This window comes from Hakea prostrata, chromosome 1, assembly GCF_041222555.1.
Source record: "Hakea prostrata isolate BN-2017 chromosome 1, UWA_Hpros_2, whole genome shotgun sequence".
In the NCBI taxonomy this organism is placed as follows: Eukaryota; Viridiplantae; Streptophyta; class Magnoliopsida; order Proteales; family Proteaceae; genus Hakea; species Hakea prostrata.
The window spans coordinates 61,628,071-61,700,159 of NC_142600.1; the positions used below are offsets into that span (position 1 = coordinate 61,628,071).

The following is a 72,089-nucleotide window of genomic DNA, read 5'->3' on the forward strand; positions in this document are numbered from 1 at the left end:
GTGTGTAAAATGCATGCTTTTATGTCCTAAGATTTCATAAATAAATGTGTTCATCACAATGCACCTCAAAAACGACATTAAGATCTAGCAGCACTAAAATTAGGTCTTCGGTCACTTTCTGCTTCAACAAATGGAATGCAACTTCGACCTCCTTAGTCCACATAAATCTGTTTCCCTTAATACAATTTGTAATAGGTGCAATGATGGTGATAAAATTGCGAATAAACTTGCGATAAAATGATGCCAACCCATGAAAGCTACGAATCTCAAGAAGATTCCTTGGCACCTCCCAGTTTGTAATTGCCTCTATCTTGCTTGGATCCATCTAAATGTCATCTTTTGACACAATATACCCCAAGAAGATCATTGGATCAAATAAAAATTGACACTTTTTTTTTATATTGGCACATAACTTTTACTCCCTCAAAGTCCCAAATGCTCTTTTCAAATGCTACAAATGTTCCTCTATCTTAGAACTATAAATTAGTATGTCATCAAAGTAAACAACAACAAACTAACCTATAAAATGATGAAAAACCTAATTCATCAATCTCATGAAAGTGCTTGGCATGTTGGATAACCCGAAGGACATGACCATCCACTCATATAGATCATCTCTAATCTTAAATGTTGTCTTCCACTCATCTCTAGGTCGCAACTGAATTTGGTGATAACCACTTCTCAAGTCTACTTTTGAAAAGACAAATTCTTCATGTAACTAATCAATAAAATCATCAAATCTAGGAATAGGAAATTGATACTTGATTGTGATTGTATTGACAGCCCTACTGTCGATGCACATTCTTCGAGACCTGTCTTTCTTGGGCACTAATTAAGCTGAAATTGCATAAGGATTCATGCTCTCTCGGACTACTCCTTTCTTTAATAGTTCTTGCACTTGCTTCTGCATCTCCTCATGTTCATTTGGACTCATTCTGTAAACTGCTTTGTTGGGGATAACAGATCCTAGAATGAAGTCAATGCAATATTGAATGTCTCACATAGGTGGTAACCCTGCTGGTATCTCCTCTAATACAACATCAACAAATTCCTTAAGCAAAGGCATGACTCGCAAAGGAATTTATGGACTATCAAAATTATGGTCCTCACAACACATGCAAAAATCTCAGATGCTTTAACTGTCTCCTCTTAGAACTCTAACCTGGACAACAAACCATTCTTTGCCTCTTTTCTTAAATCTGAAAGACCAAATGTAATGGTTTTACCATCCTTCTTGAAGGTGTAGGTGTTCTTGAATCTATCACGTTGTGTCTTTCTGTCAAATTGCCACGGCCTTCGGCCTTCCTAATAGAAAATGACAAGCATCCATGGGGATCACATTACAACATATTTCATCAACATATTTCATCCCAATAAAAAACTACACAAGGCATCTTTTTTTGTCACTCTCACCTTGTTCCCTTTCTTAAGCCATGATAGTTTATATGGTTGAGATGATCCACTATTTTCAATCCCAATTTTTCCACAATGGTATAGTGGACACCACATTCTCGCAACTCCCTCTATCTATAGTCATACTACAGACTTTTCCTTTATGAGTGCACTTAATATTAAAGATGTTTATGTGTAACAACCCCCATATTTCTAACCGGGATCCGTATTGCAGGTCCGAGTACCTGAAGATCCAACTGCAATAAGTTTTGGAGTATCCATATTGAAGTCCATGATCCCATACCCTGAGCCCATGGATGTGAATTCCACTAATGAAGAACCTGCCTTACTGGGAAGTCAAAGAAAAACCTATAAAAACCCTAAAAGAAGGACTGGGAAAGTAGATCATCAGTTGGAGTCAAGATGTGTTTGAGGATGTCTGCAATCAAGGTAACATCACCCCCACATATTGTCTGCTATTATTTTGTTAAACTCCTAAAAATATTTTAAAAAATAACATGCTTTCTAAACTAAAATACAACAAAGAATGAGGGGGTCTAGTCCAACTTGGGATGTAAGATGTAACTAGTGGACCTTAATTTAATCGGGAAAGGGTTTGGTATCAAGTGTAACTTCTCCTGAACTTCAAATAAGATCTAGCGGATTCAACATTTTGGCGTCAAGGATGGATGAGGATAATCTTGATTTAGGGTTAGGATTGAATATTTGATCTAAGCTGATATTTAGGGTCAATGCTAAGGTCTTAAAAAACCCGACCTTGTTGCAATTGTAGTCTAGTATAATGATGGACGTACAAACTGATTATTTCATTAATATACATTGTGAGAGGATGCTAACACGAGTGTAGATCATCTCCTATGACGGCTTTATAGCCACAAACTATGTGGGGCCCACAAGTAAAAATTAATAATTATTCTTTAGAAAAAAGAAAGAAAAAAAAAAACAAAAAAACAAAAAAACAAACCATCACCTTAATCCTATGGGCCCCTTATAATTCGTGGTCAATAGCCGATGCGGAGTATTGCTTCCCATCGGGGTAGATGATCCAGACTCTGCTAACACCTGTCGTGGTTGGTTTTTTTATTTTTTGCTAAATTGAATTGTGGTGAGTGTTCTGATCATCATGCCACATGATCTCCTCATTGACTATGCATGCTATTCTTTCTTTCTTTCTTTTTCTTTTCTTTTCTTTTCTTTCTTTTTTTTTTCTTTTTTTTTTCTTTTTTGAACTAAGGTTCATCCGGGCCAGGTTACGCACACCACGATTTACTTCCTCAGGGGGTGAGCTTTTATATTAATGCCGTTGAGTGGGTGCGAACCCAAGACCTCCCCTAGGGAAGTTGGGTCTTTAACTGCTTTAACATACCACTTTGGCACTATGCATGCTATTCTATTTGCTAGGTGTAGGTGTAGGGGCCAATTCATGAACACTGTTCTCTTTCCCTTGGAGTATGGGTAACAAGGGTTTTTATAGTCTATCATAATACCAGTCATAGGGAGTGGAGGCCCATAGGCCCATTGGATGGAAAGAGGGGGTGTTAATGGACTGTTTTAGTTTAATTTTTATCTTAATCTTTTAAATTTAAAAGCTCAGTTTTGACACTTCCATCATTTCTATTCACCCCTTTATCTTCTATTTTTAAAGAGATTTTGTTAATAAAAATATTAGTTAAATCTGCTTGTTATGCATTTTAACTAAGATCTTACTTAAAATGGCTCCAGTATACTTAATATACAAAGCGTTTAACGGGATTATCGAACTAGAACTAAGTTGCTTCGGATTTAAACCCATTTCTGAACGGATTTGGTTCTTGGATCGTATTTGAATTACACTCAGTGCTTAGGACAGAACTAGAGCAAATAGCCAAAACCGGACCCATTGATACCCTTGATCGTAGAAGAAACATGTGAGTATATCTTGTCAACCAATCCTTGGAAATACCAGCATTTCCTCCATGCTACTGTGAACCAAGGCACACATGACTAATCTGTGAAATGATCAGTACAATAGCAACCTGTGTTGTGCATTCATCAAATTGCCTTTTGTTGTAACCATGGGTACAAAGAATATCTCAGTTCTTGAGGATAGGACCTCCGATATCCGCCAATCTTGTCGCCAACAATGACGAAGAACCACAAGATCACAAACATAACCAAAGATAGAATTGCTGCAGGATCACTCTAGAAATTGGTTTAATTTTATACAACTGCAAGCAAACTTATGATATAATGCCGGTTCTAATTTGTTAGCAAGGCAACATAGCAAGGGTGGGGAGGGGGGGGAAAAGAAGAAAATTCACATACAACATATAAGTTATGTGATCCATCCAAAGATTGTCCATGGCAGAGCATATGATGGTTTTCACCAAGAAAAAGATAATAGCAGTACACCTGTAATTTCATTTCCACCCTATTAAAACAGATAAGAGATGCATCTGTAGCAAAATAGAAAAACCCTCAACCCAAAAGATGACCAAAATTCCCCCCGAGCATCTCTTCACAATAGGGTCTCATAGTATCTTCCAGAAAGATTTCAAAACAGACAGGTTTAGTTGAGATATTTCCACATGCTAATGTGATTGCAACGATCACAGATTATGAAACCACCTGTAAAATGTGTACACACAGCCTGAAATTTAAAGGGAAACCACCATGTCTGTCAATTAAGCCACAGATTTCAGGCAGATAATAAACCAAAACTGAAATCTATGTCTGCGGAATTTAGACCCATGACAGTGGTTCTAGAGCACTTCTCTTCTGGTGATGCAAGGATAGGTGTCTAGTAGGGAAAATATACTGCTCTACTAGGAAATCGACTGAACAGAAGGGCTAACGAACATAGATTCAACGAGTACATGAAAGGTTTGATAGCACCTCCTCACATTCTCATGATATATACACTGCTAACAGAGAAATTTCAAACTTCCTCAAATAAAAGGAAAGGCAAATGAACATGCTACCTTTATTCAATGCAACTCTTCCAAACTAGCATATAAGGAATTATCCATGAAAACAGAAGCCAGTAAAACATTTTTAGTATAAGCCCTATTGATATATGAGGAAGTTCGGTACAACATTCAACTATAAAGAAATCCCACTAGATTCACAAGGAACAGATTTTGCTGACTAAACATACTTCTCAATGCAGAACTTGAAAGGTTGAACCTGAAAATTAGTTTATGGAATAATTACAGCCTAAGAGACAGGTTGGCTTTCTACTTTTGCTACAGCTTCAACTGCTTCAATGTTTGTTTGCTTAGAGTATAAACTTCCATTCAATAGCTTCCGGACTGCTTCAACATTCAATAACTATTACTGATAAGAATATGAAAGGTTAAACCAGAAAACTTTGCTTATGGGCTACTGACAGCCTCAGTGACAGTGTTCGTTTCTCCTTCAGTTTCAGCTGCGTCAACATTTGCCTGCATGATGGAATAGTGACCTTGTTTCAATAACTAGCCAACAATTTCAACATTTGTTAAATACTACTCACAAAAAATTTCAATCTAAAAACAGAGGAATAGGATAATTAAGAATTTAGACATTTGAGGCTATAGCAATACCTAATCAAAAACAAAACAAAATATATAGAAAAAAAAACGGTTGAAAAAAAAAAAAGGAAAACATGATGCATACCTGCGCAAATGGTTTTAGTGAGCGCAAACTCTCCACATAGAAAGTGAACTGAAATCTTGGCATTCTTGGTCTCGAATGCAAAAATCCCTGAAAACTCTTTGTTTTGAGGTTGTAATAGCCCAATCCTTTCAAATAAGTTGAAATTAATACCTTTGAGCCCTCTATGTCTCTGGGTACATAATACTCATCTTCCCCTAGGTGGTAGATATGGGGCAAGGCATTCAGATCAATATTGTACATCTTCACCCATGTACCACTAACATGGTCATTGCCACTCTCGTAGCAGTAGCCTTCAAACATCCATATGCTCATTACAGTACCCACCGTACATGAAAGGCATAGCAACTCTCTCAACTCTACCAATTGAAGGTCACCCCATTCTAAAGCCCTAATATCGGGACAATCTTTAGGATGAGAAATTAATCTGAATTCTTCTCTCTCGACATCAAATGCAATGATTGTATTATCCGGGTCAATCATATGCCCATCGTAGAGTTCAGCATCAGCCATAGCATCATAGCGAACAAGCCAATGAATAGCTCCTCTAACAAAAGCTGCAGGACTAGAATCTCCAACATGGTATGGCGAATCCCCCACATCTCTCCAAGCCCAAGAAGAATCACAACCCCTTCTTTGTGTTCCCAAGGTAAAGACTTCACATCTCATTGTGAAGGGAGCATCCTCAAAAACGAACCCCTCTCGAATAAACTCAAGATTAGGAGCAATAAACCGAACCACTTTATACTCGTCAGTTGATTTAACATATCCGAAACCCACAAAAGAGTATTCATAGGGGAAAGCAAGTTTTGGGCCGGTTGGCAGTGTTATGGATTCATGAGTACTAGGATTACAAATACGAATGGTTTCATCATCATGAATGCACACGAAATCAAAATTTGTAGGTACCAGTCGAGAGTAGACATCATCAACCTGGGCCACAAACCGACCTAATGGATTCCTTTCTTTATCTATAGATTCCAAAGAAAGGGAATGGGGACCCTGTTCCATTTCATTGACTATAATTGATGAAACTAAGAAAACAGGAGGTTTTGATCTGGATTGTTGAAAATGGAGTTGCATGAAATAAGGATCACTAGATATTAGATTACACCATTTTTTACATACACACCTGAATCTCAAGAGGGTCCTCACAGGTAGCTTTGAAAGAATGTAAACCAACACATCTTCAAACTCAACCACCAGCCGATGCCAGCCAATCGAACTTGAACATTGTCTCTTAATAATCTTCTTTTCTGCCACCTCCATATATGTTTATCAAGATTCAAGAGCTACCTACTATAAGTTTTAAGAGAGTCCCGAGAGATTTTACAGAAAAATGGAAATGTCAAAGTGAGCTGTGAAGTACAAATAAGAAGACGAGGAGTTAACAGGCTAATGAAAGAAAAAGTACATATAGTCAAATCTTTACTGGATTTTCTGGAAGAAACTACCAACTCAAGAATTAATGGGAGAATCCACCAGGATGGCAATGGCATATTAAAAATAATAATAAATGCAAGCAAATCCTCTTCGAATTTTTTTGGAAGAAACTGTTGTTTCGACAAGTAATGCAAAAGATCCGCCAAGATATTAGTGGCATATTAGGAAAATAAATGAATGCAATTAACTCCTGATCATGATTTCTTTAAAGAAAGTGCGTTTCAAGATTTGGTGCAATTAACTCCTCATCATGATTTATTTAAAGAAAGTGCTTTTCAAGATTTGGTGCAAAGATCCATAATGATTTCAATGGCATCTTTTTGGACATTCTTTTATTGAAATTGTCTTCTGAAGCATACTCGACTCCATGACATCCTAATTCACTAATATCAGATTAGAGGCAAGAATGGATCTCATACAAGAATCCAAACTCGTAGATTGAGATCTTGGTAATAACTTCTTTTATTGGCCCAGCAAGATAAGATGGGGGGTTCAATTGAAATGGTGCAAAATTTGAACCTGTAGATTGAGATCTCGCAAATAACTTCTTTCATAGGCCCAGCAAGATGAGATGGGGGTCGAATTGAAAAAGTGCAAAATCTGAACCGGGATTTTAGTGAAATCGAGCTCCCAATTCGAGATTTAGAACAACCGAGATCCCAGCTCAATCATGTTTATAAAAGGACCAGACTCAACCAAGACAAGATATCTTGCCTATATGTTGATTGAGTTTCTATAGTTTCAGGTAGTTTTCAGAGTGAGAATTCACTGGATCTGAGCCCAAACCTCATTTATATGTGTCAAATCTTCATCTACAATAAATCTAGCCTAGATTCAAAAAATCTAAGCAAAGGTAACCATTTTGGAGCAAGTCAATTGTTCAAATATTGTTGGTTTTCTTTGATTGCAATATATGTCAAAAAGCCGTCTGATCTATGAGTTGATTGCACATATTTGCATCATGTGGCACATACAACAAGTTCAATAGCAACTTACTAACCATATGACATGGAAATCCTATTTGGTGCATAAATGTAGGGTAATGTTCCACTCGTTGGTATATTAGTCAATTGTAACTTGAACTATCTAATGTTTGTTGAAGTTGTCTTACATGAAATCTAGGATTTGATTACCTTTGATGATTAACTTATGTGTATTTCAGACTTTTAGCATGCGTAGTAATTACTAACTATGATCGAAATTCAGACTTGTATACTTTTTTATATATCTAATAGTGCCATCCATGCATATACCAGCCCTGGGGTGCAGCCCTTCCTACTTAAGAGGACACTGTGAATCTCAGTCTAAGTTTAATATGGTTAAAGAATGATACTCAAAATTCCAAGGACTATATCATAATGGGCAAAGAAAAGACTCACTTACAATTAAATTTCTCAATAACTGCACAGAAGCAGGAAAATAACAAAAAAAAATAAACTATTAAAAAAGGAACTTACGAGTCCATTGCCAAAACTGAGAGTGACATGATCATCACCTAGAAAGAAGTAATCAGACAACTTCAGGAGACATAAAAAAGAAAATTTTAATGAAAAATCGCAAAATGGGAATGTTTACCTAGTTAGAGAACTCAAATTTGAAAGGAGGACAAGGTTCTCCCGAATTGTAACTCAAAAAGTGGTCTATTGAGTAGACATTGCTAATAATCTAGGTATATTCTTGGTCTCCCCTAGGCAACACTTGATCGTAGCCATTGTTGTCACGGCACCAGGCGAACCAAGCCAGTGGAGGTTTGTTTAACCGCTTAGGCACCCAACTAGGCACTGCAAGTCTTCTTTTTCTTTCTTTTTTTTTTTTTTTTTTTTTTTTTCCTTTTTCTTTTTGGGGAAGCAACCCCAAGTTTTTCTAATATATCTCCTAATCTAGTGTACAATGAGCTATATAAAAAATACAAGAATCAATAATTTATGCAAGGCCTTTGGGAAAAGAAAACGAACAATTTAAACAGTATCAAGAAACAAGAATCCATATTTACACTTTGCTAAAATGTAGAAATATCACAAAAATTGAACAAAAGATATAATATGAAGTTTATTCACAAAGAATAAAGCTATGAATTGAATTGCCAAAAATAAGTATAAACTCATAATGTTATCAGACTACCAAATATACAACATTGCAATAAGTAGTACATTTTATAGAATAGAATAGGAATCTGTTACTGCTTACACGAGTCACATATAACCAATAAAATTGAAAGTCGACACAAGGCTTAAATAGAGGAGTAAATCAAGAAAAGAGACGAGGCTAAATCAATCTATAGCAATTTCAGATACCCAACAAAAATAAATAAATAAATAAAAACTTACAGTGAGGAGCAGAGCAAGAGGATGTGAAGCAGTGAATAGCTTCTTCATCGGCATAAACAACAGGGGGTGGGGGGAAGCCTTTCACTGTGAGGAGTAGAGTGAGGCTGTGACCAGCGTCCTCAACAACAGGAGGGAGACAAAAACCTTAACATGACTAAGGAGCAGTGGAGTGAGGCTGTGAGCAACAGCAATAGGAAAACAAAAAAAGGGAAATTACAAGATTAGACAAACACAGGTTCACTCACGCAAAACTATCCCCACATAGTTTGAGCAACTAACTAAAACAGTGTTGTCCCCTGCCCCTCCCCCCCCCCCATGAGTTTAACGCACGCCTTCATCATTCTTTCTTCAACCCTACTACAGAGTACAGCCCAGCTGCCACGACCCTGCCCCAATACCCTTCTTTTTCCCTTTAGCAGCACAGACTGAAAGCTAGGCATCTTTAGATTCTGCGTGCTTAATGTGGAATTCTCTCAAAGCTTAGGAAGTAAACGATGGAGGGTCATGATGTCAATCCAAGAGGCTCCCTCCATGAGTAATTCTTGCCACTGGACCAGAGCTTGTTGAACAATCAAGCGCTAATGAAGGAGTGGTGAGAATTGGAGGATTGCACCCTTTAGCAAAATGAAGGAATGAGCTGCGGAGCCGACTACTGAGTGGCGAAGGAAGGGGCTGGGGATGATGTATAACACCCCACCCAACCAATTATGGACATACCCGAATACCCATAGGGGTGATACGCTACAAGATCAGGTTCACGACCAATCCATAACAATACAATACCACATAGCATAATCCAAGAGCAAAGGAATTAGGGCATCAAATCATTAAGCTATTACAATCATGAATCATCCTCAAATCATAATCAAAGTTAATGAATTTGAAATCAGAGTATGAAAGGAAAAAATTGTTTAACAGCGGAAATCTAAATGTTATGGAAGAAAGTTAAGGCTACAAGTAGCACCATGTCTAACAAATAAATAGACAATGTAACTAATCGCAATTATGGCAACTAATTTTGCATAAGAAATATTCATAGCCTCAAAAAGGCTGAAGTCCATAGGAGCAGTCTAAGCAAGGGCATGACTCTCCGTGTACTTTGGTGTTCTCGCCGGCGGAGTCGCCAGCTGGTCCCTTATAGGACTCCGCCGGCGGCGAACTCTCCAAGTAAAGAGTGTCCTCATGACCTACAACAGGATCTAATAGAATATATATATATATATATATAAAGAAGATGAGTTCATTAAAACTCAGTGAAGTCAACATAATCATACATCGCACATCCGTCACAATATTAATATAATGAGATAATAAATAAATTATGCAAATATGTTCCTAAACTCTAACAAATGTAGTCTCCATAGCTGACACGCATTAAGTTGCAACACCAGCCTCCTCTGGGTAGTCTCGTCACTCTCCCTCATGGCACTTAAGCCATATTTTGGAACCCGTGGCAATAGGATTAGGTCACATCACAACGTGGTTGGAGATTAGGTCACCACTCTCTCACCAACACCATTTGGTTTGAGAACTAGTGCGTGTCAGCGCTAAGTCTAGCCCAATGCAAGGTCAATTACATCTCGTACTACATGTGGTCTAAATATCTTCCCTCATGCCTAGTGCCCTTTTGGTCCAGTATCTTTCTCAGCCTAGGAATGCTATTCCTCATGGCACTTAAGCCATTTTTTGGACTATCATTCCTTAACCCTATGGTCATTCACATATGCCAAGGCAGATGCCTCTCATGTCTCCTCACGGCACTCAAGCTGTCTTTTGGACGCCCACAGGAGCCAACCACTACCAGCATGGGTCACTCGACTTCAATACCCTTGCCGAAAGAGTAGTAGCACTCATCAGGGTCTACTAGCCAATACATTTAGACACCTACTAACCATAACCCTAGTGAGTCTAAGTGGATGCATAGGCACTAGGGGTTATGGGCGAACCCACAACCCAAGGTTTATATGCATAGGTAGTACCATACCACCCAACTTCAACACACATCATATTCTCAATCACCATTGAATGAATTGAATAATAACACAAGTATGAAATAACATATTACCTTTATCCACACAATTCATAAGAATGTATACGACATTTGTGATCAGATGAAATAGACTTTTAAAACAAATACACAATTGTATGATAATGCATTCCTCACCTGTCAATGACAAGAATGATCTCCAAATGTCCAAAAAATCCACAAATTGAAGAGTGTAAATAATCCACAAGAACCCTAGAAAACATGAGGACTAAGTTAGGTATAAGTAGGGAAACCACACCAAGCATCAACGAACGCAACTTGCACACTCGTACAAGGGGCGGCAAGTCAAGCTCACCAGGTCCAGTCGACCACCCCCTCCCCCCGGATGCGACCAAAAAGCCCTATTTGAAGCTCGTTTAAAAATCAAAAGATTTGGGAGTTTTTGGGACTTCAATGGAACAACAGTATCGCACCAAAAGCACCTTCCAAAGATCCCAACTAATCACAAATCAAAAGGCCCCAATTTGATTCTAAGAAAGCCGCATACATGCATCTCAGAGAGGGTCGATCAATCTCAAATGGGTGAAATGAAACCAACCAACACTTATAGAGGTTGGGAAATACAATGAAACAAGAATAAGCATTCAATTCATACCAACTTCCACCATTCTCGTCATTATTGCAAACAACCACCATAAATACCATGAAGGAAAGGTTGAAAATAGGTTTCTTAGAGTCTTCTTACCTTAACACACGATTATCCTTATGATTTGTGCTCCCCTCCCAAGCCTCCCCTCCCAAGCTCTCAACCTCCAAGTAGCATAAACAATTTTGTTTACGAGGTTAGAAAGCAATAAAATAGGGTTTCTTGACTTAAATTCCTGAAACTATCCTTTTCTAGGTGGGGACAATTTATCAAACTGACTTTCCGCCCCTATCAACCGCCCCTATATCTTTCACATGCGAAAGCCGTTTTCGACAAGCTTCGGAGGGTAGACTCCTCTAGACATTCTTGAATCAATGGTATACTTTACATTGGCATCGGAGTCCTCTAGCATAGGTTTTTGTGCATGCCAAAATGTCCTTTTTATGCCTTCCCGACTGACTTTCTCGCTCCTCTTGAAATCAATTAGGGTGGCCAGGTCATCTTTTAGTCCATCCAAGTCCATAGGTTTGATTCCTGAACTTTTGGTCTCAACTTGTACGGTCCAAAGTTGCCTTCTACTAGTACAAAACAATAGGTTAGTTAGGATTTTAGGGGATTCTACATGATGTTCACTTAGACATCGTTTCAAAACTAAGACATGGAATACCATATTCAGCACTAGCTGGGAGTTCCAATGTATGAGCTACCTTGCCAATGCACTCCATTACTTGGTGAGGGCGAAAAGATCTTATGAAATGCTTGTCATTTGATCTTAAGGAAACTAACAGTTGGGAACAAGATAAAGCCTAATAAAGACCTAGTGATGTAAACCAAATTCTAGGGTTTTTGAGTTTTGATATTATGTCCTAGAATTGGGTTCACTTTAGGATCCTCTATCAGGGAACCAACCATCTTGTAGGAGATCTTTGGAGGAATTAGGGCTACAAGTAACAAAACAGTACCCCAGATGGGATTCGACCAGGCTTAGAAACAATAAATTGTATGCTGACAAGCTTGTAACCTTGCAGTAATATCAGTTTCGGACCTGGGGAACTAGGCTAGGCTTAGATTCAAGGGTTTAAAAGCTGAATACAATGGCAGGCTTGAAGCTTCAGCTGCTGCTGTACCTTAATTCCAGAACTGAATACGTAAGTTAGGGGTTAGGGAAGGATTCTGTAGGAGTTTGCATGGTCTTAGAATGGGGCTGTTGTAGTTATTTTATAGTTTCTGGCTAGGTCTCGTAGGTTTAGGTCAGTCCTGGACATATTAGGATGTATTTGAAGAGTCCTAAGAGGTTTGGGATACTTATATTGGGCTAGGTTTGGGTCGAGTGTCAAGGGATGGGGCTGGTAATCCTAAAGGCACAAGGTGATTGGAGTTGGGGTTGGAGAGATATAGGAATTCTAAGTCGATTAGGGTTTAGGGTTTGCAAAGAAGAAGATGAATCGCAGAAAATTCTGCCACCTAATGGGAAAGGGCTTGATGGGGATTCCAGGAGTAGATCTAGGGTCTATGGATCATATAAGAGGTCAAAGGAGGGGCTAAGGGTTAGCTTTGATGAGGTTTCAAAGGAGGGAGGGTTCCTATCACAACAGATATAAAATGGCGGATGGGCTAGGGAAGGGAGGGGAGGGGCTGTACTTCGTTGGAGAAGGGAAGAAAGCTGCTGTTATGTTGAATTACTGCTGGAGCTTGAAGAACATTGCTGGAATTGAAGAAGAGCTAATACTTCCGACATGGCCCTTCCAATAAGACCATGAGTTGGATTTCCTGCAAACAGATTTGTATTCAATTCAACTTGTAATTATATGGTTTGAAGGCTTTATTTATAGCCTCAAATAAAGAAATCAAAAAGGACTCTAAGTTGGAAAATCAATTAAAACTCTAACTGGCTATCCAAATCTAACTCTAATTACTACTTGACTAAGACTTAACTTGCACAAGAAAACTCCACAACATACTCTAGAGGACTCCAACCCAAATTCTAAGAGTAGATATGAAGTCCTAAAAAAAGGAAGAATCAAAGTGGACTCAAATTAGGGGATCCCAACAGGCCAACATAACTGGGAATCTAACCTAAACTAGGACTCTACAATAACTTTTAAATACTAAACCAAATAATAAGATCTAGACAAACTAGACTCACTAAGACCCAGACCTAAAACACCAAAATTTTGCCAAAATTACCAAAGTGCCGCTGGTTCAAATTTGGGTCCTAAGGTTTAGAGAATCAACCATGGGCCCTGCAGAACCCCTAGAAATAATTTACATCACCTGGTCTCCCACCTTGAACTCTTGTTTGCTTGATCATTCATACATGACTTAGAACAAACCAAGTTCTGCTGGAGGATTTTGAGACTTGAGATCCTAAGCACAACTTTATTGGTTGATGAATCCAATTTATAGAGTAAGAGAGTCAGAGGAGGCCGTCCATAGAGAGCTTCGAAAGAAGTCACTCCGGTGGCTGAATTGTAAGTTATATTGTATAAGTAATAGTATTTTGGCCAACCCAAATGCTTCACCCACTGAACTGGCCCGTCAGCAACAAAACTACGTGAGTACATTTTCAAACACCAATACCTTGGTATGGCATTCTGTCAGTGGGTGATAAGAGGTACTTATAGCCAGAGTTGTTCCCTATAAGTTCAATAAATCTTGCCAAAATAATTAAACTAGGGAACAAGGGGTCTATATCACTGAAATCACCCGAGGAAACCAAGTTAGTTTAATTATTTCTACAGTTAAAATAGCAGCCACCTTATAGCTTATGTAATGTAATGGCAGATGGTAGAAATGGCCGTACTTGGTCAATCTATCTAAAACCGCCAGGATGGCTTTCCCTGTCAACATTGTTAGCCTACTAATAAAGTCCACTGAAACATCTTCCTGAACTTGCTCAGAATGGGGAGGGGCTGGAGTAGCCCTGTTGGAAAGGTGTGTTCTGATTTCATTTGTTGTCAAATTGGACACATTTGCAAATAATGCTTCTTGGGACATCCCTCTCTAATATAGAATTGCAGAAATTCTCTTATAAGTTCGTAGATACCCAGCACGTCTCCCTTGCGTGAAAGGGTGAAATTCATGGAGGAATGTGTCTCTATGTGTAGAATCCCATGGGAAGAACCAGACTGTAAATGGTACAGCAGAGCCATGCAATGTATTGAGTGGAACTAAGGCTGATGTGTCCAATTGTGCAAAGATCTGTTGGAGCTCCAAGGAAGTAGCCATCTCAGTCCTCAATTCAACAAGGAATTCAAGTGTAGCCAGGGTAACAGAGAAGAGAACCAGGGGAGATCTAAGATTCAATAAAGGGAATCAGTCGTTGCATTTTCACACCCAGGCATATGCTCAATTTCAAATGAATAATCCAGTAACTTGACCAACCATGAGAAAATGGCAAGTTAACTGTCCTGTATGAGTTGACAACTGCAAGGAAACAGGGAACTATCTTTCGATTTATCATGAACTGAATATACATTCTTCTCTTACAGATCTCTTTGAGGTATGTTTCCAGGAATTTGATATTAGCATACTAAAGCGGGGACTTGAGCACCTCTCCTCTCTAAGTTAATCTACAAAAGCACCTTTGTTGGAAAGTTGCACAATTACCAGAATGAAGATGCAATATTCAGCGCATTTTCATTAATCTTCTGGACCCTTACTTTGATTCCCTTAATCAAGTATGTCTTCATCCTCCTAAGTGCTGATGATAATGGAGAAGGTGTGTTATGACTGGATGCCTTTAAACTTGTCTTCTTGTTTTTTTTAAAACCTATTCTTGATGGATCTTAACAATCTTTTTATAATCAGGTGGAACGTTTGCTCTTTACTCACTTCTTGCTGTATACCTTTTCAATTATTATAGCCTACTCTAAGCAAAATTTTGTACTAGAACACACAAAAAATACTATTGCCTTGTTGGTGTCACCTGTCCAGGCCCCTGCTAATTCCTGGGTTTGATTAGACCTCATGATAACTACAAATGCAGTCTGGTTATATCAAATCAAAAAGAATATTTAAATATGTAACTGAATCATGAGTGAATAACCTGAATATACAGTTGTCTCTCTGTCTGGGACAGGTTCCAGGTAATTCAATCCCCCCCCCCCAGGATTGTCAGATTCCTCATCTTCCATCGATTGACTCATCACAAGTGCTTCCTTCTGAGACAGAACCAGGGGGAGGATCACAATTATTCATTCTGTGAAATCTGCTGCATCTGGTCTGGAGAAGGTTCTGTAAGATCCATACCATTTGAGCCTGCAGGGAAATATACACATTTGGTCCTCTTGGCACAGTAGATATCCACTAGGGTAGAGGCAGCATTGTCGTCAGACTGAAAAGAGTGTGATACTGGCAATTTTGCACTACTCTGTAATACTTGAACAAGAGGACGACATCTATCACGTCTCTGGACAACTGATTCCTCAGGCATGCCACCCTGTGATCTTTTTCTTTTGGTGGCCAAAGAATTCTTACCGCTGCTGACATGATTTGCGTTCCCCACACTTCAGCCACCATTTGAAAGGATATCCATATATATGATCAACCCCCATGAACCCAAGAGAACCCTCTGGAGTGGTAGAGACAGATAGCTTTCTTTTTGAAGAAGCAATCCTCAGCCCAAAATCCTGCAAGCCTCTCATCCAAGGTATAGCTTCTGCATCTTCCAAGTTAATCTGCTGCCCCAGTTTGACTTTTTGCACCAGTGCAGGATCTCCAATCCTGTGATTTGAAATTTCAACATTTGCTATGATCATTTCCCATTTGAGATGTATTCTTCCCAGACATTTTACTGCATGTAGAATTAGAAACAACGCATAGTTTTTGCTGCTCCTTCTCAAGCTCAAGAACATGAAGAATAGCATCTTATCAACATGCATATTTCTCTCTATTCTTTATAGGAATGCCTGGATGATTCGGCCCTTTCAATACAATCATCAAGTTCCCCACAACGGAATGCCTTGACATGCTTGGATTTCTCTCTAAATTGTACCAATTCCTGAAATGATAATAGCAAAGAATGAATAACCAAAACCAACACGCATAACCCCAGAAAGGGTGGGTTCACTGACTCACATCGCTCAGTAATTTTATCCATGTGAGGGGGAAAAAAAACTTTAATCAACCAGAATAGGGATACTTGAGGAAAGAGATTCGGTAAGAGGCTCAGAATAAGCCCCTAAACATCAACCTATCTGCTAGTTGAAAATTAGAAACCAGGAGAAGAAAAAAGAAGCCAAAAAAAAAAAGGCACCCTAAACATCAACTTGTCTACTAGTTGAGAATTAGAACCAAGAAAATATAAGGACCTGCAGTTTCTCTGAGCACTATTATCAAAGCATATTATCAAGGGATCTTCACCAAGGGAAAATTAAAACATTGCAGTATATTGTTTCCATACTGCCAGGACCCATCCTGTGACATTGTAATAAAATATGCCCTGGTTGGTCAAAGCCAAAAATAAAGTCATATCCAATTGGTTGCAATATCGACCAAAAATCTTTCACAGATTCAGGAAGAGAACATTAGATATAACAAACTCAAACACATGGTGTAATTCAACTTCAAGTCCATGAATGTTAAGGGAATTGAAGGGCGGGAACTCTTGGATTGTTAATGTAGCATGAAATTTGAATGATCAAAAGAGTAGCCAAACAAGATCTTTTCAAAGAAAAATTCCAAGTTTAAAGGGACAATCTTGGCAGACCTTGAAGGATATTAAGGTGATAAACCAGCAAACCAAAATCAGAAAACAAGGTAACCAATCTATGCTAAATTCAGTTATGAAATACCTATTAAACAGAACACGGCAACAGTACTTCAAGCAAGAAATTGAACAACATTTAGGTAAAACAGTAATTAAACAAAGAAATCAGAGATCAGAAAATCAGGATTGTAAACATGTACATGATTCTGAAATTCAACACTAAACATGTGATTTAGGCTCTGTATGGTACGATTCTGTTTTTGGGCATACATTTTTCTGTTACTTTGTGTTTTTTGCATGTTGCTGGGTCGCGGATTCTTGATGTAGACCAGGAATTGGACTGCCATGATGGGCTTCCACTGAAGGAGAAACCAAAGAATAAGGAAGCTTATTACAAGAAGAATTAGGGTTTGGAACAATTCAACTTACTATTATTGAAGATGTTATTGAACAGCGATTTGAACAATAGAAGAAACTCATGGGAAAGAAAAGAAAAGAAGTCAAGAAGAATCCAAAGAAAGGAATAACGAACCCATATGCATTGCCAAACAACACCAAAACCCTTAACAAAAAGCATGTTTATTGGTCAAATCATCTCCAATTGATGGGGGAGGATGCATTACACATATATATAGACCTTCTATAATTCCTAATTTGACTCAAAAAGGACTCCTAATCACTCTATAAGACTCAAAAAAAGTTAAGTAAAATCAAAGCAGAATTTTATCTGAGTATTAAGTATCCTAATCTAATTCAGCCACTGACTCAAATATTAAAATTGACTATTAATCCAGTGTAACAGCATTACCCAACTTTCTGGGCTTATAAATTAGGCTAATTACATCAATAAATCAAGAACTAAGAGCCTAAATGTCCATAGAACCCACCCTAGGGCCAAAATTAAGTACTTGAAAGTTTATTTAACCCTTTTGGACATTCGTAATTGCATCAATTCTATATGACAACACTTTGGGGAAAACAAACGTTTCTTTAACAACACAAGAAACACAAACCCTTTTTAGAGTTACAATATGTTTTAGATGCAAATGACCCATTTGCCTATGCAACTTAAGTGTATATCTTGTGCTACTGCACTTCAAGGGGGAAAAAATTAAAGAAACTGTCTTTTTCATTGAAGAAACGATGAGGTTCGAAAGTCTGCTGAACAGCAGGTTCTTGACAAAGAACAGAAAAACGATCTGGAAACAACTTGGCATGTTTCTGTTCCGCAAACACTGATAAAACAACAGAAAAGTATTTTCTGAACATTCAACATTCAGAGCTTCAGTAACTCATCCATTAGACGCAGAAGCATCCATTCAATGAGGCTAAGATAATAAGATTAAGGTCAGGAAGGTCTGAGATGGAGGATGAAGCCTTCAAACAGCTTCTTAAATCAACAACAGAATGGTGCCCATGATCTGCAAGATGTAGCACAATCTTCAAGATTCTCTCACTCACAATGACACTCCAATACCATGTAACAAAAGGCAACATCTAAGTTTTCCGATGGATATCTGTGGGCATAGTTGTCACGGCGATGAGGCGATGCAAGGCGGTGTAGGCTAGTTGAGGCAATGAGTCAATGAGGCGCTTTTGAGGCAGTTGGGGCGTTTTAAGTGAAATTTTTAGTGTACATCTCATTCACTCCAATTCATTATAAATCTATCATATCTTATATGATTATAAAAAATAAATAAATAAAAACACTAATATTAGCCTACCTCAAGTCATCCAACATACTACAAACCACACATAGTAGGTCCTAAATAAAAAGCCACGGGAAGAAAGGAAGAGAAGAAGTCATCTGTCGTGCAGCTTGCTAGAGTGTCGTCGCAAGAATGGAAGAGAAGAAGAGAGGAAGAGAGGAAGAGAGAAAGAGATTAGGGATTAGAGTGAGAGTGAGAGTGAGAGTGTGAGACTCGAGTCAAGAACTTATTCTCTTTCGATTTTTTATTTTTATTTTAACATTTGATCACATGTAGTGTCATTATAAATATGCATATAGGTTCAAACAATAGATACTTTACAATTGGAATCTAATAAGTAATTCAATATATGCCTTCGATTTGGCATCTTTCATGTGATTTAAAAAAGAAAAAAAAGCGGACGCCTTGTAAGCTCTTGATGTGACGCCTAGGCAATGCCTCATACCCCAAGGCGGGGTTGCCTTATTGCCTGAAAATGAGGCGACACCGATTTGAGGCGCTCCAAAGGTGCCCAAATGCCTAGGCGACGCCTTAACAACTATGTATGTGGGTTGAGTTCTACTAGGAGTTCAACTCTATTAGAGTTTTTGTTTATGTAAATTTATTTTTCTTGTTACCCAAGTGAAGGTATTTATGTAATAGTGTTATTTCCACTTTATTATAAATAGAGGGGTTGAGATCACACTAATCAATTGAGCCATTTTACCAACATCGTGTTTCTCAACATGGTATCAAAGCCTAAGTTTGATTAGGGAAGAGAAGAAAAAGAAAATTTCGCTGAGGAAGACCTACCTCCATTGTGGAGACATCTCTTCACCTACAACTATTCCGAAGCCATTGACCCCTGCTTCCGCCATCAACTCAAATTGTCCCACACCTATCTCAGAAACAATCGCTGACAAAGATCTACCACCTCCGCCGCTGCAATTGCACCATTACCGCTGCAACCCAACACCTTCTTCTTCATCTGCAACATCCCATCGCACCTAACAGACTTGCGACTGCTCCAAAACCTATCGCCTAGACCTAACAAACCTGCAACTGCTCCAGAACCCATTGCCTAGACCTGCAACTGCTCCAACCTTGCTTCCGCCATTCACCTCCAACCTTGCTTCCGCCATCGACCAAAAAAGAAAAAAGACCACTCTGCTTCTGCCATCCAGTGCCTTCTCTCTTTCACCTATCGAGACTGCATCGCTCCATCACTTTACCTAAAACCAGGTAAACCCAGGGACGATGTTTCTAATAACCTATTAGCCCATCACATGGACCAGATCAGACCATTGCATCCTTTAACCAAACCATATTTTGGTTTTTTTCCTCCAAACCTACAGTTCTATTAGCCCAAAACCAAAAGAAAAAAAATATTGATGTTTCAGGGGCTTCGTTTGTAAATATACATATTTTCAGGGATCTAATTGAAATTTTCATTTTTAGGGACCTATTTGTGAATTTACATAATTTCAGGGGCATATTTGTAAATTTGCATTTTTCTAGGGACTTATTTGCAAATTCATATTTTTAGGGCTTATTTGTAATTTTCCATAGTTTTAGGGCCTCCCAGAAAAAAATGGTGTTCCTTATATGCACCTTTTGAATCATATCATTCCTTAGAATTGTTGGGTGTTTCGGCTATTGCATTCTGCGACGTTTCTGTTACTTTGAAAGGGTGAAGATTGAAGAACTGCAGACAATTTTGTCAACATGACAACTACTGATGGTACTCCTACTCCCACTGGCTCCAAACATTACCCCGCTCTTCATCCTCTTTCAGTGAGATTTGATGGAACAAATTATTTGATCTGGTCTCAATCTACTTACCTGACTATTGCCAGAAGAGGATTTGTTGGACACATTACGGGCACCACTATCAAACCTACTACCATAGGTGTTTCATAGGATAAATGGATTTCGGATGACTCACTTATTATGTCATTTCTTTTGAATTCCATGAATCCAAACATTGCCCGTGGATACCTATTACTTTATAATACAACCCAAATCTAGAAGGCTACTACTGAAACATATGGACAGTTGGGGAATGATGCACAGGTTTATGAGCTATGAAAGAAGCTCCATGAGACTACCCAAAAGGAACTAACTATGGCCTATTATTATGTTGAGTTGCGATCTTTTTGGCAGGAGTTGGAACATTATGGGGATTGCCACCCCAATAATCCAAATGATGTGGTTACTTATAGGAAGTACATTGATAAGATTCAAGTATATGACTTCTTGGCAGGTTTGAATGTGGAGTACGATCAGATCAGAGTGCAAGTATTAAGTCGTTTCTCCTTTCCTACACTTAAACAATCTTATGCCCTTGTTCAGTGTGAGGAAAACCGTCGTTTAGCCATCTCTATATTCCCCCTGGTGATCTTTGGAATTCATTCACTGCTTAGTTTTCAATTCGCCTTTAACCATCAAATGAAATGTAATAAACCATTTTCTCTCTAAAAACAAGGGGCACCTAGTTCTGTCAGTGCTTAAAACAATTTTATTTTATCTTCTCCATATTACCATATGTCTAGAATCAATAATTTGATATAAGGAACTACTGAACTCAATCATTTGCAGCCATTACTCTTCAGTATTCTATTGAGGTCTACCTCATTGAGGTACTCACATTGAAGGAAAAAACAAGATGTTTCTTTTGCCCCTTCCAAACAATTGGAAAATAAAGAATGGTTGATATATTCATGATAATTTGATATTTACAAAATACCATCTCAATTCATCTTATTTCATCAAGTCCAAGAAGTGATATGGTTCTAAAGGATGAATTCGATATGTACAATTCCAATATAATTTCGTCCTTGAATGAAAATCCCTTTTTTTTGTTCACTTTATCAACTCCATGACCAGAACAGAGGGCCATACGTTACACCAATACTTAGAATCAAAAGAGAGATTTTAAGAAATGGCAAAGATATTTACTTTATCAATAACCTAGTTGGACCTTTTGTATCATAAGGGATTTGCCTATTATAATGGTTACTACTAATGAGTAGATTTTATATCTACTAATTAATTGGTTTTATTTCTATAATTTTGCAGATTTTATATATTTCCTAGCAAATTCTAATTAAGATTTATTATTTGTGCTTGCAAGAAATCAACCAAATTGGCAGGGGTATTATTGGAAAATTCTGTGAAAATAATCTTAAAGAACCAAGCTGGATTTTATTCCATTCCAAAAAAAAAAGGAAAGTCGTCTTTATCAAGTTAGAGTAGACTCTAGAAGCTTCCTCAAGTCAAAAACGTGGAGAGAAGGATTCTTTGCATACTCCAAGGTTTTATTTCCTGTTTGGGACTAGATCAAAGAAGGAAGAGGAACAAATCCTGTTTTTGAGTGTCTCTATCCAGTTTCGATCAAGTTCTTCATTGGATGGTAATCCAGTGTCCGATCAAGCTGATTTTTGACAGGAGCTTCATAATTTCTTATTCTTCAAATCCAACGGTGGGATTGTGTACTTGAGCTCTCAAAGTCAGCCCGATTTGTACGCCAAATCCTTCCTTGGTTGAGTCAGATTAGGAAATTAGAAATTGTACCAAATTGAATTAAGGATAAGAAAAATAAGAAAAACACCGCTGGAGGATGTTTTAAGAAGGGTCGAGGACAAATTTTGGAGACTTGGAGAAGAAGACTTGGAGCTTAGGAATAAGTTTTTCTTCATCTTCTTTCAATGTTCTCAAACTCTTCTGTGATGTTTTTAATTTCTAGAATGAACTAATTTAATATTTCTAGGGATTAGATGTAGCCTAATTTTGAACTTCCACTCTTGAATTTATCAATATAATTCTAAATATAGTTTTCATTGATTGAGTATTTACGTCTATTCTTAATGCTTTTGATTAATTGGCCACTAATCAACTTATCTGTTAATCATAATGAACTAACAAGGGATTTATGTGTTTAGTTTGTTGGAGTAAATGCCATAAATTACACGTAGGATAGAAATATACTTACATGCTTTGTGTAGTTGTTAAATGGGAATCCATAGAATTTAATGATCTCTTAGTTGTTTTAATCCACATAAAAATATAGTGGGTTAGCAATTGAGTAAATTTATATTAGTACTCGAGAGAGATTAGTACATAGGGAAGGGAATCTCAACTATCAATCAGAAAAAAATATTTCTGACTATAAAGATGGATCAAAGGGTGGGAAGGATTAATTACGATGAAATCTGACCCCTAAGTTTTTAGCTATTAGCATATCTCAATATAAATTTCAATTTGCAATTTAGTCTAGGATAATTCTCTTTCTTATTATTTGTTCAAATAAAATTGGTGCAATTAGTTTAGTACTTACTCTATAGTCCTCGAGGGAACGATTCTTTCATCATTATAACTAGTTACAGCAGCGTACACTTGCATTGTTATTTTTCACAACTACAATTGGATCCGGGGGAAAAAATTCCTAAATGAGGTCTACACCTACAGGGACGGATCAAAAAAGAAATCTTTATTTGGTTCTACCTCCTAATTCTTATGAAGAGAATGAATCTTTATATTGAAGCATCAGGAAAAAGAGGAGGGCAGATTCTTGCAGGAATAATTTGGAAGGTCATTAACAAAAAAGAGTGCCATTTGCTAGCAACAACATGTAGAGGCAGTCAATCAGCATAGGTTGATTTGAAATCTGATTCAATCCAATAAACCCTCAATAGGTACATAAGAAATGTATCTGACCAATTCTTTCCAATGAATAGATCCAATTGCAGCTTCAGATATGGAACTCAAGGGGATCAAATAGGAACCGATACTCTAGATCATATAACTATATAAGAAATATATGACCAACCAACATTTCCCAAATTTGAAAGTAAAAATGGTTTGATCCTCTTATATCTCAAACCGATGAGATCCATGAACCAGGATCTGGATCCATATAGATACATATGGTCCAAAGATAGCAAAAATTATGAGGAACATTTGGAATATTTTGCTTCTAAGAGAAAGAGCTGTATTTTTTTCAAGTAGAATTTAGTCGATTACGTATGATCAATATTTGATTAATTGGTCCAAGTTTATGATAGAGAAAATTTCCCTAAATCACTTCTCTTTTTCTCTAAGTCACTTCCCTTATCTTTGTGCATTTCAGGAATTACCCCATTCATAGGTCTGAGATCCACATATATAGTGAAATGTCTGAATGGTCAACTCTGCAATCAGTTCTTTGAATCAACAGGTCTTCAAATCTTTCATATGAAAAAATAAATTCAGCCTTTTTATTAGTTGATTGATTGATTGATCATGATACTTCTCAAAAATCAAAATTCTTGACCTATGGAGGAACAATATCACCGTTTTTGTTCAACTCAGCTGTTTACACCAACCATTAAACTTCTTGGGTTCAGTGAACCAGGTACAATCAGAAAGGCTTGTGAAACAGAAAGCCCAGTTGAAGAACCATTGGCCTAAGTACTACCCTGGTTCGTATCAAGCCTATTGTAATCATCTATCAATCGAAGCTCATTAATAAATGTCTAATCTAACAGCCTAAACTTTCTAATTAATTTTACATAGTATAAACAGAAATTATAACAACGAACACCACAGCCCCCCACCCCCTCAGGGGAAAAAATGAAGAGTGCAATGCAATACACTTGAGAATATCATTAAAAGTCATATAGATCCAGTTGATTCCAAGCAATAAGCATCATCACTTTGGTGGATAAAGTTGCAAAATATGGTTGACGCTTTATTTATGCACAGTATCCACTACCAATTTGCAAAATAATTTTAGATAACTTAGGCATGGTTAACCACCCTGAATCCCAGTGGTCCCTCAACTGGTTTCAGTTCTAAGCCTCACATTCAGAGGCACCTGTACTGTAATTAACTGGCCACCTGAGGTAGATTTTCTACAAACAACTGTAACTCTAAATCTCTCCAAACCTAACACCCATAATCCTTGATACTATTTCATTCCAATTACATAATCAGGGAATTCAAAATCCACTAGGTCAAACCCAGAGGTCTCACCCCATAATCCATCCGTACCCCAAAACCACCTTTCTTAGTCCCAATGGGTTGGTTTATTAAAGATCTTGGAGGAAGTGACCCTCAATCAATTGGGGCTGCATCAGGTTTGCTAGGGGCCCACCTAAGTATACAATAGACAAAAGCATAAGTTGATGGATATTATCTAAACACCTCCAAGTTTATAAGGAGGCTTAATTCTATGATTAACCAGAAACTGAAAGGGTTACTAAGGAGATAAAGACATATGTATGGATAACAAAAGGGAATAGAAATTAAGGCCTACAGATAAACTTGGAAACACTACATACGGACAGAGACTGGATTTAAGAAAAAGAGGAGGGGTACTTAAAAGAAGAAGAAACTAATCAGGCATCAGAACTTCCAAATAGGAGATCCAACCGAACTAGGTTCAGAGGAGCTTGCCAACTCTTGTATATAGGCCTCAATACCAGCCCATGAACCAACCCTTATTAACAAAACAAGCAACTAAATCAGATCTGGTTACAGGAAAAGAATAGATCTGGTTTGCAATCTGACAAGATATCTCGCTTTTTTAAGAAGGCGAGACGAGAGGAAGGGCAAGCCGAGATTCCCACATCTCACTCAAAATCTCATCTATCTCGCTAGATCTCTCCCCAGATCTCGCCATATCTCAGCGGAATTCTCAATTTTCGCCTATTTTTTGCAGATTTCAGCTGTATTTTCACTTGCAACTACAATTAGCACATCTACAACACCAAAGGAAGATCAATTCTATGATTGTCTTATGAACTTATGAGTTGTGACTCATATAGAACTTCTAATGGTTGTATAGTTTTCTTATTCTATTCTCAAAAATCAAGATTATGATACTCATATAAATGGAAGTTTGATAACATTTAAGTTGTTTGATGTATTTGATACATTTACTTTTTATTTAGAAGCCTTAAATTTTTTATATTACATGTTGTATAACCTTGCATTCCCCAATCCTGCAGCACTTTAGTTTCACACTAGGGTCGACTTAGAACTCATACTTACTGTTGTTTTCTCACAAATCCAAGACCACCAATGTGTTCAAAAGGCCTAAATTAGGCTATCTACCAAGTTTGAGCCCAACCTAGACCCCTAAAATCCACCGAGATGGGCCAACTTGGTTAAGGTCTTGGTTTTTGGAAGGGGTGAGATCTCGCTCTAATCTTGAACCATGGACAGATATCTTATTGAAAAATGGCATAAGAATCACATACGGAGTGGTACGGTTAGGTTTCAAAGACATAGCACATGGGGTAATATGGTGTAATTCTCTTGAGATGGGTTTGGAGGCCCTAATGGGTTAGATGGGATAAAACTTGGATCAAACCTTGTGCTACAAGCTTGAATTGGACAGAGATGAAGTATAGAAGGCTGTCAATTCAGCCACAGCAAGGATCTAGGCTTGATCTCACCTTAGAACCTTATTTTCTTTCTTGGACCTTCTCTTACCAAATTGAACAAAAATGGTAGTTGTAGCAGCAAACACTCTCAAGAGGCACTCAAATCTGAGTGCCTGTTGGACCTTATTTTCTTCAATCTTGGACCTTCTCTTACCAAATTGAACAAAAATGGTAGTCACAGCAGCAAACACTCTCAAGAGGCTCAAAACTGAGAAAAAAATATTTAATAAACTGAATGGTGCCTATTCCAATTGATTGGGGGCGGGTGTTTATACCCTTACAAGAGAATCCTACCAGAAATAGGACTTGGAAATAGACTCCGACCAGCAAAACAAACAGCAACTGAGAGGCCTTCTAAAAATCACACCTTACTTGTGAGCTGTTAAAGAGGCCCTTTAGACAGAAACTGACTCCCAATCAAGGAATAACTTTCGGCCGAAATCACTGCATTTTACGAAATCGAAACAAGATTTCGTCGAAATCATAGGTTTCGACCGAAATTTCGCAGGTTTCGACTGAAATTTCGCAGGTTTCGACCGAAGTTTCACAGGTTTCGACAGTCCAACTTGTTTTTCCTTGGTTTTTGTTGATTTCTATCCCATTTTAACCTAATTTCCACAACTCCTTTGCCTTTAAACATCTCTTTTGCTCTTCTTTTGCCTCCAAACAGCTCTTAAGCCACAACAGCTGCAAAGGAAACTCTGGCAGCAATAAAATGTGAAGCATGAGCCATACTCAACAATTCTAAACTTTATATTTTTTTATTTTTGTTTAATTCATGCCTCAAATGATCTTGTATTGCCTTGAAATTAATATATGTTTAGTCTAAGACTATGCTCTATGATTGTGTATTGTTAAACACTTTTTTTTTTTTTAATTCATGCCTCAAATGATCTTGTATTGCCTTGAAATTAATATATGTTTAGTCTAAGACTATGCTCTATGATTGTGTGTTGTTAAACTTGTTTTTTATTATTTGCTACATTTTTTTTCGTTTTCTGATTTTAAGAACTATTTTTAAAATTATATATGTATACATGATTATATGCATGTATGCAATACAGTTTATACTCGTCAGAACCAGTCATTTGTTAGTATACTTGAATGCTAAGTGGGTTTTTTGGAAAAAAACAAATTCCATTGTGTTTATTATGCTTTAAATAGAAATGAGGCAAGAAATCAAATAAAATGTAAGTCATATAAGGCTGAAACCTGGGTCGAAACCTAGGGATTTCGGGACCGAAATTTGCACCATGCTCCCAATAAATGCTAATAAGACTATACTGCCCCTGCTATGAGGCAGAATAACTAGACTGCCCCTGCCTAATAAAAAAATAACAAAATGTTGGGGAAAAAAGAAACTAAGTATGAACAATGTCCATTTATCCAACTGCTGCCAAGACCCAAACTCAAAAGCCACTCCAAAGCTGGCCGAAATTCTCCGAAGGGTATTTTGGTCATTTTACATTTTAGGGCTCAAGATGGGTCTAGATAGATTCCCCTCAATCCAAGGGTCATGGATCTACTTTTTGTTTTTCTTTGAGTTAGTAATTTGAAAGTTATTTGAGAGTTTAAATTGTGTTGAGTAAGTTAGTTGTAGATAAGATAAGAATCCTTATCCAAACTATTCCAAAGGGGTTATTATCTTTAGAGTTTGTTTTTATTTGGAAGTGTCGCTAGTTCCAAGTCAAGATTCTTTACAAAATTCCAATCCTAGGGTTGTGGTCTTGTAGTAATTGGATTCATTTTGAGTGTTTTGGTCTAAAGTTAGGATCCTTATCTCTTAGGGATTCCCAAACCCAGTCAGAGTCTTTTACTTTCAGGCTATAAATAACCTATTCTAACAATGTAAAATTTAGATTTGATGAATTAAAGGATTTGATTGTTAATTTCCTAAGTGAGTGGCTGGGTTCCTTTAAAGGAGACCCTATAGTTGCCTTTGAGAGTTCTTAATTTGATTTCCAGCATTCATGCAGCCAACATTCTAGTTCTGAAGATTAACCCATCAAGTCCAGCAAGCTTCTTCAACCTTCAAGCACCCATCCCAGCAGCTCCAAGTAAGTAGAAGCCCCACCCCTAACCCCAGCCTTACCCATCCTTGTCAGCAGCCATAGACCCCTACCCCTCTACCACCGTAGCCTCCTACCTTTCCCTTCCCCTTCGCAAACAGTCCCTGCCCCTTCCCCTTTCGTTTCCCTTTGCGTCCTAGCCCCTTCCCTAGCAACCATGACCCTCCCCCTTCCCCCTCTTCTCCACGTCTTCACGGCAACGATATCCTACTCCCACTAGGAAACCTGATTCCCAGCCCCTGTCAAGCCCCTCTCAAGCCCCTTCCACCTCCATTAGAATTGCAGGAAGCCTCGGCGCAAGCCTTATTGCTATTTCCTACAATTCAGCCCTACTTCCCAATTTTATAAAAACCTGCACTTCATCTTCAACCTTGGAATTCTGCAGAAATTTCAAAATTGCAGAAATCTGATTTTGTTAAGTTATGATCAATCATATCCATTCTAGTTGAGAGGACAGCAATAGAAATCAGTTCTGGAAAGCAGAACCAGCAAGGAATAGCCTTCTTTCCACCCTAGCCGAATCCATCAAAACCCTAGTTTGACTGTTGAATTCAAATTTCAAAATCTTAAATTCTGTTAGCAATAGAATTCAGATCTGGGTTTCAGTCCCAGCAGGCCCTAAGCCTCCCTAGAGACCCTAAAACCTTCCCCCTTTTTGCTAGAAACTCCTGTACAAACCCTAAGTCTAGGGAAATTACCAAAATACACCTAACCGTATACCTGGTTTACATCAAGCAGCCCTAGGTGCTGAGCAGCAAGCCTAGGAACTTCTCCTGGTCTTAACCTTCCATTTGAGGTGGGAAGGATTGGCCCCTATATCAGAAGTTCAGCAGCAAAGGTCACCCAAGGGTTTCAGTTGACAATCCCAGATCAAAGCATTAGAGATATTAAACAGGATTTCATGAAAATAGTTTAGCACATAAACAGAACAGAGAATGAAAAGTAGGATGAGAAGCAGGGAAGATCAAAGAGCCAGAGGACTTGCCAGTGGAAGAGGAGTCAAATTAGCATGAAGAAGAAGGAAAGGAGAGAAGAAAAAAAATGTAGGACCAGCAGCCCATGTCTAGCATACCACAGCAAAACTCAAAACGCTACTCTTTAATTTATTTCTCAATGTACTAAATTGAGGGTTACGTGATCCAATATATAAAAAGAAAAGAAAGCATAGAAATAGGAAGTCTTCTAATCATAAGCTAATACTAGAAGCATAATCAAAACCTATCTTGTGTGTACTACCTTCAATAAAAATAAAGATTTAAAACTAACCAAAAACAAATAAACACCACCTAAATATCTTATGGAACCAAAAACCAAACTTGGACCTGATTCTTCTCAGGTTGGGTTTCCAAGCAGATTTCAGCCAGCCTGCAGAAGCACTGCTTCATTAATCACATTCATTAGGTGGCATTTGCAGCAAGTGAGAGTGCAGATAATTGAAAGTAATGTCTCATGAGTGGGGAAGGAGTAACAGCTCTAGGGTAAGAAAAGCAAGAATGCAATAGTGAGTGGAGGCTTATGTGTAACATTCTTTCAGTATCCTAAGTTGAGTCAGAATTTGTTTTCCTGTTTTGATCTACTTGGCCTTTGCTCAAATCTTGTAGTCAGAAGCACCGCAAGACATTATGCAACTGTAGTTGTTTTCATGTTTTAGTAAACAGCACTGCACGGCCAAAATCAGGGTTATGACCAAGGTCAAGGCCAGTATCAAGGTTAAGTATCTAACCTAGCCCAGCTCTGGAGGGTCAAGGTCAGCGTCAGGGCCAGACTAGGGTATTCAGGATCAGGGCCAGGTGTTTGAAAGTCTGGATTAAACCTGTCTCAGCCCTACCAAAGCTCATTGGTGTGCAGTACTGTTTACTAAAACATAAAAAGAACACTTTTGAAAAAGGAAATTCAAATTTGACCAATTCCATAATTTTTTTACTCTGAGTATCCAAAGAAAAAGAGGGAAAACAATTGAATCGAGTGACTCTCAGTCCTCAGCCACAATAAGGTGATGAAGAAGAACAAGATAGAAAATACATATATAACTTACTGGAGGAAGAAGAGAAGCAGGTGTTGGAGTTGCAGGAGAGTGGAAGAACCACTGAAGTTGACTGGCTCTCAGCCACAGCGAGAGACAAACATGAAGGAGAAAAAAATAACATACCATAAAAGGAAGAGAAGCAGATTTTGGAATTGCCAGAAGTTGGAAGAGCTACTGGAGTCCCCGGAGGGCGGAGAAGATGCTGAAGTCTAGGGTTCTCCACCCTCAACTCTACCCCCCCCCCCCTCAAGTTTTTTGATGTCTTTCTAATAATATTAAAAGTTTATATGATATCATACATTTCACCTAATATTGCAACATTAAGACAGGAATTCTACCCAAAAAAAAAAGAACAATATAACACCAGGAGAGAGCAAAATACATTTACTTCCTTCATATTACATACTATTACATTTATTACCCTCAAAATTCAAGAGATACTTCTTATACCCTGATCAGTAATACATTAGTTTTGAAATCAAAGTGATAGTATTGCCCTTCTTTCTTCTTTCTTTCATTTCTTCTTCCCGAGAATCCTTTTCTGGATCTCTGTTAAGGTCACTGCTTGAATCCCTGCTTACCACCAATTCTTTGCAGTTGATCAAATTTCCAACCTTACTCATTAGGTTTTGCATTACTCAACAGTTATTATTGTCGACTCGATCAGCTACTATCGGACATGACAGATACTGTGATTATAACAGAGAAGGATTGGGTGAGTCACGGTGGGAAATATTAATCAGACACTACAGAGGATTATGTCAAAATGCGCCCAAGAAATCCTCACTTAATCGTTGAGCTCAAGCCTTAATAGCTGCTCCATGAGATCAAATAGTCCTCTACTCTGTCACTGGACCGTGGTTGTTTTCCTGTTTCAGCTGTTAGTATGTGTGTGCTTTAGTGCTGCTCTTACCAGCAAGTAGATGTTAACAAATTTCTACCAAAAAAAGAAGAGTAGATGTTAGCAAATAGTTTATTGATGAAAACGAGGATTCCCTTCTTTCAACTGTTTGTCTTTAGATGAGAATGAAAACCCAGCAGGCTGAAACAAGACAACCAGGGTTTTTCTGCTTGAAAATTCGAAATGCTCAACCGAAAAGATGACCAAAATCCCCCCAAGCACCTCTTCACAGTAAGGTTTCACAATATCTTCATAAAGATTTTGAAACGAGTCAAACGACATTCTGGTTTAGTAGAAATTGGGCTTGCTAGAAACATAATCCAGCACTAAAATAATAAACTGCCGCTTGAGATATTTCCTATAGTTAATTCAATTTCAATTGTAGCAGTTTAAAAGCCACAACTAAAACATGTACACAAAGTCAGGTATTTACGCCACCATGTCGAAATGTGTGTACAGAGTCTGATATTAGAACCACCATGTCCGTCAATTCAGCCACTGACTTTAGGCCGATTATAATACATAATCTGAAATACATTAAAGCAATGGTTGTAGAGCACTTCTCTAATAGAGAAGCAAGGAAAGGTGCCTAGTAGGGAAAATACACTGCTCTACTAGGAAATCCTCGGAACAACAAGGCTAACGCATATATATTCAGCTAGCAAAAGGTTTGATAGCACTTGCTAGCATTCTTATGAAATCACTGCTAACAATGAAATCTGAAGCTTACTCCAATAAAAGGAAAGGCGAATGAACATGCTATCTTTGTCCAATGCAAGTCTTCTGAACTAACATATAATAAATTATCCATGAAAACAGAAGCCACAATAACTTTTGGTATTTGAGCCTGCTGACCTATGAGGAAGTCCGGTACAACATTCAAGTATTACAAATCCCGCTAGAATCACAAGGAATGGGATTTGGCTGACTAATCATACTTTTCAATGGAGACGATAAAAGGTTGAACCTGTAAATTTGCTTCTGGACTAACTACAGCCTCAGTGATAGGATGGTCATCTACTTTTGCTTCAGCTTCAGCTGCTTCAATGTTTGCCTGCAGAGGGTAGAAACATTCCTTCAATAGCTTATGAACGACTTCAACATTCATTAACTATTACTCATACGGTATTAAAGGTCAAACCAGAAAACTCTGCATATGGGTTACTGACATCCTCAGTGACAGTGTGGCTTTCTCCTCCTGCTTCAGCTTCAGCTTCAGCTGCCTGAACGGTTGCCTGCAAAATGGACTATTAACTTTCCCTCACTAGCTAGCCAACAACTTTAATAGACGTCATATATCACTCATAAGAAATTCAGTTCTGGAAACAGAGGAATAGGATAATTAAGAAAATAGATATTTGAAGCTATAGCAATACCCAATTAAAAAAACAAAAGAAAAAAGAAAAATAACCCTAGAACATGTACATACCTGTGCAAATGGTTTTAATGAGCACAAACTCTCCAAATAGAAACTGAACTGCAGTCTTGGCATTCAAAGTCTCGTATGCATAAATACTCGAAAACTCCTCCTTTGGAGATTGTGATAAGCTAAACCTTTCAAAAAAATTGAAATTAACACTTTTGAGCCCTCTATGTCTCTAGATATGTACCATAGATCGAAATCATATTCCCCCCATTGGTAGATATGGGGCAAGACAATCTGATCAATATTGTACATTTACACCCATGTGCCGCTAACACGATCATTACCACTCTCATGGTGGCAGCCTTCAAACATCCATATGTCCATTTTGTGTATCAACGGTACACAAACTGCTAGTAACCCTTCCAACTCCACCAAGTGGAGATCACCCCATTCTAAAACCTTAATATAAAGACAATATTGAGGATAAGGGATTAATCTAAACTATTTTCACTTGACATCAAATGCAGTGATCGTATTATCAATGTCATCCATGTACTCATTTAGACTTAGCATCAATCATAGCATTATAGAGGACTAGCCAATGAATGAATTTGTTAACAAAAGTTGTAGGACTAGAATTGCCAACATGGAATTAAGAATTCTCTCATGTCACTTGATGCCCAAGAAGCAAAGCCCCTTCTTTGTGCTCTCAAGGTAAGGACTTGACATTTCATTGTGAATGGTGCGTCCTCAATAATGAACCTCTCTCTAATAAACTCACAATCAAGGGCGATAAAATTAACCACTTTACTCGTCAGTTGATTGAACATGCCCAAAACCAACCAAAGAGTATTTAAAGGGGAATACAAGTTTGGGACCCGCTGGCAATATTATGAATTCATGAGTAATCGGACTACGAATATGAACAGTCATATCATCCTAAAAGCAAACTAAGTCAAAATTTATAGGTACCAATCAACAGTAAACATCATCAACTTGAACCACAAACTAATCTATTAGATCCCTTCCTCTATCAATAGAATTTAGAAAAACAAAACGGGGACCCCATCTCGTTTCTTCGGCTGTTTTTTATGTAAATGAAAAACAAAGTGCTTTTGATTCGGATTGCTAAAAGTGGAATCACATAAAATAAGGATCATTAGAGATCAAGTTACATCATTTTTACATACACACATAAATCTCAAAAGGATCTTCACAAGTAGCTTTGCAAGAATGTAAATATAAACATCTTCAAACTGGATCAACAATTAATGCCAACCCACCACACTTGGGCATTGTCTTTTAATCATTTTCTTCTCCACCACCTCCATATTCATCTATGAAGACTCAGGAGCTACCCACCAAGCACTTATCAAAAAAGATAACTCAACAAATCCAAAGTTGTCGGAAAACCCCTGGAGCTTTTATAGGAATTGGAAACATGGTGGGAGATCTCGCTCTCGAGCGAGATCTCACTACCATGAAAAATCGAGATCTCGACCATCTCGGAGAGATCTCGGTCGAGATATGCCATTTTTTGGGCGTCAACTCGGTAGCCCATCTCGGTGGGTTTTAGGGTCCCAGTTAGGCTAAAACTTGGTATTTAGCCTATTTGATGCCTTTTGAACACACTAGTGGCCTTGGATTTGTAAGAAAACAGCCCTAAGTATGATTTCTAAGTCTACCCATATTGTGAAACCGAAATGTTGTAGGATTAGAGAATGCAAGGTTATATAACATATAATATAAAACCATTAATGCTGTAAGATTAGAGAATGCAAGGTTATATAACATGTAATATAAAACCTTAAGGCATATAAATGAAAATCATGTGTATCAAATACATCAAATAACTTAAATGTCATCAAGATAACATTCATATGAGTATTACAATCTTAACTTTCAAGAATAGAATGCTAAAAGTATACAACCGTTAGAAGTTTTATATAAGTCATTAACGCATAAGTTCATAAGACAAGTAGAGGATGATTGAGCTTTCTTTGATGTTGTAGATGTGCTAAGAGTAGTTGCAAGTGAAACTTTGGCTGAAATCTACAAAAAATTTGGTAAAAATTGAGAGTTCCAGCGAGATATGGCGAGATTTGGGACGAGTTATGGCGAGATACGGCGAGATATAGCGAGATATCCCATCTCGCAGATCTCGCCCTTGATCTCGTCTCAGTTTATGAAAAAACCGAGATCTCGCGAGATCTCCCACCATGATTGGAAATGTTGAAGTGAGCTACGAACTTGATGTAACCCAGGGTCTAGGATAGCCTTCCAGCATTCTCTTTAATTAGAACCATCACAAATGTGGACTAATAATAAGGTTGTGATTTTCTGCGGGATGGTTTGGGTAATACATTGTGGTGGCTGGATATTAATGGACAACCTATGGGATGGGTTTGGTAAGGTAAATAGGTAATATATCGTGTATCATGGTTTTGGAAAATTTAGGGAAAGGTTTAGGGTTTTAACAAAATGATAATGGGCTAGTTGTGATTGTTTGTGGGATGGTTTGGGTAATACATTGTGGTGGCTGAAATTAATGGTTAACCTATGGGATGAGTTTGGTAAAGGAAATAGGTAATATATCGTGTATCTAGGTTTTGGAAAATTTAGGGAAAGGTTTAGGGTTTCAACAAAAATGATAATGGGCTAGTGGTTTTGAGATTATTAGGGTTGGGATACCCAAAGATCCTCTTGGATGAATTAGGGTTGACAGGAGAAAAAATGAGATAATTTGGATTAGTAAGGGTAGGGTTTGAGATACCAAAAATTACCTAGGAAGGGAAAGGAAGCCTACAGTTGGAAGGGAAGGGGCAGGGGAATCATGCAGCAAAAGGGGAGGGGTTCTTGAATGGATCTTGGAATTCTTCAAGATCCTTGATGCTTTCTTCTTCTTTTTTCTTTCTTTTCTTTTCTTCTCTTTATTTTTTTTTCCTGTTCAATTCTGCTGCAAGATTCAAAAAGGAAGAAGAAGAAGAAGAAAAGAGGGGCGGAGGGGCTGTCACAACAAGAGAAGACAAGAGGGAGGGTAGGAGATGCTGTCGCAAGGCTGGGGGAGGGTTTTCTTGCTGCTGCAAGATGGGAAAAGGGCTTGGCCACTTGGGGAGGGTGCGATGGCAAGGAGTGGCCTGGGGGAGGTTTGTGAGTGGAAGGGGAGGGGTTGTTGATGGATCACAGGGTAGGGAAGGGTCTGTACTTAGTTGGGAAGGAAGGAGGACGCTGCTGACTTGAGTTGAAGAAGGAGACAATGCTGGAATTCTAAAATACTCAGCCCAGGCCATTTGGTCAACTCGCACTACTCCAAGCTTCATTCATTAGTCTTCAACTGATTTTACAATGGAATGTGGTGGCTATATAGAGTCTTGCATAAAAGTTACTTGGACTTGACCATGACTTAACAACCTAATAAGACTTAACCACAAAAGGGAATATTTAGATTAGTAGTAAAGCTCTAATTATTTGCCAACTAAGACCCCAAAAATTAACAAAATAAAAATAAACATTATCTAGAAGGAATCTAACTAGTAATTAGATTCCAACTAGGACTCTCAAATAACTAGGCTTCGACTCAACTAATCAATGAAAATAAGCTAGATTTAGACGCCTCAAGAGAGAAGGAATCTACTTATACCAGGTCCCCACCCCAAAGAGGGGCATGGAAATGACCAAAATACCCCTAGGGGCTTTCAGCCAGCCCTTGCTGTCGCATGCTCAAGGGGGTTGTTTGGGCTCAATCCTTGGGCCTTCTTTCAATGGTTCTTTTTTTTTTTTTTTTTTTTTCTTTTTTTTGGGGGGGGGGGCGCCTGGTTACATAAGAACTGTAATAAGAAGGCAAAGAGGTAACGGGTAACTGACAAAGAAAGTACATGCAACCAATCCTTTACCAAGTTTTCCAGAAGAAACAGTCATCTCAAGAATTAATGGGAGAATTCACCAAGATATCAGTGGCACATTGGAAAAGATAAATAAATGCAAGCAATCCTCTTTGAGATTCTTTCAAAGAAAGTGCTGTTTTAACAATTAATGCAAAAGACCCGCCAAGCTATCAATGGCATATTGGAAAAAATAAATAAGCAATTAAATCCTCTTCAAGATTTCTTTAAATGAGGTGCATTCAAGAATTGGTGCAAATATCCACAAAGATTTCAACATCATCCTTTGCACGTTCTTCTATTGAAATTGATTTCCAAAGCTTAGTCCACTCCATAATATCCTAATTCACTGGTTGGTTATATGAAATATCAGACTGCGGGCAGGAGTGCACAAGAATGGTTCTCGTACAAGAATCTGAACCCATAGATAGAGATCTCGCTAATAAGTTCTTTTACTGGCCCAGCGACACGAGATGGATGTTGAACCCAAAAAAGTGCGAAGTCTGAACTAAAATTTTAGTAAAATTAAGATCTAAATTAAAGTTTTCAGAAGAAACGAGATCTCAGCTCAACCTTACATATAAAAGGACCAGAACTCAACCAAGACGAGACATCTTGCCTATATCTTATTCAAGTTTCCGTACTACGGATGCTGCCAAGTTCTGGAATCCTTGTTCTTAGTGCTTTGTCATTTTTAGTGTGGAAATTCACTGGATATCACCTCAAACCCCATTTCTATACGTCTAATCTACATCTACAATAAATCTAGCCTCGATTTGATAACATCCATGCGAAGGTAACACTTTGGAGCAAATCAATTTAAAAGAAGAAAGAAAAAAAAATTGTTTAATATTGTTGGTTTTGTGTTCAATTCAGCATATTTTAAACAACTTTTTCTGATCTATGAGTTGATTGCACATATTTGCATCATGTAGACACATACGACAAGTTCTATAGCGAGTTAGCAATAGTATATATGGGAAACCCACTTGCTGCATAAATGCAGAGTAATGTCCTACTCGCAGGTATATTACTGTATTGCTACTTGAACATATCCAATGTTTGTTGATGTCTTATATGAAATCTAGGATTTGATTACCATGATGATTAATTTGTGTACATTAGATTTCTAATACACCGTAGCAGTTAGAAACTACAATTCAAATTCAAACTCGTATTCTTTTTATAAATCCAATAGTGCCCTTCAAGCATAAACCCACCTTAGGGTGCAGCCCCTCCTCCCTACTTAAGAGGATACATGAATCTCAATCAAAATTGCATATGGTTAAGAATGGTGCTCAAAAGTTCCTATAACCATATCATAACAAGCAAAGAAAACACTCACCTTGAATAAATTTCTAGATAACCCCTAGAAGAAGCAAGAAAGTAAAAAATAAAAAAGAAACTACAAATCCATTGCCAAAATTGAGAGGTTTGTGATCATCACCTAGAGAAGAGAGATCAGACCCCTTCAGAAGACTCGCAGAAAGGGGATGCTCACTGAATTAGAAAACTCGAATTTGAAAAGAAGTCAAGAATTCCCAACTGCAACTCAATAAAGTGGCGTTTTGGGTAGACATTGCTGATAATCCAGGATGATGTCATGGCACCAAGGTGGTGAAGGGCTGTCTAACTGCCTAGGCGCCGCAAGTGACAAAAGGCTTTTTAACTATGTCTATTAAATCTAGTGTACAATGAGCTATACCAAAAACACAAGACAGTAATATAAGCAACACTGTTGGGGGAAAAAATCAACACTTTAAGCAATGTCAAGAACAAGAGCCAACACAAATGCTTCACTGAAATAAGAAACATACAAATATTGAACGAAAGATAAAATATTAAGTTTATTCATAAAGAAGAACAAAGCTATGAATAGAAAACCAAAAGTTACCAAAATAAGTATTTGTAAATAGAACTCAGTTTGAAGAGAGCAGAACAGAGACATCCATGACACCAATGTGTAGCTTCACTTAAATTGTGAAGACTCCAATAACACTCAATTTATTTACAAAACCAAATTACAGGTCCTAAAATGAATAGGAAAACAAAAGATAAAAATAAAATAGGACTTAGAAGTCCTAAATAGCTCAATCCTACTTAGGTGATTATTCTCAATGGGTGTATTTTTCTATGCCCTATTTGCACTTCCAACAATCCCCCTCAAGCCAGAGCATACAATTTGTCCATGCCCAACTTCTTGCAAATCTAGTCAACTCTTGCACTCCCAATGACTTGGCAAACCAATCTACTAATTGCTCCCTTGTATGGGCATGGTTGGGAGATATCAATCCTTGACATCACTGCAAAACAAAAAATACCTACAAATCTTAACTTCGACATTTCCAATTTTCTATAACCTCTAGGGGGTTTCCTAAAACTATAGATTTGTTTAGTTATCTTCTTTTTAAAATGTTTAGTACACAGCTCTTGAATCTTGATAGACGTTTATGGAGGTGGCAGAAAAGAAGATGATTAAAAGACAATGTTTTAGCATGATGGGCTGGCATCAGGTGTTGGTTCAATTTGAAGATGTTTTGGTTTACATTCTTTCAAAGCTACCTGTGAAAATCCCCTTGAGATTCAGGTGTGTACGTAAAAAAAAAACGTGTAATCTAATCACTAATGATCCTTATATCATGCGACTCCACTTTCAACAATCTATATCAAAACCTCTTGTTTTCTTATTTTCATCAATTATAACCAACGAAATGAGAGGGATTCCCATCCTTTTTTTATAAAATCTATACATAGAAAAAGGAATCCAATAGATCAGTTTGTGGCCGGATTAATGATGTCTACTTCCGACTAATACCTACAAATTCTAATTTAGTTTGAATTGATGATAATGAGATTGTTCATATTTGTAATCCTAATACTCATGAATCCATAGCATTGCCAACCGGGCCAAAACTTGTTTTCCCCTTTGAATACTCTTTTGTGGGTCTTAGGCATGTTAAATCAACTGATGAGTATAAAGTAGATCGGTTTATTACCCCTAATTAGGAGTTTATTAGATAAGGTTTCGTTGGTCAGGATGCTCCATTCACGATGGAGAGTTGGAAGTCTTTACTTGGTAACACAAATAAGGAGCTCCGGTTCTTCTTTGGCTTGGAGGAATGTGGGAGATTCTTCACACCACATTGGAGATTCTAATCCTACAGCTTTTGTTAACGGAGCCATCTATTGACTTGTCCGCTATGATACTATAGCTGATGTTGAACTCTACAATGGGCATATGATAGACCCTAATACAACCATTGCATTTGATGTCGAGGGAGAAGAATTCAAATTAATTCCTTATCCTAAAGATTGTCCTGATATTAGGGCTTTAGAATAGGGTGATCCCCAATTGGTAAGGTTAGAGAATTGCTACGTCTTTCATGTAATTGGATACTATAATAAGTATATGGATGTTTAAAAGCTACAACTACGATAGTGCAATGACCATGTTGGTGGTACATGAGTGAAAATCAAAATGTACAATATTGATCTGAATGGTCTTGCCCCTATTGATTTTGATCAATATTATGTACCTACAGACATAAAAAAAAAAAACTCAAACGTGTTAGTTCGACTTTTTTGAAAAGTTTGGGTTGTTAGAATCTCCCAATATCGAATTTTCAGAAATTTTTGCATACGAGACTAAGAATAAGACTGAGCTAAAACTGTTGCAGCCCTACCCAAACTCATTGGCGCAGTTTGCTGACTAAAATATAAAATGAACAATTTCTTAAAAGGAAACTCAAATTTGACCAATCCAGAATTTTGTATCAAAGGAAAAAGAGTGAAACAATCGAGTCGACTGACTCTCAGCCACAATGAGGTGATCAACAAGAAAAGTCATAGGAAAATATGTAATAAATACCGGAGGAAGAAGAGAAGCAGGCGTTGGAGTCCTCGAAATGTAGAAAACACGCTGAATTCGAGTGGCTTTCAACCACACTGAGATGAACGCGAAGAAAGAAGAAAAAAAACAATAATAACCTACCACAGGACGAGAGAAGCAGATGTTGGAGTTGCCGTAAGTTGGAAAAGCAACCGCAGTCACCGGAGGCCTAGAAGACGCTGCCGAAGCCTACGGTTCTCCGCCTTCAACTCGAGCCTCCATTTTTTTTTTTAATATAAAATTAAGGGAAAGAAAAAAGAAAAAAAAAAAAGTTTCAGGACGCCGTTAGAAACTTAGAATTGGCTCGCAGTCCGTTTTATGAAAATCAACCATTGTACTGGTAGATTAAATCGCAACCATTGAATATCTTATTTATTATTCTTTATCTTCATTTCGCCTTATTTTCTATTTTCTTTTCTGGATAGTAACGTCTTACTAGCTATTCCCTCAAAATTCATCGACTCCTGTGCATTTTGTTGCTGATGAGGATAAAATAATACTGAACCAGATCCAGCCTCGGTTGGGTTCGTCGACTCCGGTTCTAGACGGCTCAACCACGGTTGAGTCAAGAAATCCGGTTGGGATCGGTCCAAAGTTTGAACCAAGTAGAGAGGAAGAGCCTTTGCGATTATACAAATAAACGTGATCCCGAAGAATTCGGGATACATGATCGAGTTATAGAAGATAACTACCATTAATACAAGACGGGTGATCGTGCTAAGTAAGGTAATTGCCCTTGCCTTTGAAAGAAAAGTAAACCCTAAGCACAAACAAATCCAACGGTCAAGGAAGAGAAGTAAATCCTATATAAACTAAAGCTTTACACCCAACATAGGTAATTGAATAGTTTCCCTTCATTATCGTATTCAATCTAAGCTCTGTAACCAGTCAGAGCTCTGTGGTGTTCCACTTTCTAACTTAACCTTCGGAGGTGGCTGCCCGACCATGCGGTCGGCCCACATCTAACTCTATTTTGTAGGCCAACTTCAAGGAATCTGAGGGTTAAACAGATTTTGGACACATCATTTGGCACCGTCTGTGGGAAACGCTTCAAAAAACCATGGTGGATACCAGATCAGCAACACTAAGGAATCAAAATCTTAATCCTCCTCCAGGAGGAAACCCCCTGAAGGAAATCGTGTTCATAACAGAGAAATTTACGAAGAATAAGTTGCTAGAGGGATCTCCTGAACAACCTGAATAACCTCCCAGAATAGATGAACCAGATGTAAATCCAAGTTTTGGAGATGCAGTAAATGCTTCGAACGGTGGCCAGAAGCCTGGGAGCACTGAGACACCCTAATTTCCATGATCAAGAAGAAGTTCAAGGACGAGCACGAAGAGTTGGGATAAGAATTTCACCAGTCAAAGGGTGTTCTCCTTGAAGAAATAGACAACAAATTGAATTTCAGAACTTCAGGCAGGAAAGAAACCAAAGCCCACAAGGAGTCCGGGAAGAGCGATCGGGAGTAAGAAGAACTGGGGAATTGCCCTGAAGGGATGAGCAGAAAATTCAAGATTGGGCACAGGGGAGTCGAACGAGAACTCTTACTAGACTCGAATGTGGGGTATGCACACATACGGCAACATCTCAACTCTCGGGTTGTGATAGCATTCAATCAGATGGTACTCGGACAGTACAAATCAATCGGGAACTGGGAATATTAACCAGAAGTTAGGACAACTCACGAGGGGTAAGAGGTCTGATGATATTTACTCAATCATCAGGAAAACACCATTCATGGATGCCATTTCCAGGTACGAGTTCCCCATAATGTTGGGCTCCTGACTTTCTCTCCATTTGATGGGTTTGAAGATCCTATTGCCCACATGAGTTACTACTAGCAGACAATGGTTGTTGCTGGAACTCTGATGAAATTTTGTGTAGAGTGTTTGGGTCTTTTCACTCACCGGGGCAGCAAATAGATGGTTCTCGAACTTACCTTCGGGAAGAATTACCGATTTTGATGAATTGACATGAAAGTTCATTGGTCGGTTCCAAAGTGGGATCCAGACCAAGAAGATCGAGGAAACATTATTCACTATCAAGTTAGGAAGGAACGAATCTATTATGGACTACTAGCAAATATTTAACAAGGCAACTATGGAGATCGAGAACTTGGATAAACAAGTATCCAAAACATCTCTTTTCAAAGGCCTCTCCAATAGGCAACTTCTGGAGTTATTGTTGCAAGATATGACAACCACTTACCTCGAACTTGTCCAAAGATGCTAGAAGTAGGCTGAAATTACAAACATCCTCGATGCACGCCAAGGAGAGATGAAAATAGCCAATAAAGAACAGAAGGCTCCAAAAAAAGGCCAAGGTTCGAAGGTGCAAAACAATGATCGAGGGAGAAAAGCGCATTAGGGATGGAGACAGCGTTCACCCGATCACGTAGAATATACTCCGTTGAATACTCAACGATCAAAAATCCTAATGCAGATCAAGGACCAGGATATTCTAAGATGGCCACCGAAAATGATAGCAAAGCCTAGAGAAAGGAATATGGAAAAGTATTGTCATTTCCATAAAGATTATAGGCACTACATGAATGAGTGCAGGCATTTGAAGGAGGACATTGAGAGATTGATATCCCAGGGGCATTTAGCCAACTTTGTGAAAGGCAGAGGCGAGGATCGGGATAGAAGAACCACTAGTAAAAAAAGAAGGGAGCGCTCGGGAAGCAGAGACTGTCGGGGTGAAGCTCCCCAATCCAAGAAAGGAAAAGAGATTGTAGGAGCCAGCCAATCTCCAATCCTCACCATATTCGGAGGCTCAGAGCCCGAATCCCTCAGAAAGTTGAAAGCAAAGTCTAAATTTGTGGGTTCGGGAGAAGCACTAAAAAGAAAGAAATCGAATGTGGAGGAGAGCATCGTTTTCAATGAAGAGGACAAGAGAGAGGTATGCACTCCTCATGAAGACACGATCGTGATCAAGGTCGAGATTAGCCATCGGGAGGTTCACAGAGTTTTAGTAGATACAGGATTGTCTGCAGACCTTCTATCATATGATGCATATCAGAAGTTGAAAATGGAGGAAGATTTGTTGAAGCCATCTTCCATTCACCTATATGGATTTGTTGGATCATCAACAATTGCAAAGGGATCAGTACAACTGGATCTGACAGCTGGAACTTTCCCCAAAGAAACAGCTGTTTGAGTAAACTTCTTAGTCTTTCTGGAACTCCCAGCATACAATGTCATACTCGGGAGGCCATCCCTCATAAAATGGGAGCAGTTGTATCAACCAGACATATGACGATCAAATTCCGAACTGAGTAAGGAGTAGGAGAGGTAAATTCTGATCAGAAAACTTCTAGGCAATGTTATGTCTTGTATTTGAAGGATAAAGCTGAGCCCAGAAAAGTTATAGCTTTATCAATTGAAGTTCATGATGATCGAGACGAATATGAAATGCAAAGGCTCGAACTGGTTGAAAAGTTAGAATGAATCCAATTGGATTCTAATGATGAAGGAAGAGCAGCCTTCCACGGGTCGGAGTAAACAAGAGACTTCAAAGAAGAATTGAAGAATTTTCTTCAGGAGAATATTAAGGTGACCGCATGGTGGGCAGATGATATGCCTGGTATAAATCGATCGGTAGCGGAGCACAGGCTATGGATAGTGTAACAACCCCCGTAATTCTACCGTATTGCAGGTCCAATAACTCAAAGGTCAAGTCGGATTAAGTTGTGGAGTATCCGGATAGAAGTCTATGATCCATACCTTGAACCCATGGATCTGGATGCTCTTAATGAAGAAACCTGCCTTACTAGGAAGTTGGATCTTTGGTAGAAGGCATGAAGCATTTGAAGATGTCCGGAATAAATGTAAGACCTCCCCCATGTGTTGATTAGGGTTAGGTTGAGGTTGGGTGTCAACCCCTTGAGCAAAGCACCCAAGTGCAGCAATGTACTAGGGGGCGGTTGCTTAAGGTGGTTGATTGGGCCAATCAACCACCCCAAGCGACCGCCAGTCCTTGCTTGCAGGAAATTGCCCTAATTTGCCCATGTTCTCTAGAAATAGTAACCCTCGCCCTATTAACATATTATTATATTCGGGATTGCTATTTTGGACAGTTAGGTGGCAGTGGAGACGTGCTGGAAGGTGAGCGAAGTGCGGATTGAGATTTGGAACCATTCCCCCTCTGTTCTATGAATTTGGTTGAGGTATGTGAATCTCCATTCACCCATTCTCTTCTTTCAACTTTGGTTTGGTGTAGGATCTATTTCCACCATGTTGGGGTAACCTAACTGTGATTGGCTGTATCCCCTTTTTTTTCAATGTTCTTGATTGGATCTTGTCCGAAAAACAATCCTTGCATTCAAATAAAGGATGGATCTAATAAGGGGTGATGATTTGGGTGACAGATCTATGTTAATTTTAGGTTTATGATTTGCTCATTGGTTATAGACTTGTTAAGTTTGGAATTCAGATTACGATCATCCCAAAACTGGATTGAAATTAGATGATCAAAAGTCAGAATTTCGGAGTTGAAAACTGTCTATTTTTGGGGCAGTTGCTCAAGGCGATCGCTTGAGCCAAGCGACTGGCTGGGTCATAGTAGCAATGTGACTTTTGGCTTTTACTCGATTTGACTCATGTCTCTTATATAATCTTGTAACCCTATGTTTAGGTGTTCTCTGACTTTATTGAAGGTCTTCTAACTGTGATTGGTTTTCTCTCTAAGAAGCTTTTACTTATTTACAGGTAAGGGACACACTATCTTATTTATATGCAATGACTTGTATATGATGAATCTGATGTTTCTTATATTATTTATTAATCATGTATATTGTCGTAGTTGTTTAATTCACTTTAATATTGTTATATACTTGTTGTTTGTGTTATATTTATATACTTTGTTACTTCATGATATTGAATGAATGGTTATGTTATGATCTTGATTGATGTGATGTAGTTGTGATGGAAAGGGTATCCAATTGGGTATCTTTGCTTGAGATATCAGAGGGCTATGGGTATGGGACACATGCTCATTAATGCCTCCAACACTATCATGACTACTGGATGACAAACCTAGGGAGTCTAGAATTGCATGGCTAGGTACCCTACAAAAGCCGGCCATGACGATGGTGACGTGACTCTATTTCATCCTACAACGGTAACCAATCCGTGCGGAGACTCAACGGTCCACTATTGTTCATGCAATGGTAGGGTTGCATATGTTAGGTTGGGCTCATGGACATCCAAGGAGCGGCTCGGGTGTTGTGAGGAGTCATGAGAGTTTTCTGCCCCAATAATATGTGGATGACCATAGGGTTAGGGAGTGGAGTCCAACAGCGGTAGCCAGTCCATGAGGGTTCTCATTCCTAGGTTACGAAAGATACAGAATCAAGTTGGTTGGTACCATAGGGGAAGTATCTAGACTTCATATAGTATGTTACCAATATGACCTTGCATTGGATTAGAAACCCTGACATGCACTAGTACTCATTGCCAATGGTCTTGGTAAGAAAGTGTTGACTTAATCCTCAGCCATGGATGCATGATGAGGACTTTACCCCTTTACCCAGGATCCCAACTGAGGTAATTAGTCCGTGAGGGATCAAAATGACTAGACCTACCCAGAGGAGGGCTGGTGTTATATCTTAAAGCATGTCAACTATCTAGAGACTTGCATAGTTAGATATAGTAGCATTCATACTATTGCATATCATTCATATCATATATGCATTACTGATTATGTTGACATATTGATGAGAAATGTGTTATCCTTACTGAGTTCGTCATAACTCATTCCTTGTTCTCTATGTATTATATTAAACTGCACAGATGGTTGCACATTGTCAAAAATGGGAGATAATTCGTATTAAAGAACCCTCTCGTATGAAAAAGATGTGGCACCGTCAGTGGGAGATGGAGATAGCGTGCACGAAACCTCCTGCGGATGCTTAGGAGATGGTATAAATGTTCTTCTGTAAGGAATGCTTTGGATTGTCAACAAGGGGATCAAATCTCGATGTGGGAGAGCAATTGAATCCTTCTTCTCATGATTTCAAGGTGAAAACTACTAAATCACAAAATTGTTTTGTTGAAAAAGTTGATCTTATTGATCCTATATCTAGATCTTGGAAACGAAATGTAATTGATGAAGTTTTTCTTCCGGAGGATAGACAAAAGATTATCTCTATTGATCTTAGTTTATTCCTACAAAAGGATAAGTTAATTTAGGAGGAGCTAAGTTGGGGAAGCTCTCGTTAGGAGCATGTATCATTTCCTAGAAACAAGATCTTGACCGGGAGGAATCAAATCTCTCCTCTCATTGTGAGGACATGATTGAAGATAAAATTGGAAAATAATATATAATGTCAAATCCCTCCTTAAAATTAGGTTTTTATTTGGAAATGTCTGGCCAGGGGATAGTTCTGGGAGAAGAAATTGCTAGAAGAAGAATTCCATTGCATACAACTCAGAAAAGGTGTGGAAAAAAATATGGAATCTATTAAACGCATATTTTGAATTGGCCTTTTTTCTAGAGCTATGTGGTCTAGATCTCCTTTAGCATTCACTCTCCCCTTTGATGGACTAAGTTTTAAGAATTGCAAATGGAAACTAGAAGATGGGATCAACATAATGATTAAGGCTTTTGAAGAATATGTTGTGGCTTCCATATTTCAGGTAATTTTCTATTTTTTTTTTGGAACTGGTGCTTTTTTTTAATACTGGACAAGGGTCAAACCTACAACCTCTCCACTAAAAAGTATAGATCTTACCACTCAACCAACTCTGCATTGGCAAAACTTTCAAGTTTTGCTACCTAAAAACTCCATGAATTATTACTATCGCAAGGTTGCTTGATTGGTAAAACTAACATCTCTTAGTGAAGGGATTGTGGGTTCGATTGTGCCTGATGGTATATTATGTAATAACCCTACACCCAATATATAAAATATCACATGCCCCCCTCCCCCCACCCCCCACCCCACCAAAAAAATCTCAATATGGGTGATTACCACAATACCATCTCCCCAAGACTTGTTCAAATTAAATTGTGATGTTGCTTGGGCACTACAATCTAAGAAGAGAGGGATTGGTATTGTGATTAGGAACTCAGTTGGAAATCTGGTCATTGCCTTCATAATTGGAACTACATACAACTCAGTTATTACAACTAAAACACTTCCAATCAAAGAGCGTTTATTGCAAGCTTTTAGAATCAATGCTAATTATTTAGTTGTGGAGTCATGTTTGAATGACTTGCTTCTGCAGATAATCTGAGCTCCTGCTTAAACTTCTAATTTGATTGGTGATATCGGATATCATTAAACTAATAAACTCTTACAAGACTATTTGCTTTAATTTTGTTTTAAGAAGCTCCAATTTGTGGCAAATTCCCTATCAAAGATTGCCTTTTCAGTCGGGTTGCTGAAAGTTTGGTAAAGCATTCACGGGCTTTTGAATTTATATAATTTGGTTGTCAATGTTTCTAGTACTCAATAAATTTGTTTTTTTTTTAAATCATCCAAATGAGTTTTCTTTAATGTTTTTGCTCATTGTGCCTTTTTATTTTTGTTTGGTTAGGTTAACTTCTTGATGGTTTTAACATTGACGTGTAGGATAATGGTAGAATCAATAAATGGTGACCTTTGACGCATTTAGTTGAGTTCAAAGAGAAACTTTATAGGGGAGGACTTTGTTAAGGGCATTCAACATTTTTTTAATAGGGGTTTCTTATTAAGAAGTTAAAACAATACCATCATTTCTCTTATTCCCAAGAGGAAACACCCTCAAGAAGTTGGCCATCTACGGCCAATTAGTCTTTGTACATCGGGTTATTGCTAAATGTTTAACAAACTGTTTGAAAGTCATTTTGCCCAACATTATTAGTAAAACGTAGAGTGCTTTTGTTACTGGTTGATCCATTGCTGATAATGTATATTTGGCACATGAATGTCTTCATTTCATAAAGAAATCTATATTCAAACGTGGATATTTTGCTTTGAAACTAGACCTATGTAAAGCATATGACAAGTTAGAATGGGGTTTTATTGAGGAATTTTTGGGGTTCCAGGCAAAATAGGTGAGGTGGAACATGCAATGCATTACCACCGTCACTTTTCAAATTAAAGTTAATGGTCAATTATTGGAGAAGGTGGTTCCAACTAGGGGTATTAGAAAGGGCTGTCCTCTTAGTCCATATATTTTCATTCTTTGTCATGAGGCTTTATCTCGTAGATTAAGTGCAAATATGGGTATCCCTAGGTTGCTAGGATTGCGAATTTCTTGCAATAGTCATGTTATTAACCATCTTTTCTTTGCTGATGATTGTCTTATTTTTTGTCCTGCAAGTGAATCAATTGCTCATCGTATCAATTTTATTCTTCAGGAATATATGCATGTTTCCGGGAAACATATTAATTCTGCTAAATCATCTGTGGTGTTTAGTAAAGGTACAGTTCCAACTGTTCGAAGAGCTATCACTTCTATTCTTCCCATGGTACATATCTGGGTTTACCTTCTACTTTTGGTAAAACTAAAAGTCAAGTGTTTGTTTATTTTTGTGATAGAATGGCTAACAAGTTGGCTTGTTTGAAGAGTAAGTTATTATCAAGTGCGGGCAAGGAAATACTAATTAAAGCAGTTGCTTAAGCTCTCCCAACCTTTGCAATGTCTATCTTTTTATTACCGAAACAGGTAACAGATGGGTTATCTCAACAAATTCAAACTTTTTGGTGGGGAAGAGGTTCTCAGCCAGGTATTTCCTGGGTTTCATGGAGAAGTTATGTACATCAAAAAATATGGGGGTTTAGGGTTTCGTGATCTCTACCTTTTCAACAAAGCCTTATTAGCCAAACAAGCTTGGCAATTGCTGCAAAATCCCAATTCCTTGTGGGCACGAGTTATTAAATCCAAATATTTTCCTAATGATGATTTTCTTGATGCCAGATGTTCGCGGGGGTGCTCTTGGGGATGGCGGAGTTTACATGAGGGGAAAGAAGTTCTTAAAAAGGGTTTGATTCGAAGCATAGGTATGGTCATCAAACAAAGGTATTCTCTAACCCTTGGATTCCTAATTTTCCTTTCAACCTTATTTGGAGAGATTTATCTCCTGGCAGTCCTTTTATGGGTGGCAGAATTAATCCATAAGCCCTCCAGATCCTGGGACTCTTCTAAATTGCAGTGATGGTTTTCATCTCATGAGATTAGTGAAATTCTTAAAATTCTAATTTTATCTGAGATAGTGCCAGATAGATGGATGTGGAAACATACTTAAACAGGGAATTTTACTATTAGATATGCTTATTTTGTGGAGTTACATGGCTTTTTAGGCTTATCTTCCAGAGGAATCACCTTAGACTCTTTATCCTTTTGGACTTCCCTATGGAAAGTTCAAACGTTGCCTAAGATTAAGCTGTTTATCTGGAAATTAGGACATAATGCTCTTCCTACAAAATTAAATTTGTTTCTAAGAGGTGGTTGCTACACTCCTTTGTGTTTTTATTGCAAATGTGCTCATGAATCGATTATTCATCTTTTATTTCATTGTCCTTTTGCAAAACTCTGTTGGAAGGTCTCTCCCCTTCGTTTGAATACAGATATATTTCAAGGCCATGACATTGTGGACTGGTGGAACTTCATTGAATCTTTCTATCAGACTATTGGTAATTTAGATTGGGTGCATACTATTTGGAGTGTAATAGCTTGGTTAATTTGGAAGGCAAGAAACGTTTATTGGTTTGAAGGGCTTGCACCTAGTTTGAGTACGTTTTTATGATCCTTAAATGATTTGCTACAAGATATTCATGGTCGTTTTTTCGAGACTACTTCTTCATCGGCCACAAGAGTGATTGAAGCTCATATGTTGCATGTTTCAAGTCTTTTATCTAATCCTTTGCATATGCAAATGATAGATATTGATGACACCAATTTCTTTCATATTTTTTTAGATGGTTCATGGGATTCAACAACTTCTTATAAAGACTTCCTTTGGGTCTTTTATAGCTACTCGCATGAAAGTAGGTTGGGCTTTTTCTGCTTAGCAAGTGGAGCTGGAAGAGATATATGACATCATTCAAGTGGCTTCCACTATAGGAATCAAGAATATCAAGCTATTTTCTGATTGTCAGGCCGTAGTCTCTATTTTACATGATAATTCTAGTGCTTTAGATTGGCAATGTACCAACTTACTTCAGCTTATTAAGAACTCTTTGTTGGGGTTTGACAACTATGTTGTCTTACGTATTTCTAGAACAGAGAATACTGATGCGGATTTCTTGGCTAGGGGGCCTGTTGATTAGGTATGTCTAAAGTTTGGTGCATACAACCACCTACAAGACTTGATCCTTCGTACTATGTTCCGGCTGGGAGGATTTCCCTAGACTTGTTTCTTTGAATGCATGTCCTTTTCTGTGTTTGGCCAAAAAAAAAGAGAAAGCTAGAAATGTCGTCAATTTGGGTCTCCCATTTTCAACCGTCCATTTTTTTTTAATATTAAGAAAAAGTTATATTACTTAGAAACAATTACAAATATATGAGTGTGGACATTAGATTTTGCAGTTCCTAAGGTAGCATTTAGAGCTAGGTTAGTAATCTAGTGCTGGAGTAGTGGGGAGGGGAATGCATCAAACCTAGTAGTCTGTGTTCTAGTAGCTACCTGCATTAAATTATCTATTACAGATAAAGGCCAAAAGGACCCTATAGGTCCTGGTAAGAGGTTTTCTAGTGCTGAATGGTTACTCCAAACTTCATCCACTTCAAATCCTGGCACCTACGTAGCGTTGATTCCTACTTGCAATCCAATTAGTGTAGCTTCCAATGTATCTTCAGTGTTTATCATGCCAAAATTGATAGACTTTATATGTCCATCTATTGCAACCCCCATGCTTGATCCCGCCGCATTCATCCGTTTGTCAAAAATCCCTACACACATCAATACAATATTAGTATTAATTGGTATAAAAGGGCATACATGTCTCTGCACATTTGTAGACAACATTACATCATTAATGAGGTCTACATGAATTCCCCCAGAACTCTCAATCACATGTAATTGCCGTTGTAGGGTACCAACCCAACTATTAGTGTGAGTAAGAATCGATATTGGGGTAGGAATTATTTGTGAAAAAACCCTACAATTTCTTTCATGCCATATAAAATAGCAAGTGATTTTGAAGATAGAGAAAATCCATGTAGCCATTGGTTTATCCATTTGACGTTGAGTATTTTGACACATCCTCAACATTGATGTATCGTTCCAGTGTTCAGTTCTCAATCCCAGTGGCTCGACCGCATAGATTCTCTTTGTCCAATCACAAGAAATCAATAGATGCCAAGTAGTTTCCCTTTCCTTCCCACATAACAGACAATCATATTGGGTATGAGTCCACTGAACTATTTTATCTCCCACAGGTAACCCATCATTCAGTGTACGCCAAAAGAAAACAATAATTTAGGGATTGGTAGTTTCCACATAAATTTCCACCACCTAGCCTCTTGATCATCCTATGGTGATCATCTCGACTCCACGAGTGCTTGGAGGCTAATTTGACCATAAATTCCCCGGTCAGGTTCAATCAGGATACCCAAACATCATTTCGATCTAACAAATTAGGTAGTAGAAAAAAACTGGGGTTGGGGTTAGAAATGTTAGAAAAGTTGGAGGAAATTTCCCTGTCACGCATTTGTATGTTGTTGGAAACTTCAGCCACCGTACTCCTCCTATGCCATAGTGAGAAGTCTTGATTATTTGATAACAATTCCTGTTGATGTGGCCGCCAAGGATCAAACCAGAACGACATCTACGTTCCACTTCCGACCTGTTGTGAATCAAATTGTGTGAAATTTTAGAAAAGCCCCCTCATTTTTTTCTCTTAGTTGGTTAAAGCTCTTCTTATTCCTTTCTTGTTGGAATTTATTGATGGGATATTCTAGTTGCTTGCAAATTTAGCATTTGCCAACTTTATAGCAACAAGGGCGGTGCTCCCTTGGGGCCAGGGGTGGCCATGGCTCCCCCAATTTTTTGAAGATTTTCACTTGTTCCTCTTATTTTCTAAAACTTTTTCTAAAATTCCCTCCAACTCTCTTTTTATATGTGAAATATCAGCACTTACTCTCCCCTCCCATTGGAGAAAATCCTTAATGATAAAGACAATAGAAAAGTCATTGAGTTTTTGGGGCTTTTCACTTGTTTTTTTTTTTTTTTTTTTTTTTTTTTTTTTTTTTTAAGAGATTAATATTCATTTTGAATTAATACCTAGTATTTAAAAGAAAAATATTAGCAGTAGAAATCTGTAATCATTGTTTGGCCCCTCCCGATGTTAAGTCCTGGCTTTGCCCCTATGTAGCAGCCGATACAAATATTGATAACCTTGTATTAGGTATAAGGACCTCCTTGAAAAACATAATAACAAAAGAAATTGAAAACCTTGTATAGCATAGCATGAAGATTTTTCCTTTTAAAATGAATAGATAAGTAAAATATGAAGATATTTTTAGGTTAGGATTTTATTTTCCTTTCATATCCATAGTAAAAGATTCGATCTACCTAGTAAATTTATGTAACTCTATCATTGGTGAATTTGATGTCACTAGATTAGAATGTCCACATTTACTTCAAGGACTAAAACACACCTAAATCACAAAAAATACGGTTAACACCAGTATTGAGGTAAGTGTCATGTTCAACTCAGGGATATCTAGAAAATGATTAGTCGTGTGCCCTTTACTTTAAGAGGCTATTAGAGTAGACTTTGTTGAGGACGTTGCCCTAATTTTCTGGGGTTAACTGTAAATAGATTTTTCTTGATAGGTGTAGCATGAACATCTTAGTATTGGAACCAAGTTCTTCGTTTTCTTCATTGTGAAATCTCCACATGACTAAACATGACTAATAGGGTTGTAACTTATTTCTTTATTTTCTTCATTGTGAAATCGTCACAATTAAGGGCGGACCCAGGATTCAACATCTCGGGGGGGGGGGGTGGCGGCGAAGAAGAAAGTCTAGATAACCCTGAGTTGTATGGGCCCTTATAAAACCTAATGGGAGTCCCACCTCTGAACTATTTTATTGTGGGGAAGCACTAATGCTTTTCCGCTACACATATTATGTGAGCCCTTATAAAATCTATTGGGAGTCATTTAAAAAAAAGGTAAATTATTGATTATAATATTTTTTTGACAAAATATAGATAAATTAAAACAACAATACAGAAAGAAAAAAAAAAACACATAATTCAACCCTAGAAAATTATACTCAAACCAAAATTTTCTTTGGCAGGAGATGCAAACTAATTTTTAAGTGTGTTGTTTTTTTAAGAGATGCAAACAATGGTAGTTTTACCTTAGTAGACATTTTATTCACGATATAAAATCAAATAACAAAAATTACAAAAGAAATAAATAAAACAGCTAATATAAAATCAAATAAAAAGAATAATAAAAATAGATAAACGAGAAATAGATTGAGAAAGAGTACCTAATTGTGGAGAATATATTTTTCCAAATTTTCCTTAACCCACACTTATAGAAAGGGAAGAGAATAAATTGGAAAAAAAAACAGAAGAGAGGAGAGTGGAGAGAGGAGAGAATAAATAGGGATTGAGGAGTTAGTTTTTTTAAATAGAAATGACATTTTAAATACCTAATAAGATTTTTTTCGAAAAAGAGAATACATAGGAAGAAAACATGAAAGAGAAGAGAGAGGAGAATAAATAAGGATTGAAGAGTTAGTTTTTAATTAAAAATTCCACAAAAAAAAAATTAATTAGGAATGACATTTATACCCATTATTTTACCTTTTAAAAATTGTTCTCAATATGGGGGGCCAAATAGTGGTATTTCACTTGTGGGAAAAGAATAAACTAGAAAGAAAAAAAAGGCAATTAATATAAAAATTAAAAAAAATTAAGGAATTAATAAAAAAATAAAAAAATGGGGGGCTGGCCCCGGCTCCACTGTAGGTCCGCCTCTAATACTCACGATGATTAGACATGCCTAAATCACAAAAATAAGGTTAACACCACTATTGGGGTAAGTATTATGTTCAACTCATGAATGTCTAACAAATGATTGGTTGTGTACCCCCCATTTTAAGAGGTGATTAGAAGAGATTTTGTCGACGAGTTTATGTAATTTTCTAGGATTAATTATAAATAGTTTTTTCTCATAGGTGTACAATACTGGACATTTTAGAGTTATAATCTATTTCTTCATTTTCTTCATTGTGAAATCATCATATGACTCAGCCATAAATGTAACCTTCTGGTGAACCATGTAAATCTTGTTTTGTGTGTATGCACATTTCTACTTTCTTGTTTTAACTTTATTGCTTTGCTAACATCCCCTTCAAAAATCTTAGTTACCACTTACTAGGTTAGACTATTAAAATAGACTAGCAATGCCGACTGAGACTGAATGATCAGGAGTTCAATTGTCTTGCTCTCATTCTACATTTATTTAAGATTAAATAAACCGTTACAAAGATTTGATATTTCAATTGTTCAACTTAACTGTTCAACTGCAACTTGTTGATTTCATTAAGAGGTGGAATCCAATCAGCAATGGCAAAATTGATGGGATTTGAAGAGACTCATTATGTCAGTTGTTCTGCCTTTCCTAGCTTGAATTCTGCTCCAATGCCCAGGCATTTTGAACCCAACAAAAACTCTATGCCCTGATTTCATCCCAGTTTCACCCAGGAAAGTTTTGTGTTCATCTGCTTCAAGAACACAACTTTTTCTTATCTGGATCTTCTCTAGAACTCGTCAACCTGATTAAATGATTTAATCAAACAATGTATTTGGTAGTATCTGGGATTATTGTTGTTTCCCTTCCATCACAAGGATGAGGGGTGTCGATTAGGTTTGTTCAACCTGCAGGACCTCTCATGGGTAGTAGATGTGGCAAATGGTTAGTCCATGGTAGGTGATGCACGGCATTGCCTCTCAATGCTGGCAGGTGCTTGTTGAACCTTTGATGTATGCCATAGTTCTAATCAACAAAAAATTTGAGAAGCACTAAGTCTAGTTCTACATCCGTGGCTGCTGTCTTTAGACATATAGAGAAGAGAGATTGGAGTATTTCTTGTACAAAGGGAGAATGCATTGTTACCAAAACGGAGCAAAAGCATACACACAAGACGAGTTTTATGTGGTTCACCTCAAGGTTCCATCCTCAGTCGAGCAAAGGTGATCAATATGAATAAGAAGAACAAAGTACAACCAAACCAAAAAGCAAAACCCCACTTTCAGTAAAAAGACTGAAATGCCCTAATCGCAAAAGTCCCAATACAACAAGATAGGACCTCCAAACAATTCGAGTCCCACCACTAGTTATTTCAAAGAAAAAATTCTTAACAAGACCCATTCCTATCTAATTGTGGCCAATGTTAAAAAATAGTCGTTTGGGCACGTTTAAGCTTCCAAACAGGCCCATAAACCCTTTTTTTGAGCAAATTGCACTGGCACCCCAAAATGGAGGCCTTAAAGCACTGACACCCACTTTATATTATAAAAGCACAGAGACCCTAAAATTGAATTTTCATTGGCTATATTTGTCCAATTTGTCACTGAAAACATTTCAAATACTGTTTATTATAGGGATATTTTTTAACATAAACAGTGATTTAACTGTTTTTAGTGATAAATTTGAAAAATATATCCAATGAAAATCCAATTTTAGAGTCTCTGTGCTTTTTAAACATAATGTGGCATGTCAGTGCTTTAAGGCTCCATTTTGGGGTGCCAAACCAACCTTTGATAGTTTGATCTCCCCCACAGCATCAATTACTTCTCTTGACATTAGAGTGAGCTTTTGCTTAAGCTAGTTAGGGTGCAGCAGAACATTCAATTTTCAACTTTTGAGCCTTTGAACCAGGCAGATGACAGCCATATACTATTTGATGCATCATGCTGCTAAAGGAAATGATAACAAATTACACAGCTCAGATGGAGTGTGATACATCACTCCACAATTTTGGAGTGGGATCCACCTATCAGCATTAATAAAATAGATCATAAATGCTTAGAGGTGGGATCCCCCGAGAGGATCTGCACCCACTCAGGTGCCACTCTCACCCAAAATCCATTCATATTTTTCCTTTTATCAAAATTGTGGATTTTCATCAATCGTTAGAAATACACAGAACTGGAACTACCAAGATCATGTTTGCTCACTTCTTATCTTAACGTGGTAAGTTGAAAAACTAATATGTTTCATCAGATGAAAACATCTGTATGAATCACTTGAAAAATTGTAACAAGTATGCAGTAGGAGTGGAAATTTTTTCATAGAGAATGAACTTGAATACATGCTCAAGCTCAAAACTGAAATGCATTTCATTCAGTATGAAAACAAAGAAACAGAGTAAGGTTTGTCTTGAAGGCCCATTACTCAGATTCCCTTCTTGCAAACTTTCCAGTCTTGCTATCTGACAATCGATCTGGTTGATCCAAGTCTCCTGCCTCCAAGGTATTTGGCAAACCAGTAAGGCCATTGCTGTTGTCGACGTTACCTTCAATTGTCAATCCCTTGATTCTGGCAAGAACTGAATCATCTTTATTCCCCAAATTCACTGCTGTGCATCAAAGCAATAGCCATGAAATTTAAAATGCTGATAATAGAATATTCCGTCTTCTTTTATTTTCTCCAGTGTTCTCATATATGTGGTCTTCAAGATTAGGGAACAAGTACAATACAGAGAGAAGGGAAATGACACTAAAGAAATCATGCATCCAACGGGCTGAGAATGAACCCTAAATCAGATTTTCGCTTCTCAAACTTAAAAACGTAGATAATCTAATGAACACACCACCTCCTCTACAAATCCGAGGATTTCAAAGGGCCTCTTATTATGCTTCCCTGATTGATAATTTTGAGTCATGACAAGTTCCGAAACGAAAAGGAAGTGAGATAACCTCGCTCACAAAAGCTAAAAGTAATCCAGAAAGCAGAAAAACAGTAAAAGCTTACATCCATCAAATCTCAAGTGGCGAAATTTTTTAGCAGAGCAATCCATAAATCAGAAACCAAATAAAAAAAATAAAAAAAAAACAAAAAAAAAAAACAGATATTTGATTTCACATCAAGTTTTTCAATTTCAGTCAGCGTTTAGAAGGAAAGCTAGAAAGATTGAATGAGAAAAAACAAAGTGAGGTCATTGGGGATACCTGGAGAAGAGCAGAACCAGAGAATGACAGCACAGAGGACCAACACAAAAGGTATAATATGGACGGCGTTCTCTGCAAATCTAATTCGCGATCTCTCCTTCTTTGCCGCCTCGGACAGGGGATCGTAGGTCGGTAACTCATCGTTCTCTGCGGCTCTCCCGCTGCTCTGAGAGCCCTTCGACGATGGCGAAGGTGATGGGAGATGCGCGAAGAATTCTTCGGAGGCTCGAGATGTGCTTGACGATCTATGCATCTTTTCTTGACGAAGAACAAAGAAGAAAGTAAAGACGAAGAAGAAGAAGAAGACAGGCTTACGACTGTGAAATTGAATCGCGAAAACTGAATGGTGCGGAGAAAATAACGACGCGGTCGCCGTGAGCGAAAGATATGGAGGTGAGGTTAAGGTGGACTGCCAAACACGTTTTATTTTGACTTTCCTGGTTTAAGTGCCTAAACAGATATCGATGAGCTCGATCTCGCTTTGCAAGTTGCAAGTTGCAAGTTGCCACGACTTGCAACCACGTATTGGTTTTCTATAATATAAAATAAATAAATAAATAAGCTACTGAAAAATATCCTCATTTCAACCAAAAAACAAGAGAGGAAAATATCCTCAGTTCAATACACACATGTGTTCACCCAAAAAAAAATAAAAAATACACACATGTGTTACTGGGGTCGTCGGATCATGAAAAGTGGGACCCACTACAATTTGATTGGCTGAGTTGGGATCGCGAGTAAAACACCAAACGAAAGTAACTAAAGTTGCTGCTCTCACATCCTTGTACCATATATTCAGGAGGAAAATTCATTTATAGTTCACTTTTTTTTTTTTGTTGTTGATAAAGAAAGATTTAAAAAGCATCTATGATTGCTATTACCGTTTATCCCTTCCCATGGTTCATCCTCACCTAATGCTATATCAGCTTAGCACTCTTTAGGATCTCTTGATTTTGATGTGTGAAAATCTGTAGACCTTCTAAGGTTGGGTGCTAAGAATAGTAGATCCTGAATGGCTTCCCATGGCCATAGTTGTTTTGGATGTTCTTGAAACTCTGTTATCTGTTCCCAATTTGTTATGATGTCGTCTATCTGCAGATTGTGGCTTATTGCATATCTCATCCCCATTGCTAATCCTTTAGCTACTGTAGCAGAAAATCTATATCGCATGTAGTTGTCGCTCCAGTAGATTACTTTTCCTTGGTGGGTTATTCCCCAACAACATCCAATCATCTTAAAAGAAGCTATTTTGCTTTAGGCAGGATGATTCAGCCAACCGTCCAATCGCAACAAACAAATCATGGCCGTTGATGGTGGTAGGAGGGGTTATGTGAGAAAACTCCTGGTTTTTTGAGCTGACGAACCAAAAACAACAAAAACAGAAAGAAAAAAAACGAAGGAGAACCTCATTTTGAAATACATTTACGCTGATTTTAGAAGCTTTGAAGAAGAAGCTCTCATCTCAACGTTCTCTTAGATTCTCGTCTACCCTGATTCCTCAACCTCTCGTATGTCGTATCAGAAAAAACGAAGGAGAACCCTCATTCTGAAAGACATTTGTATGCTGATTTCAGAAGCTCTCATCTCAGTGTTCTTTTTTTCTCTTATACCTAGATTCGTCAAGTTGTGGGATAGCGTCTGTTGGACTCTCTGAAGAGATTACGCAGTGCGGACTTGGATTTCGAGACTAGAAGAGAGGCGTCGATTGGATTTGAAAGGTGGGTTAGCGGGTCTCTCTGAAATTATATTTCTAGCATTTATCTTCCCTCTGTTTGATCGAGTTTCAAAAATGAGTTCTTTGCATTTAAAAAATGAGTGCATTTATCCAGGGGCGGACCCAGGATGAAATATGGGGGGGGGGGGGCGAAGAACAAAAGCTAGATAACCTACCCATTAAGGAAGCACTAATGCTTTTTTGTCATACATATTATGTGGGCCCTTATAAGATTCATTTGAAGTCCTACCTCTAAATTATTTTATTATATTAAAGAATAGACCCACATATATTTTGTGGGACCCACACATTTTTGAAAAAGAAAAGGTAAATTATTGATAATGATATTTTTTTTCCGACAAAGTATAGGTAAAATTAAAGCAACAATATAGAAAAAATATATACACATGACTTCAATCCTAAAAAGTTAAATGCAAGCCAATATTTTTCTTTGGTAGGAGATGTAAATCAATTTTTCTTTAAGGTAAGAGATGCATACTAATGGCAATTAGTTACCTACTAACTATAGATATTTTATTCACAATTCAAAATCAAATAACAAAAATTGCAAAAGAAATAAAGAAACATAGAATATAAAATCAAATAAAAATAATAAATAAAAAAAGGAGAAAAAGAGAAACGATAAATAAATTGAGAAAGAGAAAGAGTACCTAATTGTGGAGTAGATTTTTTTTTCCAAATTTTCTTAGGGCCTGTTTGGTTACATGAGTCTGGAGATTTCAAATCTATAGATTTCAAATCTATGGAGTCATAATTTATAAAATTAAGTGTTTGGTTGTGGAATGAAATATGTGGGTTCATCCTAAAAAACTATTTGATCGACGTGATTTTTGTGAATGTGCATATGTAAAGCTTTTTTGAAATCTTTGGATTTCACCCCTTACCCATAAATCTACAAATTCACGTTTTTAGTGTAAAAAGGTGAATCTATAGAATTCATGAATTTAGAGATTTTTACAACCAAACGGGTATAATTCTCAAATTCATGAATATATAGATTTGAAATCTCTAGATTCATGTAACCAAACAGGCCCTTAACCCACGTTTATAGAAAGTGAAGAGAATAAATAGAAAGAAAAAAAAAAAGAAGAAGAGAATAAATAAGAAGAAAAGAGGAGAGAGGAGAGAGGAGAGAAGATAGAGGATATAGAAGAGAATAAATAGGGATTGAATAGTTACTTTCTAATTATGAATGACATTTTGATTTTTGAATACCTAATAAGATGTTTTTTCAAAATTTTCCTTTAATCAGGTTTATAGAAACAGAAGATAATAAATAGGAAGAAAAGATAAGAGAGAATAGTGGGGAGAATAACTAGGGATTGAGGAATTAGTTTTTAATTAGGAATGACATATGTGCCCATTATTTTACCTTTAAAAATTGTTCTCAATATTGGAGGGGCCAAATAGCGACATTTCACATATAGGAAGAGAAAAAAGTGGAAAAAACAAGGGAATTAAGGGAATTTATATAAAAATTTTAAAAATCGGGGGGGGGGGGGCATGGCCCCCCTCGGCCCCTTCATAGGTCCGCCCCTGCATTTATCAATGTTCATTTCTATTTTTGTGAATGGGTGATTTTTTCTTTCATTTTAGACTTTTCTCATTCATCTCTGCTTCAGTTTAGTTTTTGATTTTGATGTTATCGTGTATTTCAAGTGCTACCCACACTGGGTTAAAATAAAAATCTGCTTCTCTTCATGCATTTGTGCTCTTTCTTTGCCTTTGCAGTCTCTCCGCCTCTCTTTCTCTTTTCTCCTCCTCTCCTCCTCTTCCCACTATTTTCCCCTCCCTCCTCTGGCACATCTGATCGGCTTTCTTTTCTTTTTTCTTCCTTTTTCTCTGGTTTCGAAAATGAGATCAGATCTTCATCCATCTGGTTTCACTTTGATTTGTTTTCCGACCTCTCTCATCGCCGATATCTCTCTTCTTCCCTGTCTGCTCTCTCCGCCTCTCTATTTATCTTCTCCATCTCCACCCCCACTCCTATTCTGCTGCCTCACCTCCCTCTCTCCGCCTCCCTCTAGTGACCGGTTTTAGAGAAGAAGAACACTAATCGGTGGAACACCCCCGTCTGCACATCTCCCTCCGCCTCTCTATTTGTCTTGTCCATCTCCACCCCACCCCTGTTCTACTCCCCCCACTTCCCTCTATGACTCTCTCCCGTGAACGGCTTAGAGAAAAAAAAAAAAAAAAAAAAACGCCTCTTGCTTTTTGCTCGAACACCCAAATCTATAGTTTCTGACTTCGATCTGTTTTGTTTTTCCGGCCGTTCTTTTCTCTCCCTGGTTGCAGTACTTCTTTTTTCCCTTTCGGTCAGTTTTAAATAACGAATAATTTCTTTGGTTGCAGAGATCGTTGGTGAACACCGTCGAGAAACTCCAAATCTGGATACAAGTCTCTCTGCGGCAAGCTTGAACGCCTTTACGGCAGCGCCGGATGGCAGGTCCGACCCTCCGCACTTTTGATGTTACTACTGCGACAACTGAACGACTTTTGTGTCCGCCTTTGAGGCGTGTTGTGTGTCCGTGTTCGCCCTTGAGGCGTGTTGTCTGTCCGCCCTTGAGGCGTGTTGTATGTCCGCCCTTGAGGCGTGTTGTCTGTCCGCCCTTGAGGCGTGTATTTTGTTCCCCTTTGTAGGTGTCGGTGCTTATTTGGTGCTGTATTTGTTGCAGCATTATTTCTAAGGGTATATTGGGCTTGACCCATCCCTTACTCAGGATGACCCTGTCTATTGCATGTATGACAGTTTGGTCGCTTTCCGCTCCTTGGTTCCGTGTGAACCTTGTGCTTTCATGCAGCTGTGTTTCTGTACTTTTCTTTCTTTAATGAATGAAGTATTGTTTACCAAAAAAAAAAAAAAACTCATCTATAACTTTTGAGCTGTGATAGATGGGTATTAAAGAAAGTGAAAGAAGAAAATTGCCTCGGTTATCCTACATTTCTGCTCTTTCTTTGCACTTGTATGGACTCATCTGTAACTTTATTCTGAGAATAAATGGGGATTGTGTTTTGGGCGTTTTCATAGTTATTATGAAACCTATGTTACAAAAACTAAACGTTTGTCTATGTATTCCTTCCCTTTTTATGTTCTATACAATTTGAAGTTTTTGCCAAGCATTGATTCAATATAATATGATAGCGTACCAAAGGCTTCTCTATGTATATCTATGTATCCCTTTCCTTTTTATGTTTTGTACAATTTGAAGTTTTTGCCAAGCATTGATTCAGTATGATGTGATAGTGAACCAAAGGTTTCTTTGTGTCTTACCACTGATCCCTATATTATGTATGAATTCAAATGAATATGATACCTGTGGGAAAACATCACAGAACAATTTTGTTTAGATAGGGTCTATCTTGCTTGCTTTTTTAAGTTTTTACTCCTTTAAATATATACCCTCATAGTTTCATTCTAATGCTCTATTATTGAATTGGAGGCAAATGATTCAGGACCATAATTTAGGGTATGCTTTAGTTTCCTATATGGTTAAGCTCTCATTAATCTAGTTGGCTAGTTAATCACCTGAGACCCAACAGTACTCTTCTGATAGTGGACAAGTATTTGTTCAGAGCTAGGCTAATGCTCATCACTCACAGCTAGGGTTCCCATCTTCACATTCACTTTCCTTCATGACTGCACCACAGAGTAAAACAGGATCTCGACCATTTTTGGTAATACTCATTTGGTGTTTGAACTATGTAATAGTTTCTCATATGATCATTTGTGAAACAAGACACTTGTTAGTTTCCTGGATAAAGTATGGATTCTACAATTAGAGTCACAATACTTTGTTGGCCAATATTTGGGTTGATGAGATGAAAGAAACCATGAATCAACTACTTTTGCTTCCTAACTACAAGTAGCGTATGCTACCTTAGCTTTCAAAACTGCAGTAGGTTAGGATGACCATTTGGGTGTATGTGGTGAAGTTCTATCATTGCTTCTAGATCTGATCCAATCTGGGACAAAGATGTTTCTATAGTGCAATTTTGGAATGGACATGCCAAGATTGATCTTGGATTAGATAACACAGTATAGGTAGTTTCTTAGGTAAAGGATGTCTTAAGAAGTCTTATAATTGAGGACATACCAGGCATCTGTAAGTATAGCAACATTAGAAAGCATCCGTTCAAATTGGAGTCATTCATCAAACCACAAGCTGGTGGTTCTTCTTGGAATGGATGCTTTCACAACCTAGGTCATTCTTTTGGATTGAATGGTTTGAGTGTCTGGTGGGTCTACTTGAGATACTAATTGAGCTGTGGATACAAAACTTTCTTGTTTATTCAATGTATTGTGTAAGAAAGGAACCTTTTAGGGGGTGGGAGTAGGAGGAGGAAGAAGTTGGAACTTACGTCAATAGCTAAAATCTCCTCTTGGAGATGGTTACATGTATATATATAACATTTGCTATTCTGTTGAGTGTGTTTCAAAGTTAACTATTTTCTGATTTTGTCATGGATAGAAATAAGTTATTAGTTTTGAAAGCAAAATATATTAATTGTAAGCATATATCTGTTCAATTACAATTTAGTTGTTGTGGGCAGCTATAACTTATTTCTATCCACGACAAAATCTAGAGTAGATATATGAACCCTAAATGCTAGAGCAGCAAAATTTGATTTATAATACCACAATGGTTCCTTGTACTCTGTTATTCTAACTCATAAAACTTCATTTTATGAGTTGGTGGTAATTTATCATCTGTTGTTTATCTTGTTTGATGGTTTTTTTCATTTCTCTGAATGAGTGATCAATGTACATGGTAATTTATTCTAACTTCATTCTAAGTTCATTTTGATGAGTTTCAAACTGTCATTTCTAGTTCATAATTGACTCATTCTTTTGCTTGACAGGTATTTATTGTAAAGAATGGTTCGTGCTAAGAATGCATCAATTTGAGGCAGAAGTAAAGGTGCTTCTACTTCTAGATCACGTGATGAGTCCCCTCATGAATCACCCCCTAGGGCTCCTCCAGCTAACAGACAAAAAGGCACAAGTGGTTTAGGGATAACAGAGCCCGTGCAAAATTTGAAAAATTGGAAGCTAGAAACATTGAGCGGGGTAAGAGTATTGATTGTGATGCCTTCACTCGTTTTGACAGCGAAACTTTGTTTTCGGATATGGGGTGGAGTGCCATTTTAAAAGCTAGGGACCCCACCTACCCTAGATTAGTTAAACATTTCTATGCCAACCTAAGGCATGAAGGGCTGGGAAATGAGCTAAGCATCGCCTCTTATGTGAAAGGAATAGAGATAGGTTTGACCATCCCTATCCTGAATACCATATTAGGGATCTCCACTGTGGGTGAACTACATTTTTGGACCTACAAAGAAGAAGCCCCTCGAGACATAAACATGGGAGACATATATAGGCATCTTTGTGCTTCAAGACCATTGGCCACAACACCTCAAAAGCATCAAACAAACCATGTTCCATGGTCAAGCTAAGGTTGTGAGCCACATCACCCAATTTAACATTCTTTCCCGGAAGGGTCATAGGTTTGAGCTCACCCCTCTCCAAGTGTACATCACTCACTGTGTTGTCTATAAGCAACCTCTCTGCCTTCCATATATCCTAGTATCCTACATGCTTCAGACAACAATTACAGGCAATATGAGTTTACCATATGGAAGTCTTCTCACAAAGGTCTTCCAGCAATTTGGAGTTAGTTTAGAGAACGAGGTCCATCAATCCCCACTTCGTCCTCTCAGAAAAATGCCGACGACCCCCTCCTCACATGCACCCGAAGTTGAAGAAGCACACCATGATGAGTCTCAAGGGATGGAAGTGGAAGGGGAGGAGCAACAAGAGCATGGTGGTCCTCCACCACAGTCAGTTGAGTTCTAAGATTTTGACTACCGAATCTCCCACCTCCAAGAGCACTTTGATGATCGCTTGGACTCTATCCAATAGTAGTTTGATGATCGCTTGGATTCTATCCAAAGCGAGATGAGGAGAGGTATGGGATCACTAGAGACTCTCATACATCATATCATAGACCACTTGAAGACCCCTCCTCCAGCACCACAACCTTCCGATGATGATGTCGAGTCATGATTTGTAGTCCAAACTATTTATGTTGTTTGTGTAATGGGCTGACGCTCATATGTCTTTTTGTATGGATGCTTGATCATATATATGTTTGTGGAAAAGTTTATTGTATGATTTTCTTGGAAATGTAATGATACATTTGAATAATAGAAAGTCATATTTTGTAAGAATTGTACTAGCTACAACATACCTCTTGGTTTTGTTACGTTCCCGTACATAGTAGATATCAGGTTGAATCTAGTCAGGACCTCAATGAAGTGCCAGAGGGGATGGTGGTGTTCATGGGGATCCTTGTCATTGAGGTATGGGGATAAAGATTCAAAGATTTTGCTCCTGCTGCTCAAGAAGAAACTTTAACTACTTCACGATGGGTTGAGAGAGAGAATCAGTGGCTAGGAGTCCAAATTTCTGTGTGGGAGGAATCTTTGAATGTGTTTTGTTGTTTGGGCTCAATGGAATTCCACATCACCATTTCACGGCTTCTTGAGGATTGCGACAAGGATGCCCTCTCAGTCCTTACCTATTCCTAATAATCATGGAAGTTCTATCCAGATTATCAACAGAATACAGGAGCCTGAATTTATTTCAAGGAATTAGAGTGGCAAGAAGGGCACCAGAAATTTCTCATCTCTTTTTTGCAGATGATACTTTCCTTTTCTGCAAGGCGGAAAAGGAAGATTTACTTGCACTCAAAGTGGCAATGGAACTCTTCTCCGACATTACAGGACAAGAGATCAATTTACAAAAAAGTGGAGCCTACTTCAATAAAAATGTGCCGGTGGAAAAAAAAGAGAGCACTTTTAACCATCATCGGAATAGGCAAAATGAAAAAAGACGAAGTGTATCTTGGCACAAACCTATTCCATGGAAGATCAAAGGTTAAAAATCTACATTTCATTCTTGATAGAATGACAAGGGAACTCTCCTTGTGGAAAGCATCCAATTTCTCTTTTGCAGGTAGGGAAGTCCTAATCAAATTGGTCCTCCAACCACAGTCCATCTACCACATGTAGTGCTTCAAATTTTCCAACGGTCTTTGCCCACAAATTGTTTCTCTCTGCCAGAGATTCTGGTTAGGAAACCCAACAAAAAAAGGAGCCTAACACTAATATCATGGGATACATGTTGCAGACCAAAGGAAGAAGGAGGACTGGGTTTCAAAAGAATAGCCAACATCAATGAAGCACTTCTGCTCAAACAAGGGTGGAGGCTTCTAGTTGAAAAAGATTCCATGTGGCCCAACTGTTAAAGGCAAGATATTTTCCAAATACATCTCTTTTTCATCCAACAAAAAAAAAAAAAAAAAAAAAAAAAAAAAAAAAAAAGGGGATCATGGACATGGAATAGCATTTGTGCTATTCTACCAACTCTCCAACAGCTGGTGAGAAGACAGGTGCGAAATGGAAAAGATACCTCATTTTGGTTTGATCCTTGGATACCATCCACCACAAATCATTTGGTAGGTGGTCCATCCTTAGGTCCTTGGCAGGACAAATCGACAGTTGAAGATGTGGTTAATTCCATACAATTCAGAAACAGGGAGTATTCTAACATTCTTGCTTTACCTTCTAATCTTATGCTGACAATAGAACAAGATTTGTGGATCTCGTTGGTATCTCCAAATGGTACAGTCACAACAAAAAGGGCAGGAGATGTGGTAAGAAAAACAAACCCAACCACAATTCTTGTGGGGAGTACAAGGTGGTGGAAATTCCTTTGGAAACTACCCATACACCCCAAGTTCAAGTCCTTTTTCTGGAGGCTACTGAATAAAGGATTACCCCTAGCTGCATCATTATACCCTTCGATAAGTTCATCACCGCTATGCAAATTCTGCTCTCAAGGCAATGAAATATATTGGCATTTGTTTATCTCCTGTGAATGGACCAAAAGATTATGGGCGGCAGGACTTCTGGATCTCAGAATAGAAAATCTCATTGCCCAGTCTGATTCTATTCTTCAACTGTGTGAAACCATGATCACTCAATGGGGGATGGATAACACAATACAAAGATGAACTCTGACAGTATTTAGCATTACTTGTTATTTTGTATGGAAGGAACGAAATATTGCTTTCTTTGAGGGAAAGAAACCAAATCTAGATATGGTACTCAATACCATAAATAGATGGGTGGGGGAACTCCAACTTAATTCATCTTGGCTAAATCAACTTGAAGACACGGAACTAAGCTCGGAGTGGTCTACTGAAAAGATCAACATGTGTATATGTGAAAACATTAAGGAAATCCACTTACCAATTTTAATGTGTGCAGGGGTTCATAAACCAAGGACAGAAACAGTGGCATGGAGCGTTGGGATCATATGGAATGGAACAATACATTATCTAAATAAAGGTATCATCAGCAAGGGAACAATGGCACAAGCGATAATTGGTGGAATACTTGAGGGCATCAGATTTGCAGAGCAAAAGGAAATCACACTACATGAAATTTGGTGCAATGATGAAGAACTCAACAATTTAACCCCAGGATGGAAGAACTTTAAATGGCCCTTAAATATTATTCCCATGTTGATTGATCTAAATAATTGTATTAAGACCTAGCTTACCATGTTTAAACCCCAACCCTCTTGGAAACATTCTCTATCATAGCTAGCTTAGCAGACATGGACCACCCCATGAATGTATGCTGTAAGTGCTTTGCTTAACTTTTATAAAAAGTTTTTTTTCTACTATCAAAAAAAAAAAAAAAGTGTTTTGTTGTTTGGGGATAGAGAACAGAGTAGTTTCAGGTTCATGCTAGAGGAGAGCAAGGATAGACCTTGCAGATCTTGTTGGTCATCACCCAATTTTCTTTGTTCAGCAATGTCTATCCATTAAAATAAATGCCACACAATGAAAAACAAGCTATAGGGATCTCCTACCAATAGTTGCTGTGTGTGCACTTTGACATCCTCCACATGTGACCTAAGAAATGTCCCAAGAGGATGTTATTTGTGTTTGGACATCCTTAAACCAATATGGACATCCTCAATGATGTCATTCCCTGGAGTAAAGCAGCGTAGGATATAGCTATTCATCCCCCCAAAAAAAAAAAAAAAAAAAGAAAAAGAAAAGAAAGAAAGAAAGAAAGAAAGAAAGAAAGGGAAGAATGCCCAGACGACACTTTTTATTAGAAGGCACACCTTTTTCACAGACGGCGTGCCATCTTCTTAGATTGAGTAGTTTGTTTGAGCTACTATGATTCACTTGTAACTACAGGTGAATCACAGTAGCTCAGACGGATTGAACCGTCTGAGAAGACGGCGTGCGCCTTCTACTAAGAAGGCCCACAAAAGGCTCGCCTTCTACTAAGAAATCCTGCAAAAGGCGCACCGTCTTATTAGACGGTCTAATCCATCTGAGCTACTGTGATTCACCTGTAACTACAAAACGGACTTTCAGATGGCGCGCCCTATAATTGCTCCACAATCACAATGCTCAGATGAATTGGTCCGTCTGATAAGAAGGTGTGCTGTCTGAGAAGAAGGTGCGCCGTCTACTTCACCAGGTTCAAGTTGGCTTAGGGGATTCGGATTCTAAAATTTCTTGCAACAAAAACAATAGTAAATGATCCTGAACACTAAGATCCAATTAGTGCATCCCAGCCTCCCTCCCCTCCCATTCCAGCCCCTCTCCCCCTTCCCTTTCCCCTCCATTGCAGCCCCATATAGGCCCCTCCCTACCTTGCAGCATGCCCAAGAAACCACCCCCACCCCTCCTAAACCCTGCAACCCCCTGCCCTCTTTTGGATCTTGCAGTAGTAATAGAACAGGAAAGAAAAGAAAGAAAGGAAGAAAGAAAGAAAACCAACCCATACCCAACCCCAGACTCTCCTTTCAGCTCTACAGTAATTTTGGTATCTCAAAACCAACCCATATTTTTTTGTTAAAACCCTAACTTATTCCATACCTCCTTTAGAAAACCCTAACACATCCCATAAGTTTTGTCAACATAAACATACACAAGATTCCTCTCCAAACTACCCCATAGAAAGTTTATATAGAAAGCCATAAACTTTCCATCATCCCCAAAACCATACCAAACCAACCCAGCAATAAAATCCTAACCTTTGATCATCTTGCCAAGTTGATTTTCAACTTTCGTTTTGTAAGATATAAATGCCTTTCCGGCCTCATCCTTTGATTTGAGCAAATATATCATGGTATATCTAGAATGATCATCTATGAAGGTGATAACATAATTGTGTTTCCTCCCCTTGACTCATATGATTTATAGTCACTTAAGTCACTATGGATCAATTTCAAGAGATCACTCTTTCTACCCATAGTCTTGTGAGGCATTATGGTTAACTTAGCCTCCACACAAGTTTTACACTTCTCCTTGGGAGATTCCACCTTATCGGTGATCATTCCTAACTTGTATAGTTTGGTGATATATTTCACACTACTATGACCTAACCTACCATGCCACAAATCATAAATATTGAACTGAACAACAAAGTAAACAAAAAAAAATGTTAGACTTTTCAATTACAACATTTGAAACACTAAGAACAAACACTAAGGAAAACATATTTTTAGTTTTTTCCCCTCTTGAACCTACAATCTTTTTTGAAATGGCCAACCTTTCCACGAACAAAACAATCCAATTTCTTCTTCTTAGAAGACTCATCATAGTCTTGATGACTTTTCCTCTTCTTATTTTGCTTGTTGGTTTCCACCAAGTTTGCTTTTAAGCGACTTTCTCCAAGGTCTTTTTCATCTTTGTCTTTGAACCGGTTTTTTTCTTCAATTTTGATCTTTACAACCAATTGATCTAAGGTCAATTCTGTCTTCTTATGTTTCATAGACATCTTGAAAGCATTCCATGAAGGTGGAAGTTTCTCAATCAAGGCACTAGTTACAAACTCTTCATATAGGACCATTTTCTTTTTTGCTAGTTTCCCAACCACAATTTGAAATAAATCAATTTGGGTGGATATAGTGTCACCATCTTTCATAGAAAAATTTAGAAAGCTAGCCACTAAGTATTAAATCAAAATCTTCAAGAGAATACTTCTTAACCAAAGCATCCCAAATTGAATAAGCATATCTAATGAACTATACACATGGTATAAGTCATTAGATAATGCATTCAAAATTCGATTCTTGCATTGGTAGTCCGCTTGAATCCAAGCCACCATTTTGCCCTCCTTATAGGATCATTACTTTTTTCTGGCATGGGTTCAGTCAAGGCAAATGTCACCCCAATTTGGGCTAAGGTAAACAACAACATTTTGCCTCCACCGTTTGAAGTTTTGACCTCCAAACTGTTTGGTTTTGTTAAACTCAGTGACAATCCTCATCTTACCCAAATCTTACCAAAATCCGGGATAGGATCTGTCACTGTTGGAATTACATTAGTGGGGATTGAATCATGGGTAGCATATAATGGATTTTTCATACCATCTCGGCCAACGAATGTGTCGTCTCCTTGCTTGTTGACATTTCCTTCAACAGTATTGTTTGAAGGATCTCCTCTGGTGCTAACTCCATCAACAACCTCAATGTTGTTGTTCTCGTCTTTGTTGAAATCTTCATCTCCAAGACTTGCCATTGGATCTTTCAAAAATCAATTACCTTAAACTTGTTTTAAGGTAATTGTATTCCAAATTTTACAAAACACAAAAATGAAATTGCAATACAATTGAAAGATGAAGATCCATAGCCAATCTGGAGAGCTTGATGTTGAATCGAACGAACCACAGCTCAAAGAGGTTGAGTCACACCTTGAGTGCTGTCTTAAGGTAATTGATGCACCCTATTACTAAGGGTTCTTCGCATCACCACCTCCAAGATAAAACAACCTCTAACTAGAAGATGAAGTAGTTATTCTAGTCCCTTCAAGGAGCCAAAAGCTATAACACAACACTTAGATCAACTCAAAGAAAGAAATTAACTTTGTAACACAAATAATGCAAGTGTGAGGAATGTCTCTATTACACACCACATGCAAGGAAGAGTTGGGTTTATATAGGCCTAAACCACATCTTACACCCTTTGAGATTCTCAAGGCAATGAATTGGGTCATTGAATCACAATGACACACCTCCTCACAAGGGGGGAGAATCAATTCTCCACTAATGGAGAATCAATAGGCTTGTCCCTCCTCCACTAATGAGAATAAACCACATTGACCTAATCTCCCCACTACTTGGAGAATAAACTCTCATATTCACTTTTTTTGAATGAATTGGATTTAATCCATTCAAAAACCATAACCCCACTCATGGTAATGGCTATGAATGGTTATAAAGTTGAAGTGATAATTGAAGATCAATAGTTAGAATTTGAGTAAATTTCACCCTACAAGTAAGCCCACCTCATCACCATGATCAAGACCTTTAAGACTCATAACCAATGTCAAAAAAAACCTCATAACTAAGGTCATGAAGGACCTCCTTTACTCATGGTGCCTCATTACCACCCTTATCTCATGGGTCCCACACACAAACAAAACAATTAAATAAAAGAAATGCAAAAACTAATTTTGAAACTTAATATAGATTTTAATATAAAACCTAACAGATTGTTTTATCTTCACTGAGTGTCCTATTAGTTAGGAACTTAGAACATGATTCTAGAGTCCAAATCCTTTCCAATTACGTTCTCTAGGATATTGAGCACTGGTTTTCCCTTGGTTTGCCTACCTAATCGATGTATGTATGTTGTGGACTATTTGTCTTGTTTTGTTGTCATACTATCTCGACGATACAAGATTGAGCCCCCTCGATTAACTCAGATCCCTCAATTGAAGGTCA

At 37.9% G+C, this 72,089-nt stretch overlaps 4 protein-coding genes across 6 annotated transcripts; 1 reads left to right on the top strand and 3 right to left on the bottom strand.

The window, feature by feature from the left end:
• Positions 1 to 4,444: 4,444 nt before the first annotated feature.
• Positions 4,445 to 9,109, bottom strand: LOC149029306 (putative F-box protein At1g32420). The gene is made up of 2 exons (XM_089141463.1): positions 5,050 to 9,109; positions 4,445 to 4,835 (listed from the first exon to the last, which is right to left on the bottom strand). Exons 1-2 carry the CDS (start codon positions 6,313 to 6,315, stop codon positions 4,767 to 4,769), a joined length of 1,335 nt encoding a protein of 444 aa, XP_088997589.1. The 5' UTR covers positions 6,316 to 9,109; the 3' UTR covers positions 4,445 to 4,766.
• Positions 9,110 to 11,226: 2,117 nt separating this feature from the next.
• On the bottom strand, positions 11,227 to 40,634 carry LOC149029307 (uncharacterized). 2 transcript variants are annotated; one of them, XR_016171027.1, is made up of 4 exons: positions 40,509 to 40,634; positions 32,440 to 32,505; positions 32,238 to 32,324; positions 11,227 to 16,451 (listed from the first exon to the last, which is right to left on the bottom strand). XR_016171027.1 is itself a non-coding variant. In XM_089141468.1 (4 exons), the coding sequence occupies exons 1-4, from the start codon at positions 32,760 to 32,762 to the stop codon at positions 16,341 to 16,343; spliced, it is 327 nt and encodes a 108-aa protein (XP_088997594.1). In that variant the 5' UTR covers positions 32,763 to 36,428; the 3' UTR covers positions 11,227 to 16,340. The 2 variants fall into 2 exon arrangements, 1 of the variants encoding a protein (XP_088997594.1); XM_089141468.1 differs by lacking the exon at positions 40,509 to 40,634 and adding an exon at positions 32,700 to 36,428.
• A 2,254-nt stretch (positions 40,635 to 42,888) lies between these two features.
• LOC149029308 (uncharacterized) lies at positions 42,889 to 43,569 on the top strand. The gene has a single exon (XM_089142840.1). The coding sequence runs from the start codon at positions 42,889 to 42,891 to the stop codon at positions 43,567 to 43,569; it is 681 nt and encodes a 226-aa protein (XP_088998966.1).
• A 12,488-nt stretch (positions 43,570 to 56,057) lies between these two features.
• LOC149029309 (uncharacterized) lies at positions 56,058 to 57,960 on the bottom strand. Of its 2 annotated transcripts, none has more exons than XM_089150479.1 (2): positions 57,536 to 57,960; positions 56,058 to 56,943 (listed from the first exon to the last, which is right to left on the bottom strand). In XM_089150479.1, the coding sequence occupies exons 1-2, from the start codon at positions 57,786 to 57,788 to the stop codon at positions 56,756 to 56,758; spliced, it is 441 nt and encodes a 146-aa protein (XP_089006605.1). In that variant the 5' UTR covers positions 57,789 to 57,960; the 3' UTR covers positions 56,058 to 56,755. The 2 variants fall into 2 exon arrangements, with proteins under 2 accessions (XP_089006605.1, XP_089006613.1); XM_089150487.1 differs by having other exon boundaries at positions 56,062 to 56,940; positions 57,536 to 57,958.
• Between the last annotated feature and the right edge of the window lie 14,129 nt (positions 57,961 to 72,089).

What these genes read in the sequence shown, in the direction of transcription:
- LOC149029306 (XM_089141463.1), bottom strand. Translation starts at nt 6,315, where the DNA reads ATGGAGGTGGCAGAAAAGAAGATTATTAAGAGACAATGTTCAAGTTCG. An exon ending in CACTAAAACCATTTGCGCAG is followed by an intron (nt 4,836 to 5,049) that starts GTATGCATCATG and finishes TCCATCATGCAG; the next exon opens with GCAAATGTTGACGCAGCTGA.
- LOC149029307 (XM_089141468.1), bottom strand. Translation starts at nt 32,762, where the DNA reads ATGCCAAGACTGCAGTTCAGTTTCTATTTGGAGAGTTTGTGCTCATTA. An exon ending in GCCACACTGTCACTGAGGAT is followed by an intron (nt 32,325 to 32,439) that starts GTCAGTAACCCA and finishes TACCCTCTGCAG; the next exon opens with GCAAACATTGAAGCAGCTGA. An exon ending in GTCCAGAAGCAAATTTACAG is followed by an intron (nt 16,452 to 32,237) that starts GTTCAACCTTTT and finishes TTATCATTTCAG; the next exon opens with GAATTGGTACAATTTAGAGA.
- LOC149029308 (XM_089142840.1), top strand. Translation starts at nt 42,889, where the DNA reads ATGATAGCAAAGCCTAGAGAAAGGAATATGGAAAAGTATTGTCATTTC.
- LOC149029309 (XM_089150479.1), bottom strand. Translation starts at nt 57,788, where the DNA reads ATGCATAGATCGTCAAGCACATCTCGAGCCTCCGAAGAATTCTTCGCG. An exon ending in CTGGTTCTGCTCTTCTCCAG is followed by an intron (nt 56,944 to 57,535) that starts GTATCCCCAATG and finishes TTTGATGCACAG; the next exon opens with CAGTGAATTTGGGGAATAAA.